Consider the following 60,948-nt stretch of genomic DNA (forward strand, 5'->3'; position numbering starts at 1 on the left):
TGTTATACTGTACTCTTCCAAGCGCTTAGTAAGTGCTCAATAAATACGATTAGCATACTCCTCCCTTACCCCTTTAGGATGTGTCAGCCACTGGGCCCTTTCTTCTTGCTGAGGCCCAGTGCTTTGGCTGCCTAGAGCTTAATTCAATTCATTCAGTTGTACTTACTGAGCGCTTACTGTGTGCAAAGTGTTGTACTAAGTGCTTAGTACTGTATTAAGTACTATACTAGTACTGTACCAAGCCCTTAGAGCGGGTGAAGGGGCACTGACACTGCTGACCCAGCCTGAATTAAAATCACGGCAACAAAACAGGAGGTGAGGCCCGTCCCATTGGAGAGAGCAGTGGCCAGGAGTCAGGGGACCTGGGTTCCAATCTCGACTCCATCACTTTGCCTGCTGTGTTGGGCAAGTCACTTCAATCAGTCAATCTATCAACTGTATTTATTGAGCACTTGCTGTGTGCAGAGGACCGTATTTGTGGTATTTTGTGGCATTTCAGTCAGTAAGTCGCATTTAGCGCTAACTGTAGGCAAAGCACTGTTCTAAGTGCTTGGAGGAGTACAATACAACAATTACATAGTCTATGCCCATAACAAGCTTACAGTTTAGAGGGGGAGATAGACTAATAGGTAAGTAAATCTTTCAGATATGTACATAAGTGCTGTGGGGCTGGGAGGGAGGATGAAGAAAGAGAGCAAGTCAGGGCAAAGCAGAAGGGAGTTGAAGAAAAGGAAAAGAGGGTCCAGTCAAGGAAGGCCTCTTGGAGGAGATGTGCCTTCAGTGAGGCTTTTGAAGCAGGGAGTTATCGTCTGTCGGATCTGGGGAGGAGGGAGGGCATTCGAGGCCGGAGGCAGGATGTGGGCAAGAGGTGGTCCACAAAGTAGACGTGATAGAGGTACGGTGAGAAGGTTAGCGTTAGAGGAGCCAAGTGTGCGTGCTGGGTTGTAATAGGAGAGTAACGAGATGAAGCAAGAGGGGGCAAGGTGACTAAGTGCTTTAAAGCCAATGGTGAAGAGTTTCTGTGTGATGTGGAAGTGGATGGGCAACCACCGGTGTTTCTGGAGTTGTGGGGAAACACGGTCTGAACACTTGCTGAACATTGAGAAGCGGCGTGGCTCAGTAGAAAGAGCCCGGGCATTGGAGTCAGAGGTCATGGGTTCAAATCCCAGCTCAGCTGTGTGATTTTGGGCAAGTCACTTCAATTCTCTGGGCCTCAGTTCCCTCATCTGTAAAATGGGGATTAAGTCTGCGAGCCCCCCGTGGGACAACCTGATCACCCTGTAACCTCCCCAGTGCTTAGAACGGTGCATTGCACGTAGTAAGCGCTTAATAAATGCCGTTATTATTATTATTATTTGCTAAGCGCTATGTGCCAGGCACTGTTCTTAGTGCTGGGATACAAGCAAATCAGGTTGGACACAGCTCCTGTTCCACATGGGGCTTGCAGTCTTAATTCCCATTTTTTTTACAGATGAGGTAACTGAGGCAGAGAGAAGTTAAGTGACTTGCCCAAGGTCTCACAGCAGACAGAACCCAAGTCCTTCTGATTCCCAGGCCCGTGCTCTCTCCATGCTGCACTGTACTTAGCCCTTGGGAGAGTACAATATAACAGTTGGTAGGCACGGTACTTGCCCATAAGAGGGGGAGACAGGCATTAAAATAAATTATGGATATGGACATAAGTGCCGTGGAGCTGTGGGTGGGGTGAATAAAGGGTAGGGAGACGGAGTAGAGGAAGTGAGGATTTAGGAAAGGCCTCTTGGAGGAGATGTGATTCCAATACAGCTTTGAAGATGGGAAGAGTGGTGTTCTGTCGGATATGAAGAAGGAGGGAGTTCCAGGCCAGAGGCGCGACATGGGCAGCGGTGAGATAGATGAGACTGAGGTACAGTGAGTAGGTTGGCATTAGAGGGGTGAAGTGTGTGTGCCAGGTGGTAGTAAGAAATCAGTGAGGTGAGGTAGGAGGGGCAAGGTGATTGACTCCTTTAAAGCCATTGGTAAGGGGTTTCTTTGATAAGGTGGATGGGCAACGCCTGGAGCTTCTTCGTGAGTGTGGAAATGTGGGCTTTTATTTTATTTTGTTAGTATGTTTGGTTTTGTTCTCTGTCTCCCCCTTTTAGACTGCGAGCCCACTGTTGGGTAGGGACTGTCTCTATATGTTGGCAACTTGGACTTCCCAAGCGCTTAGTACAGTGCTCTGCACACAGTAAGCGCTCAATAAATACGATTGATGATGATGGGCTGAACAGTGCTGTAGAAAAACGATTTGGGCAGCAGAGCGAAGTGGAGTGGGGAATGACAGGAGGGAGGGAGGTCAGCAAGGAGGCTGATGCCGTAGTCAAGGTGGGATCAATATGATAGCGGTTTGGATGGAGAGGAAAGGGTGGATTACAGCGATGTTACTAAGGATGAACCGTCAGGATTTGGTGACAGACTGAAAATGTGAGTTGAATAACAGAGATGAACCAAAGATAACACCAAGGTTACTGGCTTGTGATACAGGGAGGATGGTACTTCCCAAGCGCTTAGTACAGTGCTCTGCACACAGTAAGCGCTCAGTAAATACGATTGAATGAATGAATGGTGTTCTCTGTAGCGATGAAAAAGCCACGGGAAGGGCAGGGTTTAGGTGAGAAGTTGAAGCGTTCTGTTTCGGAAGCGTTCAATTTGAAGTATCGGCAGGACATCCAAGTAGGGAAGTCCCGAAGGCAGGAGGAAATATGAGGAGAGACATCAGGGCTGGAGATGTAGATTTGGAAACCATCTGCGTAGAGATGATAGTTGAAGCCGTGGGAGCAAATGAGTTCTCCAAGGGAGTGGGTGTCAATGGAAAATAGAAGGGGACCCAGAACTGAGCCTTGAGGGATTCCCGCAGGTAGGGGGTGGGAGGCAGAGCCTGTGAAAAAGACTGAGAAAGACGGCCAGAAAAACAGTAGAAATAGGAGAGAACAGTGTCAATGAAGCCAAGGCTGGATAAGCAGCTTGGCCTAGTAGATAGAGGATAGGCCAAGGAGCCAGAAGGACCTGGATTCTAATCCCGGCTCTGCCACTTATTTGCTATGTGATCTTCAGCACGTCACTTCACTTCTCTGGGCCTCAGTTCCCGCAGCTGTAAAATGGGGATTAAAAGTGTGAGGCCCAAGTGGGACAGGGACTGTATCCAACCTAACTTACATCTACCCCCACACTTGGAACAGTGCTTGGCACATAGTAAGCACTTAACAAGTACTATTATTATTATAATGCTTCTGAAGGCGGCTCTAAGGAGGAATAGCATGGAGTAGAAGTCTCTGGACTTGGCGAGATCATTGGTGACCTTTGAGAGGGCAGTTTCGGTGCAGTGAAGGGGTGGAAGCTGGTTTGGGGCTGGGGACAGTCAAGGAAAGAATCAGAGGGGAATAAGCACTTAGAACCGTGCTTTGCACATAGTAAGCGCTCAATAAATGCCGTTAAATAAGTGGAGGCAGCTGGTGAAGACAACTTGCTCAAGGAGTTTGGAAAGGAACTGCAGGAGGGAAATGGGGTGATAATGACGGAGCTGTGGGGACAAGGGAGGGTTTTTTCCGTTAGGGGAGACATGAGCATGTTTGAAAGAATGGGAAAGAAGCCGTTGAAGAGTGAACAGCTGAAGAGGAAGGTCAGGGAGGGAAGAAGGGAGGGGGAAGTGTTTTGATGAGGTGTGAAGAGATGGGATGGGAGGTGCAGGTGGAGGGGGTGGATTTTGAGAGGAGGCAGGAGATCCCGAGATTCTGCTGGGAAAGATGGGAGAGTTGAAGCAGCAGCGGTGGTGGGGGGGGAGGGGGGAGAAGGGCTGGAGGGGAGCAGGGATTCTAGGAAGAATCACATCAGATGGTTTCAATTTTCTCGATGAAGCAGGTGGTTGGGTCTTTAGGAGTAAGAGAAGGGGGAGGCAGGGGACCAGGGGGTTTGAGGAGGGACTTAAAGATCTGAAGAAACTGGCAAGGGTAACTGGCATAGGAATCAATACAGATGGAGAAATGTTGCCGGGCAGAGGAGAGGGCAGAGGTAAAGCAGACGATGAATTGTAGACGGCAGAGATCAGCCCGATATCTGGATTTCCAGGAGCAGCGCCCTGTGGTTCGTTCACAAGAGTGAAGAAGGAGCACTGTGCAGGTGATCCAGGGGTGTGGGTTAGTGGGACGAGATCAGCAAAGGGATAGGGGAATGGGACAGCACCTGTATATATGTTTGTATATATTTATTACTCTATTTTACTTGTACGTATCTATTGTATTTATTTTATTAGTATGTTTGGTTTTGTTCTGTCTACCCCTTTTAGACTGTGAGCACACTGTTGGGTAGGGACTGTCTCTATAAGTTGCCAACTTGTACTTCCCAAGCGCTTAGTACAGTGCTCTGCACACAGTAAGCGCTCAATAAATATGATTGATTGATTGAGTGCAGTAGAGAGGATAGTGTTCAGCATGTCAATTTGTGTCACAACCTGGCTGGGCCTCAGTTTCCTCATGTGTAAAATGGGGGTGAAATACCAGTTCTCTCTTCCGCTTAGACCGTGAATCCCGTGTGGGTGGGGACTGTGTCCAACCTGATCGTCTTGTATCTGTTAGTGCTTGGCGCGTAGTACGGGCTTCACAAATAAAGATGCTATTTGTGAAGCGTTTACTGTGTCAAGCACTGTACTAAACACAGATTACAAGATAATCTGGTCGGATATAGTCCCTGTCCCACATGGGGCTCACAGTCTAAGTACCAGGGAGAACAGGTATTGTATTCCCACTCTACCAAAGAGGGAACTGAGGCACAAAGAAGTGACTTGCCCAAGGTCACATGACAGGGAAATAGCAGAGGCGGGTCTGGAACCTAGGTCTTCTGACTCTTAGGTCTCGGCTCCACTAGACCAAAATGCTTCCCTCCAGTTGTTACACAACGATTTTTAAAAATTATTTTTTAGGGTATTTGTTAAGCCCTTACTATGTGCCAGGCACTGTTCTAAGTGCTGAGGTAAATACGAGCTAATCGGGCACAGTCCACGTCCCACATGGGACTCATAGCCCTAATCCCCATTTTCCAGATGAAGTAACTGAGGCTCAGAGAAGTGAAGTGACTTGCTCTAGGCCACCCAGCAGACAAGACTAAGGACTGTCTCTATATGTTGCCAATTTGTACTTCCCAAGCGCTTAGTACAGTGCTCTGCACACAGTAAGCGCTCAATAAATACGATTGATGATGATGATGACTAGGACCTAGGACTTTCCGACTCTCAGGCCCGTGCTCTATCCTCTAGGCCACGCTGCTTCTCTACTCCGCTCGATAACGCTTCTTCAGTAGACTTAGAACAGTGCTTTGCACATAGTAAGCGCTTAATAAATGCCATTAAAAAAAAATAAGTGGAGGCAGCTGGTGAAGACAACTTGCAAAGAAACAGCCATGGAGTGAATTCAACTGAAACCTGCTGGGTCGGCTTCCTGGTTTATTATCCCCCTGGGCCCGACAGTCATCATCAATCGTATTTATTGAGCGCTTACTCTGTGCAGAGCACTGTACTATAGTGTACTTAGCACTGTAGACAGTCACCTGCTCTTTGCCCCCCTCCCAAAAAGGCAACAGCAACAGAGGCCCTTTGGGCAGTTCCTTTAATCGGGAAATATTTACAGACTAGAAAAATAAGCCAAGGCCCCGTTGGGCCTGGCCCAGCCCTCCGACCCCGGGCCCGAGTCCGCCCCGAGTCCCAGCACCAACCGGCTTCGGCCCCCAATACCCCAACGCCGCCCCCCTGCCAAACCGTCCCACTCCCCCAGTGAGGGGCACGGGGGGGCAGGGATGACACACACGGGATGGGGGGCAGAACGGTCCGCTAGACGGGCCGGGGTGGCTCCCCGCGGCCCGTCCCCGCCGGGGGATGACGGAAGGCCACACCCGGAGCCCGAAGGGGAGGGAGTCCCTGGTGGGATGAACCCCCCACCACCCCCCCCGCGGCCCCTATTTTTTGGGGCAGGCGGTGAGGGCTTCCAGCTGCGCCTGGAGGCACCGCACCTGTCCGGTCAGAGTGTCCACGGTGCCCAGCTGCCGGCTGATCTCGCGCAGCTGGGCCTGCAGGGCCTCCACGGTCAGGGCCAGCTCGCCCACCTCCTGGTGCAAGGAGGCCATGGTGCCGCTCTGCTCCTCCTCCTTGCGCCGCGTGTTGCCGGCCTGGCGCGAGTACTCGAACAGCAGGCAGGCTCCCCCGACGCCGAAGATGATGGCCTCGCCCAGCAGCTCCGCGCCCAGCTCCGCCGCCGCCTCCTCGTTCAGGGGCTTGATGGCCGAGCCGCGGAACCCCATGATGCGCATCTTGGTCCTCATCTCCACCCAGTGGTACACTGTTGGGGCGGGAGGGGAGGAGGGCAAGCCAGGGTCACCATGGCAACAAAAAGGGTGGGGGGGCTCTCCATCCTGGTACACTGTTGGGGCGGGAGGGGAGGAGGGCAAGCCAGGGTCACCGTGGCAACAAGGGGGGTAGGGGGGCTCTCCATCCTCCTCCCTCCCCTCTCTTCTCCAGCACCCTGCCCCCCCCCACCAAAACATCTACCCCTGGAAGTCATCCCGGAGCTGTTTTTTTAATACACTAATAATAATAATGGAATTTGTTAAGCGCTTAGCGAGGCTTAGTGGAAAGAGCCCGGGCGTGGGTTCTCATCCCGGCTCCGCCACTTGTCAGCTGTGTGACTTTGGGCAAGCCGCTTCAATCAATCAATCAATCAATCGTATTTATTGAGCGCTTACTATGTGCAGAGCACTGTACTAAGCGCTTGGGAAGTACAAATTGGCATCACATAGAGACAGTCCCTACCCAACAGTGGGCTCACAGTCTAAAAGGGGGAGACAGAGAACAGAACCAAACATACCAACAAAATAAGTAGGATAGAAATGTACAAGTAAAATAAATAAATAAATAAATAAATAGAGTAATAAATATGTACAACCATATATACATATATACAGGTGCTGTGGGGAAGGGAAGGAGGTAAGACAGGGGGATGGAGAGGGGGACGAGGGGGAGAGGAAAGAAGGGGTTCAGTCTGGGAAGGCCTCCTGGAGGAGGTGAGCTCTCAGCAGGGCCTTGAAGGGAGGAAGAGAGCTAGCTTGGCGGACGGCAGCTTCACTTCTCTGTGCCCCAGTTACCTCATCTGTAAAATGGGGATTAAGACTGTGAGCCCCCCGTGGGACAACCTGATCACCTTGTAACCTCCCCAGTGCTTAGAACAGTGCTTTGCATATAGTAAGCACTTAATAAATGCCATCACTATTATTATTATTATTATTATTAAAAAGGGGATTAGGACCATAAGCCCCAAGTGGGGCAACCTGATTACCTTGTACCTACCCCAGTGCTTAGAACAGTGCTTGGCATATAGTAAGTGCTTAACAAATACCATCATTACTATTATATTATTATTATTATTATTGCTATTATATGCCAAATACTTTTCTAGGCACTGGGATACAGACAGGGTAATCAGGTTAAACAGTCCCTGTCCCACATGGGGATCAGTCTTCATGTATTTATTAATCAATCAATGATATTTATTATTGAGTGCCTACTATGTGTAGAGCACTGTCCTAAGCGCTGGGCACCTGTGTAACAGTAATAATAATAATAATAATAATAATGTTGGTATTTGTTAAGCGCTTACTATATGCAAAGCACTGTTCTAAGCACTGGGGGGAACACAAGGAGATGAGGTTGTCCCATGTGGGGCTCACAGTCTTAATCCCCATTTTACAGATGAGGGAACTGAGGCACAGAGAAGTGAAGTGACTTGCCCAACATCACACAGCAGACATAATAACTGTGTCATTTAAGCACTCCCAATGTGACACGCATTATTCTACACACTGGACTACATACAGATTTGTCAGGTTGGACATAGTCCCTGTCCCGCACGGGGCTCACGGTTTTAATCCCCGTTTTACAGATGAGGGAACTGAGGCTCAGAGAAGTGAAGTGACTTGCCTAAGGTTACAGAGCAGGCAAGTTGCACGGCCGGGATTAGAACCCATGACCTCCTAACTCCCAGGCCCATGCTCTAGCCACTACACCACGCTGCTTCTCCCATCTCAGTGGAGTCCACCACCGTCCCCACTGTCCTCACTGTCCTCACCATCCTATGGGCCACCCTCCACTCAATCAATCAATCAATCAATCAGTCGTATTTATTGAGCGCTTACTATGTGCAGAGCACTGTACTAAGCGCTTGGGAAGTACAAATTGGCAACATATAGAGACAGTCCCTACCCAACAGTGGGCTCAGAGTCTAAAAGGGGGAGACAGAGAACAAAACCAAACATACTAACAAAATAAAATAAAGAATAGATATGTACAAATAAAATAAATAAATAGAGTAAAAAATATGTACAAACATATATACATATATACAGGTGCTGTGGGGAAGGGAAGGAGGTAAGATGGGGGGGATGGAGAGGGGGACGAGGGGGAGAGGAAGGAAGGGGCTCAGTCTGGGAAGGCCTCCTGGAGGAGGTGAGCTCTCAGCAGGGCCTGCTCTCAGCAGCACTCCTCCCTCTCCCTCTGTCTCACCTTCAGCCTGTCACCGGGGTGTCTCTTCCACAACTTTTCCCGGCTCTGCCCCTTCCTCCCCATCCGCGTGGCCGCCACGCTGCTCCAGGCCCTTGTCCTATCCCGGTTCAACTAGGCCATCGGCCTCCTCGCCGACCTCCCTGCCTCCAGCCTAGACTTCACTCTCCTGCCAGGATCATTTTCCAAAACCATCATTCTGTGGACTTCTGTCCATTTCCCCTCGAACTCCTACAACACCCCATCAGCTCCTGACCCTACCCCACTTGGCCCCCTTGTTCGCTTACACCATTTCCCCCTGCCAGGAATTCCCATTCCCATCAATCATTTAATCAATGGGTGATATCTACTGAGCACCTCCTGACAGGGGAGCGCTGTACTGAGCACTTTGGAGAGCACAACCGAAGCAAGACACATAAAAATAATAATAATTATGGGATTTGTTAAGCACTTACTCTGTGCCAAGAACTGTTCTAAGCACTGGAGTAGATATAAGGTAATCAGGTTGTCTCACGTGGGGCTCTTAATCCCCATTTCACAGATGAAGTAACGGAGGCACAAAGAAAGTAAGTGGCTTGACAGCCGAAAAGTGGTGGAGTTGGGATTAGAACCCATGTCCTCTGACTCTCAAGCCTGTGCTCTTTCCACTAAGCCATGCTGCTTCTCACGTCTCCTGCCCTCCAGGAGTTTACAATCTAGTGGGGGGAGACGGACAGACAGAAATCATCATCATCAATCGTATTTATTGAGCGCTTACTATGTGCAGAGCACTGTACTAAGCGCTTGGGAAGTACAAATTGGCCACATATAGAGACAGTCCCTACCCAACAGTGGGCTCACAGTCTACTTCCAAATAGTAGGAGCAGGGGGAAGAACAAGAATATAACAGGACAAAGGTAAACAAATCAGGCAAAAATAGGTAAATAACCGAATGAATGCTCAAATGTGAACATACATGCTGAGGAAAGGGACAGGTGTGGAAGTGCTTTAGGTGACTATTGGGGTTTTTTTAATGGTGTTTGTGAAGCGCTTACTATGTAACAAACACTGTTCTACGCAATGAAGTAGGTCCAAGTTAATCAGGTCGGACACACTCCCTCTCCCAAATGGGGCTCACAGTCTAAATAGAAGAGAGAACAGGTATCCCCATTTTACAGATAAGCAAACGGAGGCACGGGGAAGTTAAGTGACTTGTCCAAGTTCACACGGCAAGCAACTTGCAGAGCAGGATTAGAATCCCGGTCCTTCTGACATGTAGGCCCGTGCTCTCTCCACTAAGCCACAGTGCTCTTCATTGTGCCTCATTCGCGTCTCTCTTGCAGGAAACTCTCGTTCAAACCTTCCCTCCATCCGAAAGACCAGCTCGCCTCATCTTCAAAGTCTTCCCGAAGTCGTGGCTCCTCCAGCCAATTAATCTCTCATCTCCCCACCTTCTTCCCCCTATCAGCCCTGGCGCACCGCGTTAAACGCTGAAGGACTCACACCCCGGAAGCGCTCAAGTACACACCTTATTGCCTCTACGACTTCCTCCTTTCTGGAATTTCAGCTTCCACCTCCCTGGCTAGATTGTAAGGTCCTTGAAGGCAGGGATTGGGTCACCAAACTCGACGGGACTCGCCCAAGTGCTTAGTACAGGACCCTGCCCAGAGTAAGTGCGTAATAAATACGATTGATTGCTCGGGGGGGAGGGGAGTTAAGCGTGGAGAGCTTCCTGGAGAAGGAAGGAAGATGGGGAGAGCTATGGTCCGGCAGACTGGGTGGGCGATGGGAGTGTCAGAGGCTGATGAGAGCGGGTGCTGCAGTTTGGGGAGCGATGGGGGAGGAGAACCGATGGATGAAAAGCAGTGTAGCATAGTGGATACAGTCTGGACCCGGGAGTCAGAAGGTCACGGGTTCTAATTCTGCCTCTGCCACTGTCTGCTGGGTGACCCTGGGCAAGTCACTTCACTTCTCTGGGCCTCAGTTACCTCCTCTGTCAAATGGGGATTGAAACTGGGAGCCCCCGTGGGGACAGGGACTGTGTCCAACTCAATCTGCTTGTACCCACCCGAACATCTAGTATAGTGCCTGGCGCAGAGTAAGCGCTTAATAAATACCATCCTTATTATTATGAGTCCAGCCCTCCTGGTGCCCGGTTGGCTGCACCATCCAGCTCCCAGGGAACTGGGGGTGGGAAGCGACTGTGGGGAATGGGAAGACCAAGAGCTCCCACCCCACCCCCCCAACCCCACCTACTCTCCTCATCTTCAATGGTCCCCAAAACCTCCTCCCAGAAGTCTTCCCCGATTGGCTCCTAATAATAATAATAATAATAATAATAATAATAATGGCATTTATTAAGCGCTTACTATGTGCAAAGCACTGTTCTAAGCGCTGGGGAGGTTACAAGGGGATCAGGTTGTCCCACGGGGGGCTCACAGTCTTATTCCGCATTTTACAGATGAGGTAACTGAGGCCCAGAGAAGTTAAGTGACTTGCCCCAAGTCACCCAGCTGACAATTGGCAGAGCCGGGATTTGAACCCATGACCTCTGACTCCGAAGCCCGTGCTCTTTTCCACTGAGCCACGCTGCTTCCTACTTCCCCAGACTCGTTCACTCCATCGGCCCCCTTCAGCACTTCTTCCTCCTGTTATTATTTGCCTTCTCAGCTTCCTCCTGTCACTTGCTACGTCTCCATTTGTTAACCACTCGGGCCTGCCTCCCTCCCCCTTTAGACTGTAAGCCCCTTGAGGGATGGGCTTAGGGCTTCGACCTCCACCGTACTGTCAATCAATCAACAATGCATGGATTGAGCACCCCTTGAGTGCACGGCACTGAACTGAGCACTTAAGAGAGTCTGACAAGACTAGTAGACATGATCCCTACCCTCAAGGAAGTTACAGTCCCCAGGCCAAGCGTTTAATACTGTGCTCCCCACGCAACCCAGTCGCCCCTAAATATAATTGGAGGTGACAGTGCCCTGGAGCCTGGATTAGAACCCATGACCTTCTGGCTCCCAGGCACAGGCTCTATCCACTATACCATGCTGCTTCTCATACAACGGTTCTATTTATTTTAATTGTACATATCTATTCTATTTATTTTATTTTATTTTGTTAGTATGTTTGGTTTTTTTCTCTGTCTCCCCCTTTTAGACTGTGAGCCCACTGTTGGGTAGGGACTGTCTCTATATGTTGCCAACTTGGACTTCCCAAGCGCTTAGTACAGTGCTCTGCACACAGTAAGCGCTCAATAAATACGATTGATTGATTGATTGCCAACTGACCAGGCAGCCCCTCTCTGCCGGTCACCCTGAGTCAGTCAATAGTATTTATTGAGTGCTTTGAGTGTGCTGAGCACTGTACTAAATGCTCGGGAGAGCACAGTGAATACATGAGAAGCAGCATAGCCCAGTGGAGAGAGCACAAACCTGGGACTCAGAAGGTCACGGGTTCTAATCCCGGCTCCGCTACTTGTCGGCTGTGTGACCTGGGGCAAGTCACTTCACTTCTCTGGGCCTCATCTGTAAAATGGAGATTAAGAGCGTGAGCTACAGTCCCTTCTAGACTGGGAGCCCACTGTTGGGTAGGGACCGTCTCCATATGTTGCCAACTTGTACTTCCCAAGCGCTTAGTACAGTGCTCTGCATACAGTAAGCGCTCAATACATACGATTGAATGAATGACAGGGATTGGGTCCAACCTGATTACCTTGTATCTACCCCGGTGCTTAAAACAGTGTCTGGCACACAGTAAGTGCTTAACACATATCATAATTATTAATAATTATTATTACAATGCAAGAATGTAGCAGACACATTCCCAGCCTACAACATAACAAGCAGGCGCCCGACATTGTTGGGGGATGCACATAGGAATTGCTTTGCCAATTTGTACTTCCCAAGCGCTTAGTACAGTGCTCTGCACATAGTAAGCGCTCAATAAATACGATTGATGATAGGAAGTGTCTGTTGGGAGGGGGTCCTTTCCATTCCCTGAGAGGTTCCCGGAGGGCAGCGAGGGACCCAGAGAGGGAGGGGCAAGCGTGAGGAGGCAGAGGTGGCCCAGGGGCCTAGCTGGCCCCCTGACCCCTCCTGGAGCCCAGTGGATGGGAGAGATAAGGAACCTGAAGGCTTATCCTGAGGCGATGGGCTGCTCTGGACACCGCACACTGGAGACACTTCAGCCCGTCTGCGCCCTCCAATCAATCAATCAATCAGGAGAAACAGCACGGCTTAGTGGAAAGAGCCCGGGGCCTCGGAGTCAGGAGACCTGGGTTCTAATCCCGGCTCCGCCACTTAACTGCTGTGTGACTTCGGGCAAGCGGCTTCACTTCTCTGGGCCTCGGTTCCCTCCTGCGCAAAATGGGCATTCAATACCTGTGCTCCCTCCTCCTAAAATGTGGGACCTATCTAATATCTACCCCAGTGCTTAGTACAGTGCTTGGCATATAGCGCTTAACAAATGCCACAATTATTCGGCCCACGTCATCCCCCGGGCCTGGAATGGCCTCCCTCTGCCCATCCGCCAAGCTCGCTCTCTTCCTCCCTTCAAGGCCCTACTGAGAGCTCACCTCCTCCAGGAGGCCTTCCCAGACTGAGCCCCTTCCTTCCTCTCCCCCTCATCCCCCTCTCCATCCCCCCATCTTACCTCCTTCCCTTACCCACAACACCTGTATATATGTACATATGTTTCTACATATTTATTACTCTATTTATTTTACTTGTACATATCTATTCTATTTATTTTATTTTGTTACTATGTTTGGTTTTGTCTCCCCCTTTTAGACTGTTAGCCCACTGTTGGGTAGGGACTGGTCTCTATATGTTCCCAATTTGCACTTCCCAAGCGCTTAGTCCAGTGCTCTGCACACAGTAAGCGCTCAATAAATACGATTGATGATGATGATAATTATTATTACTATTATTATCATTATTAATCAATCATATTTATAAAAGTCTTAGTGTATGCACAACACTGTACTAAGCACCTGGGGGAGTACAATAGAACAGAGCTGGCAGACATATTCTGTGCCCATAACGAGTTTACAAGGAATTTGGTCCTCACAACTCCCCTCGAGCACTTACGTCCGTCTCTTTATACCCTTTTTGCTTCCTCTTCCCTGAAATGTATTTTAGGGTCTGTATGAAGGTCTCTCTCCCCCTTTAGGCTGTAAGATTATTATGGGCGGGGAACGTGTCTGCTAATTCTGTCGCACTGCACTCTCCCAAGCACTTAATACAGTGCTCTGCACACAGTAAGCACTCAATAAATGTCACTGATTACTTGCCTCCCATCAGGCTGTAAGCTACTTAAGGACAGGGGACACTGTATGTTCCCACAAGAAGCAGTGTGGCCTAATGGCTAGAGCCCGGGCCTGGGAATCAGAAGGACCTGGGTTCCAATCCCAGCTCTGCCACTTGTCTGCTGTGTGACCTTGGGCAAGTCCCCTCACTTTTCTTGTGCCTCACTTCCCTCATCTGAAAAATGGGGATTAAGACCGTGAGCTCCGCGTGGGACATGAACTGTGTCCAACTTGATTAACTTACATCTACCCCCGCGCTTAGTACGGTGCCAGGCACTCAGTAAGCGCTTAACAGAGACCCTAAAAAAGCGCCTGGAGCAACGTTCGGCACACAGTAGCGCTCTCAATAAAGGCTAAGAAATGAGACCTGTGGAGTAACAGTTGGTTTCTCTCAGCCATGGCCCCTCGCCGACGGACCCCACGCATAGTGGCTCAGTGGAAAGAGCCCGGGCTTGGGAGTCAGGGGTCGTGGGTTCTAATCCCGGCTCTGCCACTTGTCTGCTGTGTGACCTTGGGCAAGTCACTTAACTTCTCCATGCCTCAATTACCTCATCTGGAAAATGGGGATTAAGACTGTGAGCCCCACGTGGGACAACCTGATCACCTTGCATCCCCCCAGTGCTTAGAACAGTGCTTTGCACATTGTAAGCGCTTAACAAATATATATGTACATATGTTTGTACGTATTTATTACTCTATTTTATTTGTACATATTTATTCTATTTATTTTATTTTGTTAATATGTTTTGCTTTGTTCTCTGTCTCCCCCTTCTAGACTGTGAGCCCGCTGTTGGGTGGGGACCGTCTCTATACGTTGCCAACTTGTACTTCCCAAGCGCTTAGTACAGTGCTCTGCACACAGTAAGCGCTTAATAAATACGATTGAATGAATGAATGAGCAAATGCCATTATTGTTATGGCCTCAGGCCCCTAAAGGGGAGATCTCAAAGCGTCCAAGGGCCACTACTCGGGAAGGGGGAGAAGCGGCGACCCATTAGAGCCGGGTGGTGGGATGTCCGCAGGCCGGGCTCCCCCTCTGCCCTCTTTAACTAGGGACTTGTACTTTCTTTTACTATTATTTTACTTTATTTATTATTATTATTATTATTTATGTATTATTATTATGTATTATTATATATTATGTATTATTATATTTATTGTTATTTATTTATTTATTATTTTACTTGTCCATATCTATTCTATTTTATTTTGTTAGTATGTTTTGTTTTGTTCTCTGTCTCCCCCTCTTAGACTGTGAGCCCACTGTTGGGTAGGGACTGTCTCTATATGTTGCCAACTTGAACTTCCCAAGCGCTTAGTACAGTGCTCTGCACACAGTAAGCGCTCAATAAATACGATTGATTGATTGACTGATTGATTGATTGATTGATTTAACGCCCCTCGGGGCTCCTGCCTTCGGTCCCCCTCCCCGGCCCCTCAATGTCAAACCGCGCTCCCGCAACGAGCTGTCCCCATTGGCCCCCGCGCCTGTCCATCACCCCCACGCCTCCTCTCCGATTGGCGGACGAGGCCCACAGAGCCCGCCCCCCTCCACGCCTTATCCCGACGCCATTGGCCCCCGCCTGTAGCCGGTCCTCCCCCCCAACCCCGCCCCCCCCACCCTGCTGCGATTCTATTGGCTGGCCGCGAGGATCCCTCCGACGGCCATTGGACGGATCAGACGCCCACCCGGGGACCCCGGCGGGAGGAACCATCGCTGAGCCTACGGCGGGGGTGTACGGCGCCGGAAGAAACTCACGCTGAGCGGGCGGAAGGCAGATGTAGGTCTTGAAGAACTGGCTCCTGCGGGCCCCGGCCTTGATCCGGTTGGCCAGCGGTTTACTGAGCTGCCGTACCCCCAGGTACAGCAGCTTCGCCATGGGGAAGGCGCCCACCACCATCTTGGCGTACGCAACACGCACGCCCGGCACGTCGTGAATATGCAGTGCCGTCGCATGCAGAAGCTAGGAGGCGCGGGCGGGACGTCCGGACGTCTGCGCTGCGCGCGCACCCGCCAGCGCCATCCCGCCCCCCCGCCGGGGTGTGCTGCGTGCGCGATGACGTCACGGGTCACGTAACGACGCAGTTAACGTCATGAATATGCAAAACGGTGGAAGGCGTCAGGCTCCCGGAGATCCTTATATGAAGTGAATAATTATTCATCTACTGAATAATTAATTAATAATGGCTCTTCTCCAGGGATCGACCTTATGCGTCTCGTCTCCTTTTACGGTGGCATCACGATCTGTGATGTGACATTAATAATAATGTTGGTACTTGTTAAGCGCTTACTATGTGCCAAACACTGTTCTAAGCGCTGGGGTAGATACAAGGTAATTAGATTGTCCCACGTGGGGCTCGCAGTCTTCATCCCCATTTTACAGATGACGGAACTGAGGCCCAGAGAAGTGAAGGGACTTGCCCAAGGTCACACAGCTGGCAAGTGGCGGAGCCGGGATTTGAACCCATGACCTCTGGCTCTGAAGCCCGTGCTCTTTCCACTGAGTCACGCTGCTTCCCCTTAAGCGCTTAGTACAGTGCTCTGCACACAGTAAGCGCTCAATAAATACGATTGATTGATCCATCGCAGCCTCAGTTTCCCCGCCGAAAGGGACCGTGTCACTCTGCCCAACCACCAGCCTTACCCGCCTCAACCCTACCCTTCACCTCAGCCTGCCCCCCATCCTGTCCCCCCTCTGGACTGTAATAATAATAATAATAATAATAATAATAATGATGGTATTTGTTAAGCGCTTACTATGTGCCAAGCACCGTTCTAAGCGCTGAGGGGAATACAAGATGATCAGGTTGCCCCACGTGGGGCTCACAGTCTTAATCCCCATTTTACGGATGAGGTAACTGAGGCACACGGAAGTGAAGTGACTTGCCCATAGTCACACAGCTGACAAACGGCAGAGTCGGGATTAGAACCCATGGCCACTGACTCCCAAGCCCGTGCTCTTTTCATTGAGCCATGCTGTAAACTCGTTGTGGGCAGGGAATGCCTGTTGTATAATAATAATAATAGTGGCATTTGTTAAGGGCTTACTATGTGCAAAGCACTGTTCTAAGCGCTGGGGAGATACAAGGTGATCAGGTTGTCCCGCGTGGTGCTCACTGTCATCATCCCCATTTTACAGATGAGGTAACTGAGGCTCAGAAGTTAAGCGACTTGCCCAAGGTCACACAGCTGACATGTGGCGGAGCCGGGATTCGAACCCACGACCTCTGACTCCAAAGCCCGTGCTCTGTACACTGAACCACGCTGCTTCTCTTGCATCCTCCCAAGCACTTAGTACAGTGCACGCTCACAGTAAGCGCTCAGTAAATACTGAGTGATGATGATGGTATTTCTTAAGCGCTTATTATGTGCCAGGCACTGTACTAAGCGTTGGGGTGGATACCAGCAAATAGGGGTGCACAGTCCCTGTCCCAGGCGGGGCTCACAGTCTCAATTCCCATTTTACAGATGAGGTAACCGAAGCACAGAGAAGTGAAATAATAATAATAATGATGGCATTTGTTAAGCGCCTACTATGTGCAAAGCACTGTTCTAAGCGCTCACGTTGTCCCACGTGGGGCTCACAGTCTTAATCCCGATTTTACGGATGAGGTGACAGGGTCAGAGACGTTAAGTGAGTTGCCCAGGGTCACACAGCAGACACGTGGGGGAGCTGGGATTAGAACCCACAACTTCTGACTCCCAAGCCCGCGCTCTTTCCACCGAGCCACGCCGCTTCTCTGACTCCCCCCGTGTCACACAGCAGACAAGGGGCAGAGCCGGGATTAAAACCCATGACCTTCTGACTCCATTAGGCCATGAATTACCTTGCCCTTTTTTTTTTTAATGGTATTCGTCAAATGCCAGGCACTGTCCCAAGCGCTGGAATAGATACAAGAATCATCAGGCTGAATACGGTCCCTGTCCCTCATCGGGCTCACAGTCTTCATCCCCATTTTACAGATGAGGTAACTGAGGTCCAGAGAGGTGAAGCGACTTGCCCAGGATCACACAGCAGACACTCCCAGGCCCGTGCTCTTTCCACCTGGCCACACTGCTTCCCATATCTTCTCCCTATTCCCCCTCCCTCTCCAGCCTGATCCTGCTCCTGACATTCCCAGGGAACTGAGATGAGGGGGGATTGCTGGGGTGACGACCTCAGAGGGAACTGTCAATCAATCAATCGTATTTATTGAGCGCTTACTGTGTGCAGAGCACTGTACTAAGCGCTTGGGAAGTACAAGTTGACAGTCCCTACTCGGAAGGGGAGGGAGGGGATGGGGGCGTCTGTTCTAGTCTGGGACGATCAGTCCGGGATGGAGGGAGAGGAGAGCTCGTTGCGGGCAGGATATGTGTCTGTTGTATTGCATTTTCCCAAGCGCTTAGTCCAGTGCTCTGCACACAGTAAGCGCTCAATAAATATGACTGAATGAATGAATAAATGAATGATTCGTCTTGGCCCGGTGGTGGAGCGGGAGGTGCTTGTCCCAGTCAGGAAAATGGGGGAGCCTGTCCGAGCGAGGGAATCAGTCCCCGAAGGCTTGGAAAAGGGCTTTTACCGACCCGGTGGGGAAGAGAGGGGTCCTGTCCCCGGGTGGGGAAGGACGGAGTCTGTCCCGGTGGGGAGGGGGAGGCGCTTGTCCCTGTCTGGAAAGTTGGGGAACCCGTCCCGGTGTGCGGAGAAGGCGACAATCTGTCCGGGAAGGGGACGGGGAAGGGCTTTTAGCGATCTGTGAGCCCACTGTTGGGTAGGGACTGTCTCTATATGTTGCCAATTCGTATCATCATCATCATCAATCGTATTTATTGAGCGCTTACTATGTGCAGAGCACTGTACTAAGCGCTTGGGAAGTATAAATTGGCAACATATAGAGACAGTCCCTGCCCAACACTGGGCTCACAGTCTAAAAGGGGGAGACAGAGAACAAAACCAAACATACCAACAAAATTCGTACTTCCCAAGTGCTTAGTACAGTGCTCTGCACACAGTTAAGCGCTCAATAAATACGATTGATGGATTGATCCGGTGGGGAAATAGGGAGAGGACGGGGCGGGGTGAGAATGTCATGTCCCAGTGTGGGGAGGGGGCTCGGGAATCCGTCCTGCGGGGGAGATGGGGGGGGAGACTGGGGAGAAGGGGGAGGGTCTCGCCGGCCCAGACTGGAGTTTCACCCTTCCCAGCTGGGAGGCCATCAGAACGGCAGGGGGTTCGGCCGAGCCGGTCCGGGGGCGTGTGAACCGGCCCGGGAGGGCAGGACAGGACAGGACGGGGCGGGCCGGCCGGATCTTCTGTCCCAGTCCGGGGGAAGGAGATGCCGGGAGGGAACCCGGACCCCGTCTGGAGTTGCTGGGTGGGAAACCACACGAACTTCAAGGGAATTGGGCCCTCGACCAGGGGACATCTCAGCTCCTCCTTCTCCTCTTCTCCCCCTCGTCTTCTGCTCCCGCTCCTCCTCCACCATGGTCCCCAAGACTATTTACAGGGCAGGGGCCTCCCCGGGCGTCACGGGCCGGGCGCCAGCGGGCCGAGCTGCACCTGGTCCCCGCGCGGACCCCCGGGCCGGCCGCGACCCCCGGGCCCCGGGCCGGCCCCGGCCCGCTTGGCGGCCAGCGGGGTCTCCAGCGAGAGGGAGGCGTTGGCCATCTCCCGCGGCTTGGCGCTGGCCAGGAAGCGCAGGACGCTGGCCAGGGCCTTGGCCACGTCGCCCCGGGCGCCCTCGTTCACGAAGCAGTAGAGGATGGGGTCGGCCACGCAGTTGAGGCTGGTGAAGGCCAGCGCGCTGTGGTAGGCCCCGAAGACGCGCTCCTCGAAGCCGCAGTCGCACGGGCGGCCCAGGTAGGCCGCGCTGCGCGACAGCAGGATGGCGTGGTAGGGCGCGAAGCAGGCCAGCACGATGGCGATGAGGCTGAGCGCCAGCCGCTTGATCTTGGCCTTCTCCTGGCTCTCGGTGGACACGCTGGCCCGCACGGCCCGCAGGATGCCCTGGTAGGAGCAGAGCATCAGGGCCCAGGGCGCCAGGAAGCCGGCGAAGATGCGGTAGAGGTTCAGCCAGGCCACCCAGCGCTCCATGGGGAACTTCTCGAAGCAGAAGGTGTGGTTGTAGCGGTCGTGGAAGAGCTCGGCGTGGAAGAGCGGGGCCGAGTTGGCGCCGAGCTCCACGGCCCAGACCCCGGCGCTGACCGCCACGGCCGTCTTGACGCGGCGCACGCGGGCGAAGCGCAGCGGGTGGGCCACGGCCAGGTAGCGGTCCACGGAGATGCAGCACAGGAAGGCGATGCTGATGTAGATGTTGGTGTAGAAGACGAAGCCGAACAGCTTGCAGCTGCCCGGCCCGTGGACCCAGTTGTCCCGGTGCAGGAAGTAGTCCACCCAGAGCGGCAGCGTGGCGATGTACAGCAGGTCGGCCACGCTGAGGTTCATCAGGTACACGCCCAGCTCGTTGCGCTGCCTCACCTGCTGGTAGGCCGCCCACAGGGCCAGGCAGTTGGCCGGCAGGCCCATGGCCATGACCACGATGTACAGCGAGGGCGGGAACAGGTGGTCGATCTTCGAGTCCACGCGGCAGCTGTCGAGCGTGCCGTTGCACATCGCGGCCCCCCGCCCGCCGCCCCCGCCGCCGGCCCCGCTTCAGAGAGCCGGGGGGCTCCGCCGGCCGGGGGGGCGAGGGGCCCGAGAGGGGGCCCGGGCGGCGGGGAGCCATCCGCCTCCCCCTCCCTCCGGGGGCCCCCCCTCCGCCCCCGGACGGACACGTTCACAGCGGCATAGGGGAGTTGGGGGGGGACTCGCCGGGCGCGGGGAAACTGAGGCCGGGAGCCGGGGGGAGGAGAGGGACCTGCCGAGACGCCCAACGGGGAAGATCAGGTGCCGGGGCCCGTCCTGCGGGAAGAGAGAGAAGACGGGGTGAGACGGGGGCGGGGGAGAGAGGGACGGGAAGGGGCTCGCATCCCAACGGCCACGAGACCCCGGAGACCCAGCCGGTGGGGGAGAGGGGCTGGCTACCTGTATATATGTTTGTACATATTTATTACTCTTTTTATTTATTTATTTATTTTACTTGTACATATCTATTCTATTTATTTTATTTTGTTAGCACGTTTGGTTTTGTTCTCTGTCTCCCCCCCCTCTTAGACTGTGAGCCCACTGTTGGGTAGGGACCGTCTCTAGATGTTGCCAATTTGTACTTCCCAAGCGCTTAGTACAGTGCTCTGCACATAGTAAGCACTCAATAAATACGATTGATGATGATGGTGGTGGGAGGGTGTGTCTCCGTGTGAGGGAGTGACTGCGAATGTGCCTGTGTGGGCGCGCGTCCTATTTATTGAGCGCTACTGTAAGAAGAAGAATAATGACGGCGGTGTTTGTTGAGCGCTCACGACGTGACAGGCACCCTACCAAGCGCTGGGGCGGATACGAGCAAATCGGGCTGGGCACGGTCCCTGGCTCGCACGGGGCTCACGGCCTTAATCCCCACTTTACAGAGGAGGTAACTGAGGCACGGAGAAGTGGAGTGACCTGCCCAAGGTCACCCAGCAGACAGGTGGCGGAGCCGGGATTAGAAGCCACGACCTTTGGGCTCCCATGCCCGTGCTCTACCCACTGTACCATGCAGAGCGCTGTACTAAGCGCTTGTGTGAGAGTGTATGACAGTGTGAAAGTGTGTCTGTATTTGATGGAGGGGGGTGGTCCTGGTGGGCCGCCATCCTATGGTTTCCCCAACGTCCCGGTGTCGCTGACCGAAGGCCATGGGGAGGTTACTCCATAGTCTAATGTGATGTAAGAAGCGCTTGGTACAGTGCTCTGCACACTGTAAGCGCTCAATAAATACGATTGACGATGATGATGTAAGAAGCAGCGTGGCTTAGGGGAACGAGCCCGGGCTTGGGCTTGGGAGTCAGAGGTCGTGGGTTCAAATCCCGGCTCCGCCACTTGTCAGCTGTGTGACTTTGGGCAAGCCACTTAGCTTCTCTGTGCCTCAGTTGCCTCATCTGTAAAATGGGGATTAAGACTGTGAGCCCCCCGTGGGATAACCTGATCACCTTGTAACCTCCCCAGCGCTTAGAACAGTGCTTTGCACATAGTAAGCGCTTAATGCCATTATTATTATTATTATCATTATTATTACCCCAGCGCTTAGAACGGTGCTTGGTACATAGTAAGCGCTTAAAAAATGCCATTATGATGATGATGATGATGATGATATTTGTTAAGCGATTACTATGTGCCATCTAAGCACTGGGGAGGGGGGGATACAAGGTGACCAGGTTGTCCCACATGGAGCTCACCGTCTTAATCCCCATTTTACAGATGAGGTAACTGAGGCACAGAGAAGTTAAGGAGCTAAATCCCCAACTCTCGCAGGGGATGGGGTCGCGGCCCGGTGTGGGCGAGGGCGAGGGCGGAGGGGGCAGGGCTGGCGGGGCTGGTCCCCGCAGCCGGCAACCGCCGCCCACCGCGCGCCGCACAATAATAATAATAATGGCATTTATTAAGCGCTTACTATGTGCAAAGCACTGTACTAAGCGCTGGGGAGATTACAAGGAGATCAGGTTGTCCCACGGGGGGGCTCACAGTCTTAATCCCCATTTTACAGATGAGGGAACTGAGGCCCAGAGAAGTGAAGTGACTTGTCCCAAGTCACACAGCTGACAGTTGGCGGAGCCGGGATTCGAACCCATGACCCCTGACTCCAAAGTCCGGGCTCTTTCCACTGAGCCACGCTGCTTCTTCTCTAAGCTGCACAACTGTCAGAGCCACAGGCCGGCCGGTCCTTCCGCCGCCCCGCTATGGCCGGGAGGAAGGCTGGGAGGGCCAGCCTCACTTTCCCCACCGCCGCCCGGGTCCCCTCACCCCTCCCTGAAGCCCTCCAGGTTACCAGCATGGCCTAGTGGTAAGAGTACGGGCTTCGGAATCAGAGGAGGACATGGGTTAATAATAATAATAATAATGGCATTTATTAAGCGCTTACTACGTGCAAAGCACTGTTCTAAGCGCTGGGGAGGTTACAAGGTCATCAGGTTGTCCCACGGGGGGCTCACAGTCTTCATCCCCTTTTTACAGATGAGGTAACTGAGGCCCAGAGAATCAATCAGTCAATCGTATTTATTGAGCGCTTACTGTGTGCAGAGCACTGTACTAAGCGCTTGGGAAGTACAAGTTGGCAACACAGAGAGATGGTCCCTACCCAACAGTGGGCTCACAGTCTAGAAGTGGGCTCACAGTCTAGAAGAAGTAAAGTGACTTGCCCAAAGTCACACAGCTGACAAGTGGTGGGGCCGGGATTTGAACCCATGACCTCTGACTCCCAAGCCCGGGCTCTTTCCACTGAGCCACGCTGGGTTCTAATCGCGGTTTCACCACCTGCTGCTGTGTAACCTTGGGCAAGCCCCTTAACTTCTCCTTTCCTCAGTTCCCTCACCTGTAAAATGGGGATTCAGACTGTGAGCCCCACAGGGGACCACCTTGCATCTACCCCAGCGCTTAGAACGGTGCTGCGCACGTAGTAAGCGCTTATCAAAAACCATCGTTATAATGATTAATTATTACCACCGAGATGGGGTGGTGGTTTGGCTTGCCCTCCTCCCCTTCCTGACCACGGGCCACGTCAGTTTCGAAGGCGCGTGGAGGGAAGGATCTCCAAGCGCCGAATGAGATGGGGTCCGGGGCTGGGCCCCTCCGGGTTGCGGAGAAGAGGGGAAGCCCGGGGGTGGGGTGGGGAGCCCCGCTGAGGGGACTCTCATCATCATCATCATCATCATCAATCGTATTTATTGAGCGCTTACTGTGTGCAGAGCACTGTACTAAGTGCTTGGGAAGTCCAAGTTGGCAACCTAGAGAGACAGTCCCTACCCAACAGTGGGCTCACAGTCTACAAGGGGGAGACAGAGAACAAAACCAAACATACTAACAAAATAAAATAAATAGAATAGATATGGACAAGTAAAATAAATAGAGTAAGAAATCTGTACAAACATATATACATATATACAGGTGCTGTGGGGAAGGGAAGGAGGTCCCCGTTTCCCAGCCCCAGCCTGGCTGGAGGATATCCGTCTCCTACAGTCCGTTTCCGCCGGGGTCGGGGCGGGGGGTGAGGAAACGTCTGTGGGGAAGGGAGGCGGCACAGTCTGCTCGCCTCTCTGCCCCTTGGGAGAATAGGGCGCTTAGTACAGTGCTCTGCACATAGTAAGCGCTCAATAAATACGATTGATGATGATGATGATGAGGAGCAGTCCCGGCACACAAAAATCCGAGGGGGAGGAGGAGAGGAAGGGGTAGGGGGCCCAAAAACCTAACCCCTAGATCTCCATCTCCCCCACCCCCGCTGAACCCCAACCTTACCCAAAGGGCCCACCCAGGGTCGCCCAATGTGCATCCCTCTGCTGCCCGCCCCCTTCTCGGCCGGGAGGAAGGAGGAGGTAAAAGGATGGGGAGAGAACAATCATGATGATGATGGCGTTTGTTAAGCGCTTACTATGGGCCAAGCACTGTTCTAAGCGCTGGGGAGGATACAAGGTGATCAGGTTGTCCCACGTGGGGCTCACAGTCGTCACCCCCATTTTACAGATGAGGTAACTGAGGCACAGAGAAGTTAAGTGACTTGCCCAGTTGGAGAAGGGGGTTGGGAGGAGTTGGGGGGGCGGGTGTCCCCAGGTGAGGGTCCATTGCGGGTTGGGGGCCTTGGGCCGAGATCCTTGTCCGAGCCACGAGGCCTGGCAAGGGGGGAGATGGGGAGGAGAAGGGAGGGGCAGGAGAAGGGGTCCGAAGGCCTCACTGGAGCCGCCTCTACTGCTCCCGTGAGATAAAGCGCTCACGTCTAGAGCCCGGGCTGGCCCCCGCTCCCACCCCCAGTCCCAGGCCCGGCCCCCCGGAATCTACCCCTGGCCCTGCCCCCCCCCGCCCCAACCCACTCCGCCCAGAGACCAATCCAGAGAGACTGTGAGCCCACTGGTGGGTAGGGACCGTCTCTATATGTTGCCAAATTGGACTTCCCAAGCGCCTAGTCCAGTGCTCTGCACACAGTAAGCGCTCAATAAATACGATTGATTGATTGATCGGTCACCAAGGACCGGGCACTGCTGCTCCGTGTGGGTCCCCCCGCAGGCCCTGCCCCCTCCGGAGGGGCCAGCGTCGGTACTCCGTCACCTTCCCCCCCCCAACACACACCCCCCCCCCCGGCCACCCCCCGAGCCCCGGAACCTTTGCTCCGTGCTCCCCGTCTTCTGAGCGCCCCCCGCCCCCAGCTTCCCCGGGGACCCAGCCGTCTGCTGTCTGCCGTCTGCGCATTCAGCCGCCGAAATCGGATCAGGCTGAGTGCCGGCTCGCTGCCCACCTGGCCCTCGGGCAGATGGGGGCCTCCTGGGGCCTCCTGGGTGCCCCCCCCCTCCACTCCCCAAGTACCAGTTCCGCTTCCCGCCCCCGTCTCCTGGTGTTCCGCTCCGGCCTCGCCCCCCGTGGTCCCCGTCCTTGTGCCTTCCCGGGCAGGGGCTCCCGGGCCCCACCGGAGCCTAACCCGCCACCTCCTTCGACGTCTGGCCCTCCTTCGGGCGGTGATGCCACTCCTGCACCATCCTACCGCTGCCCCACCCGCACTCCGACCTGTCCTTGCCCAAGGCCCTGGTTTGCCCCTGTTCCCGGCCCTGCCCCGATGGGACCAGCTGTTCCCTCCAGGAGGCCTTCCCAGACTGAGCCCCTTCCTTCCTCTCCCCCTCGCCCCCCTCTCCATCCCCCCCATCTTACCTCCTTCCCTTCCCCACAGCACCTGTATATATGTTTGTACATATCTATTACTCTATTTTACTTGTACATATCTATTCTATTTATTTTATTTTGTTAGTATGTTTGGTTTTGTTGTCTGTCTCCCCCTTTTAGACTGTGAGCCCACCGTTGGGTAGGGACTGTCTCTCTATGTTGCCAACTTGGACTTCCCAAGCGCTTAAGTACAGTGCTCTGCACACAGTAAGTGCTCAATAAATACGATTGATGATTGATGATGATGATGTCTCCCCCTTTTAGACTGTGAGCCCACTGTTGGGTAGGGACTGTCTCTAGATGTTGCCAATTTGTACTTCCCAAGCGCTTAGTACAGTGCTCTGCACACAGTAAGCGCTCAATAAATACGATTGATGATTGATGATGATGATGTCTCCCCCTTTTAGACCGTGAGCCCACCCGTTGGGTAGGGACTGTCTCTCTATGTTGCCAACTTGTACTTCCCAAGCGCTTAAGTACAGTGCTCTGCACACAGTAAGCGCTCAATAAATACGATTGATTGATTGATTGATTCCCTGGGGACTTGAGGCCCAGGGACTGCGGGAATTTGGATTTGCCCTCCGCGTTTCCGAGCGGATCCGGGCGAAGAGGGGTTCGGGGGGGTAAGGGACGGGGAAATGGAGGGAAGGAAGGAGGGGAGGAGTCAGGGGCTAGGAAGCAGCGTGGCTCAGTGGAAAGAGCACGGGCTTTGGAGTCAGTGGTCGTGGGTTCCAATCCCGGCTCTGCCAAGTGTCAGCTGTGTGACCTTGGGCAAGTCACTTAACTTCTCTGGGCCTCAGTTCCCTCATCTGTAAAATGGGGGTTGACTGTGAGCCCCCCGTGGGACAACCTGATCACCTTGTAACCACCCCCCCAGCGCTTAGAACGGTGCTTTGCACATAGTAAGCGCTTAATAAATGCCATCATCATTATTATTATTATTAGGATGTCTCGAGCCCCCGAGACTCAGCCCAGCGAAGGGGCAGGGCTACAGGGCCCGCGGCGGGGAGGCCCCCGAGGCCATGGGGACAGGAGCCGGATCAGAGGCAGCTACCGGGAGCCGGGCGTGCGGAGGGGGCTTCGGACCTGCCCTTTCCGTGCCCCCAGTTGCCCCCCACCCCCGATTCTTTCTGCTCCCGGGGCAGATGGAGGCCCAGGTCAGCATCCGAGGGCGTTGACCCCTCATTGTCCACGTCCAGCGCCGCCCCAGCCCCCCTCCACCCCCAATCTCTCGGCCGGCCGCGCTTCGATTACACTCAATCTGCCCCCCGGGTGTCAGGCCGTCCCCCTCCCCACACAAAGCGAAATCGCCTTCCTGAGAAGAGTTGGGGGCGGAGGAGACCGAGACGGGGTAGAAGTCCACTTCCCCCAGCCCCCAACCAATAATAATAGTAATGATAATAATAACAATAATGGTACTTGTTAAGCGCTTACTATGTGCCAGACACTTTTCTGATCGTTGGGGTCGTTACAAGGTACTCAGTCAATCAATCGTATTTATTGAGCTCTTACTGTGTGCAGAGCACTGTACTAAGCGCTTGGGAAGTACAAGTACAAGTAACTGACATTTAAAATGCCAATTAAATCCATTTTTTCACCTTGCACTACTTCTACAGAAAATCCCTGATTTTCTGATTTCTAGTCAGACTACATAATGCTATTTTATATAGAATTCAATATATTTACACACACACACACACATACATAGGTAACTATGTCTTCTCAACTACGGAACATAGAAATCAAACTCATTTCACTATCAAGTCTGCGTGCACAGAGCGTATATGACCAGGCTACTGAGGATTTCAGGTTGGACACAGTCCCTGTCCCACAGAGGGCTCACAGCCTTAGTCCCCATTTTACAGATGAGGTAACTGAGGCCCGGAGAAGTGAAGTGACTTGCCCAAGGTCACACAGCAGGCATGTGGCGGAGCCGGGATTAGAAACCCATGACCTTCTGACTTCTGGGCCCCGTGCTCTACCCACTAGACTGTGAGACTAGACTGAGCGCTTGTGTGGCTCAGTGGAAAGAGCACGGGCTTTGGAGTCGGAGGTCGTGGGTTCGAATCCCGTCTCTGCCAATTGTCAGCTGTGTGACTTTGGGCAAGTCACTTCACTTCTCTGGGCCTCAGTTCCCTCATCTGTAAAATGGGGATGAAGACTGTGAGCCCCTCATGGGACAACCAGATTACCTTGTATCTACCCCAGCGCTTAGAACAGCGCTTTGCACATAGTAAGCTTTTAACAAATACCAACATTATTATTAAGCGCTTAGTACAGTGCTCTGCACACAGTAAGCGCTCAATAAATGATTGATGATGAGACTAGACTTTCTAGACTGTGAGCCCACTGTTGGGTAGGGACCGTCTCTATATGCTGCCTGCTTGTACTTCCCAAGCGCTTAGTACAGTGCTCTGCACGCAGTAAGCGCTCAATAAATACGATTGATTGATTGATCCGCTAAACCACAATGCTTACACGTTCTGGGCCCCCCAGCTGACAAAAACGAGTTCCAGAGAGGGGGTAGCACTTTTGTTCGGTCGATCCCACCCCCCACCCCTTCCGCAGGGCCTACCCCCTAAATCTCTCCTCTCCAAGCGTATTTTTCGACTGTGAGCCCACTGTTGGGTAGGGACTGTCTCTCTATGTTGCCAATTTGTACTTCCCAAGCGCTTAGTCCAGTGCTCTGCACATAGTAAGCGCTCAATAAATACGATTGATGATGATGATTCCGACCCCAGTTCCCACCCACAACGCTCCTGGATGTGACTCTTCTCACGGGGGCAGAGCGGGGACCCGGGGACGGAGAGATGCAGAATTGGAGAGGCAGAGGGACCCGGAGACCTGGAGACAGAGGTGGCAGGACACAGAAATCGGCGGCAACCGGGGACAGGGACCCCCGACAGAGGGAGGGGGAAAGAGGGAGGGGGAGAGCCGGCCTGGGGAAGGGGGACCGGAGGGGGACCGAAGTAGGGGCCGGAGAGCAACGGCCCGAGGCGGCGTCTCACCTGGGCGAGACGGACAGACAGCCGGGCGGGCGGCTGGACGGGCGGCCCAGAGGGGCGGGCCGGGCCGGGACGGCTCCGTTCATCCCCGGGGCCGGGGCCGGGGCCGGGACGGCGGAGGCTTCTCCCGCTTCGTCCCCTCTCGAACCGGGTCCCAGCCGCCCACACTGAACCTGCGCCGCTCCGGCCCCGCCCCCGCACGGACAGGACACTCCCCCGCACGACCAGGACACGCCTCGTGTCCGGACAGGCCACGCCCCATGTCCAGACAGGCCACGCCTTATGTCCAGACAGGCCACGCCCCATGTCCAGACAGGCCACTCCCCCGCACGACCAGGCCACGCCTCGTGTCCAGACAGGCCACGCCCCCGCACGACCAGGCCACGCCCCATGTCCGGACAGGCCACGCCCCCGCACGACCAGGCTACGCCTCGTGTCCAGACAGGCCACGGCCCCTCACGACCAGGCCACGCCTCATGTCCAGACAGGCCATTCCCCCGCACGACCAGGCCACGCCCCGTGTCCAGACAGGCCACGCCCCCGCACGACCAGGCCACGCCCCGTGTCCAGACAGGCCACGCCCCCGCACGACCAGGTCACGCCTCGTGTCCAGACAGGCCACGTCCCATGTCCAGACAGGCCACTCCCCCGCACGACCAGGCCACGCCTCATGTCCGGACAGGCCACTCCCCCTCACGACCAGGCCACGCCTCATGTCCAGACAGGCCACGCCCCATGTCCAGACAGGCCACGGCCCCTCACGACCAGCCCACGCCCCATGTCCAGACAGGCCATTCCCCCGCACGACCAGGCCACGCCTCATGTCCAGACAGGCCACGCCCCCATACGACCAGGCCACGCTTCGTGTCCAGACAGGCCACGCCCCCGCACGACCAGGCCACGCCTCATGTCCAGACAGGCCACGCCTCATGTCCGGACAGGCCACGCCCCCGCACGACCAGGCCACGCCTCATGTCCAGACAGGCCACGCCCCCGTACGACCAGGCCACGCCTCATGTCCAGACAGGCCATGCCCCCGTACGACCAGGCCATGCCCCATGTCCGGACAGGCCACTCCCCCGCACGACCAGGCCACGCCTCGTGTCCGGACAGGCCACGCCCCCGCACGACCAGGCCACGCTCCGCACGACCAGGCCACGCCCCGTGTCCGGACAGGCCACGCCCCCGTACGACCAGGCCACGCCCCATGTCCGGACAGGCCACTCTCCCGCACGACCAGGCTACGCCTCTTGTCCAGACAGGCCATGCCCCCGCACGACCAGGCCACGCCTCGTGTCCAGACAGGCCACGCCCCCGCACGACCAGGCCACGCCCCGTGTCCAGACAGGCCACGGCCCCGCACGACCAGGCCGCTCCTCATGTCCAGACAGGCCACTCCCCCTCACGTCCAGCCCACGCCTCATGTCCAGACGGGCCACGGCCCCGCACGACCAGGCCGCGCCCCATGTCCAGTCAGGCCACGCCCCTCATAGCCAGATGATAATAATGATGGCATTTGTTAGGCACTTACTATGTGCAAAGCACTGTTCTAAGCGCTGGGGAGGTTGCAAGGTGATCAGGTTGTCCCATCGGGGGCTCACAGTTTTAATCCCCATTTTACAGATGAGGTAATTGAGGCACAGAGAAGTTAAGCGGCTTGCCCAAAGTCACACAGCTGACAGTTGGCAGAGCGAGGATTTGAACCCATGGCCTCTGACTCCAAAGCCCGGGCTCTTTCAGATCACGCCCACCGGGGGCAGGCCCTACAGCCAGACCACGCCCCAAACGGACAGGCCCCGCCCCACCGGGGCAGACCCCGCCCCCGCACCACCAGGCCACGCCCCGAATGGGCCAAACCACGCCCCGCAGACAGACCACGCCCCGAACGGAAGGCCACGCCCCCATATACAAGCCACGCCCCTCGTCCGGACAGGCCACGCCCCCATATCCAAACCACGCCCCTCGTCCGGGCAGGCCACGCCCCCACACAACCAGAGAAGCGGCGTGGCTCAGTGGAAAAAGCCAGGGCTTTGGAGTCAGAGGTCATGGGTTCAAATCCCGGCTCTGCCACTGGTCAGCTGGGTGACTTTGGGCGAGTCACTTCACTTCTCTGGGCCTCAGTTGCCTCATCTGTAAAATGGGGATTAAGGCCTAGCTATTCTATTTATTTTCTTTTGTTGTATGTTTGGTTTTGTTCTCTGTCTCCCCCTTCTAGACTGTGAGCCCACTGTTGGGTAGGGACTGTCTCTATATGTTGCCAGCTTGTACTTCCCAAGCGCTTAGTGCAGTGCTCTGCACGCAGTAAGCGCTCAATAAATACGATTGATTGATTGATTGATTGATTGACCGTGAGCCCCCTGTGGGACAACCTGATCGCCTTGTAACCTCCCCAGGGCTTAGAACAGTGCTTTGCACATAGTAAGCGCTTAATAAATGCCATCATCATTATTATTGTTATTAACCAGACCACACCTCCACCGGGACAGGCCCCGCCCCACCCGCCAGGCCCCTCCCACTCTAAGCTAGGCCCCACCCCCTTGACCCATCGCTCCTCCCTCATCAACTCCTTGAGCCCCGGACCCAGCCCCAGGGCCCCCCTCCTCTCCCCCTCCTTGCCCCATTTCCAAGCTCACGCTAGCCCTAACACCGAACCCATGGCCTAATGGATAGAGCCCGGTCCTGGGAGTCATAAGGCTGTGAGTGCTAATGCCGCCTCCTCCACTTGTCCGCTGCGTGACCTTGGGCAAGTCAATTCATTTCTCTGGGCCTCAGTTCCCTCATCTGTAAAATGGGGAATGAGAGTGTGAGCCCTGCCTGGGATGGGGACTGTGTCCAACTAGAGAAGCAGGGTGGCTCAGTGGAAAGGGCATGGGCTTTGGAGTCAGAGGTCATGGGTTCAAATCCCGGCTCTGTCAACTGTCAGCTGTGTGGCTTTGGGCAAGTCACTTCACTTTTCTGGGCCTCAGTTACCTCATCAGTAAAATGGGGATGAAGACTGTGAGCCCCCCGTGGGACAACCGGATCACCTTGTAACCTCCCCAGCGCTTAGAACAGTGCTTGGCACATAGTAAGCGCCTAATAAATGCCATCATTATTATTATTTGCTCGGATCCACCCCAGAGGTTGGTCCAGTGTCCGGCACAAAGTCAGTGCTTAACAAATACCACAATAATAGTATTAATCCACCCGCATCCCGACCCCTGTTGTGTGAGAGGGGTCAGGGTGAACCTCCCGCTGCAGGAGCGTGTTGAGTAGAGCTGACTCGGACCCCCTCCCCTTCCCCCCAGCCGGGGGTCTCTCCAATCCCGCAGCCCTGGGTGGGTTTATCCCGCTTCACGTCGCAGTTGGGGCCCTCCAGATTGACACCCGGCCTGGGCTCTCATTAGAGGACAGAGGGTGTCCCCCTCGTCCCCCTCTCCACCCCCCCCATCTTACCTCCTTCCCTTCCCCACAGCACCTGTATATATGTATATATGTTTGTACATATTTACTACTCTATTTATTTTACTTGTACATATCTATTCTATTTTATTTTGTTAGTATGTTTGGTTTTGTTCTCTGTCTCCCCCTTTCAGACTGTGAGCCCACTGTTGGGCAGGGACTGTCTCTATATGTTGCCAACTTGGACTTCCCAAGCACTTAGTACAGTGCTCTGCACACAGTAAGCGCTCAATAAATATGATTGATTGATTGAGGGTGTGCAAAACCCCGGGGCCCGGAGGGTCAGCCCGAGATCACCTTTCAGGCATCAGGTGACACCCCCGGGGAGGAGTTGGAAGAATGGGGCACCCCTCCCCTAGGTGCCTCCCTTGCCAGACTATAAACTCGTTGCGGGTGGGGAATATGTCTTTGTTGTTATATTGTACTCTCCCAAATGCTTAGTACAGTGCTCAGCACATAGTAAGTGTTCAATAAATACAACTGAATGAATGAATGAATGACAGAACAGGGGCTGCAGGGGAGGGGGCACACCCAGACCACTCTCAACCACTTTTCCTCATCTCCCACTCCCTTCTGTGATGCCCTGACTTGCTCCCTTTGTTCTTTCCCCCTCTCCCAACCCCACAGCACCTTATTTATTTGTATTGATGTCTGTCTCCCCCAGCCCAGACTGTGAGGTCATTTTGGGCAGGAACTGTCACTCTTTATTGTTGTTTTGTAATAATAATAATAATAATAATAATAATGGTATTTGTTAAGCACTTACTATGTGCCAGGCACTGTTCTAAGCGCTGGGGTAGATACAAGATAGTCGGGTTGGACACAGTCCCTATCCCACAAAGAGCTCCCAGTCCTAATCCCCATTTTATAGATAAGGCAACTGAAGCACAGAGAAGTTAAATGACATGCTCAAGGTCACACAGCAGACAAGTGGCAGAGTGACAAGCAGACAAGTGACAATTGTATTTTCCCAAGTGCTCAGTACAGTGCTCCACACACAGTAAGCGCTTAAAAAACACGATTGAATGAATGAATGGAGGGAGGAGGGAGGCGGAACCTGGTCCGAGGAAAGACCCGGCCCAGAGGCAGGTTGCGGGGCAGGGGGGTGCGTAAGAGAGTGTCTGAAGAAGAGAAACCAGGAGTGGGACCCTTGGAAAGTAGCTGCCCCCTTCCCCCCCATCGTCCCCTGGGGAACCTGATAAGAGGCCTGACCTTATACCGACCTATCTGGGGGTCAGAGATAGGGTAGGGGAGAGGCCACGTGGCACCTGTTCGGGTTTACACTCCTCCCGTCCCCCCACCCCTAGACAGGGACAACTCCAGTTACTCAGTGTACTCAGTGCAGGCTTCTTTATTTCTGATACAAAAATCAACTAAAAAAAAACACCCCTGCCCCATGTGACCCCCTTAAATATAGCGACCCTGTCCCGAATCGCCTCTGCCATAGATGCATATATATTATCCTCTACATAGATTTCTCTAAAATATAGTAGTTCCACTCCACATCCCTTCACCCCGCTACTCCCCCCCCGCCGCGGTAGCTGCCTCAGTTTCCCCGCCACACCCAGCCCGGGCCGGCCCCCTCAGACGACGCTCCACTGGAGCACGCTCGTGTCCTTGCCACCCGTGGACAGGGCCGCGCGGTCACTGTGGAGGAAGGTGATGTTGGTAACGTGGCTGCTGTGGCCTCCGTATTTGTGGCTCTGGGCCTAAGGGTGGGGATGGACGCGGGAGTCAGTCTGACCGCAAAACACCGTCCGGCCCCTTCCCTCCCCTCTCTCCCTTTTCCCGTCACCTTCTCCCCCTTCCCTCCCTCACCCTTGGCTGGCAGCAGGGGTAGGCGAACAGGTGAACTTTTCCAAAGTCGTCGGCAGACGCCAGCAGTTTGCTGTCGTGGGAACGGGCCACCGCGTTGATGTCAGTGCCGTCGGCGCCCTCCGACCAGATCCCTGCGAGAAGGGCAGGGGTTAAGGGTGACAGGGACCCCCAGAACAGGGGCAGGGACCCCCAAAACCCATTCTCTCCGCAAGCCCCCAGGGAACATATCCAAGTGGATAGGTACCTCAACACATTTCCCCCTCCCCATCCCCCCCCACCGCCTCACCTCCTTTCTCTCCCCACAGCACCTGTATATATGTATATATGTTTGTACATACTTATTACTCTATTTATTTTACTTGTACATATTTATTCTATTTATTTTATTTTGTTAATATGTTTTCTTTTGTTGTCTGTCGCCCCCTTCTAGACTGTGAGCCCGCTGTTGGGTAGGGACCGTCTCTATATGTTGCCGACTTGGACTTCCCAAGCGCTTAGTACAGTGCCCTGCACACAGTAAGCACTCAATAAATACGATTGAATAATAATAATAATAATAATGATGGCATTTGTTAAGCGCTTACTATGTGCAAAGCAATGTCCCACGTGGGGCTCACAGTCTTCACCCCCATTTTACAGATGAGGTAACTGAGGCTCAGAGAAGTTAAGTGACTCGCCCAAGGTCACACAGCAGACATGTGGGGGAGCCGGAATTAGAACCCATGACCTCTGACTCCCAAGCCCGGGCACTTTCCACTGAGCCACGCTGCATCTTGCTTCTCATGCTACTCCCACCACTGCCAAAGGGCCACTCTCCCCACTCCACCCCCAGCCCCAGGGGCACAGCCGATGATAGAGCAGCAGGGGAAATGCCCGCTGCTAGGCGGCCCTGGGGAGAATGTGGAACTTTTTAAAAAAACATTTTTTTCAAGTGCTTACTATGTGCCAGGCACTGTACTAAATGCTGGGGTAGATCTAAGCAAAGTGGTTGGACACAGTCCCCGTCCCACATGGGGCTCACAGTCTTCCTCCTTCCTTCAGTCTTGAAGCAGCGTGGCTCGGTGGAAAGAGCACGGGCTTTGGAGGCAGAGGTCATGGGTTCAAATCCCGGCTCCGCCAATTGTCAGCTGTATGACTTTGGGCAAGTCACTTAACTGTGCCTCAGTTCCCTCATCTGCAAAATGGGGGTGAAGACTGGGAGCCCCAAGTGGGACAACCTGATCACCTTGTATCCCCCCCAGAGCTTAGAACAGTGCTTTGCACATAGTAAGCGCTTAACAAATTCCATCATTATTATTATTCATTCCCATTTTACAGATGAGGGAACTGAGGCTCAGGGAAGTGAAGTCACTTGCCCAAGGTCACACAGTGGGATTAAAAAACTAGGCCACCCCTGCTACTACCACCACTGCCACAAGGCCATTCTCCCCCCTCCACCCCCAGCCCCGAGGCACAGCAAACAGAGCAGCAACGGAGATGCCCCCGGCTATAGGGTGCTAGGGATAATTTGGGGCTTTTTTTGTTACTGATATTCATTAGGCTCTTACTACGTGCCAGGCACTGTATTAAGCGCTAGGGTAGAAACAAGCTAATCAGGTTGGACACAGTCCACGTCCCATATGGGGCTCACGGTCTTCATCCCCATTTTCCATATGAGAGAACCAAGGCCCAGAGAAGTGAAGTGACTTGCCCACAGTCACCCCGCAGACAACTGGTGGAGCCGGGATTAGAACCCAGGTCCTTGCTCTACCCACTAGGTCCCACTGCCACCCCATGGCCTTCCTCCATCTCCCCGCTCCCCTCCCTTCCGCCTCTTCAGACCCTCACCGAACACGCCGAAGCCCAACACGCAGCTGGCCGTGACCCAATCCACGTTCCGCACCGCCTCGGCGCTGGTGATCTGCTTGCATGTGGCTGGATCCCCTGGGCACAATGGCAGATTGACCCCTTGACCCGCCCGGCTTTGTCCTCCCCCGACCCCACCGCCCCACCGGGGCCAGGGAAGAGGCAGAAAATGGGGCCACAGGGAGGGACGGAGATGGGGCGGGGGCATTCCCGGCTTCCCACCCCCCAACTCACAGTACAGGATCTCGTAGTCTCCGGAGTTGGTGACGAAGCAGCTGCTGTCCCTGGCCCAGTCCAGGTGTGTGATGAAGCTGGAGTGGCCCTGGCCAGGGGGAGAGGAGGGCATTAAGGCTCCGGTGCCACGGGGCACGGAACAGAGGGGCACAGGGGGCGGGGGGAGGGCCTGCAGGTACCCACCGAACACTTGCCCACACGGCTGTACTTGTGACCCTCCTCGCTCACGGCGTACACGTACACAAGGTTATCGTGCGAGCCCACGGCCAGGAACGCCCCGTCTGCGGGGGGCAAGGCTCGGGTGAGGGCGACGGCCTCTGCCTTGCCGCCCCCTCCCACGGTCCGCCCCGGTACCTGGGGAGAAGCTGACCACGGAGATCTGCTCGCCACCGTCCGTGTGAATGACCACGAGGTCGTGGGTCTCCGCATCCAGTACCAACCACCTGGGGGAAGGGGGGTGGGGGTGAGGGTGGGCGACAGTAATGCAGGTCACAGGCCTAAGTCAGAGAAGCAGTGTGGCTCGGTGGAAAGAGCACGGGCTTGGGAGTCAGAGGTCATGGGTTCAAATCCTGGCTCCGCCAATTGTCAGCTGTGTGACTTTGGGCCGGTCACTTAACTTCTCTGGGCCTCAGTTACCTCATCTGTAAAATGGGGATTAAGATTGTGAGCCGCACATGGGACAACCTGAGCACCTTGTATCCTCCCCAAAGCTTAGGACAGTGCTTTGCACATAGTAAGCTCTTAACAAATACCAAAATTATTATTATTATTATTAAGTCTTAACCCTCTAGCATAGCAGGGGGTAGGGGAGGAGCAGTCTCCCCTGTGCCCAGCAGGGGGCAGTGACGGAGAAGAGAGAGAAATCAACCAAGCAATCAACGGTCGGTATTAATAATAATAATGATGATAATAACAATAATAATAGTGGCATTTGTTATGTGCCAGGCACTGTACTAAGCACTGGGGCAGATACGAGCCCCGTGTGGGATGTGGACTGCGTCCAACCCGGTTAGCTTATCAATCAATCAATCAATCAATCAATCGTATTTATTGAGCGCTTACTATGTGCAGAGCACTGTACTAAGCGCTTGGGAAGTACAAATTGGCAACACATAGAGACAGTCCCTACCCAGCTTATATCTTCTAGACTGTGAGCCTGCTGTTGGGTAGGGACCGTCTCTATATGTTGCCAACTTGGACTTCCCAAGCGCTTAGTCCAGTGCTCGGCACACAGTAAGCACTCAATAAATACGATTGAATGAATGAATGAGCCCACTGTTGGGGAGGGACCGTCTCTATATGTTGCCAACTTGGACTTCCCAAACGCTTAGTCCAGTGCTCTGCATACAGTAAGCGCTCAATAAATACGATTGTATGAATGAATGAATCTACCCCAGCTCTTAGTACACTGCCTGGTACATAGTAAACACTCAACAAATACCATTGAAAAAATTAAAATGTAAAAAAAGGGAATGGAGAGCAGTACTCCATTCTTCTGGCCCTTTGACCCACTGCCCACGAAGGCCTGCGTCTCTGAGGTCAGCTGGGTCTGCTTCTCAGAGGTCAGCTGGGCCCACATCCCCTCACCTCGGAGCCAGGAGTCACTTCACTTCCCTGGGCCTCAGTTACCCCAACTGTAAAACGGGGATGAAGACTGTGAGCCCCCCGTGGGACAACCTGATCACCTTGTAACCTCCCCAGCGCTTGGAACAGTGCTTTGCACATAGTAAGCGCTTAATTCTATTTATTCTATTTATTTTATTTTGTTAACATGTTTTGTTGTCTGTCTCCCCCTTCTAGACTGTGAGCCCACTGTTGGGTAGGGACCGTCTCTATACGTTGCCAACTTGTACTTCCCAAGCACTTAGTACAGTGCTCTATACACTATGTGCCAGGCACTGTACTAAGCACTGGGGTAGATACAGGTTTATCAGTTTGGACACAGCCCATGTCCCACATGGGGCTCACGGTCTTAATCCCCATTTTACAGATGAGGTAACTGAAGCCCGGAGAAGTTAAGTCATTTGCCCAAGGTCACACAGCAGACAAGTGGTGGAAGCAGGATTAGAACCCATGACCTTCTGACTCCCACGCCCGTGCTCTATCCATTAGGTCAAGCTGCTTCTCTTGGGAGAATACAACAAAACAGAATTAGTGGATAAGTTCCCTGCCCATAATAATAATAATAATAATAATAATTATGGCATTTATTAAGCGCTTACTATGTGCAAAGCACTGTTCTAAGCGCTGGGGAGGTTACAAGGTGATCGAGTTGTCCCACGGGGGGCTCACAGTCTTAATCCCCCATTTTACAGATGAGGTAACTGAGGCCCAGAGAAGTGAAGCGACTCGCCCAAAGTCACACAGCTGACAATTGGCGGAGCCGGGATTTGAACCCATGACCTCTGACTCCAAAGCCCGGGCTCTTTCCACTGAGCCACGCTGCTTCCATAACAAGCTTAGATAAAGTGGAGGAAAGAGTGGGTGGGGGAAAAGGGACGGAGATAGAAGGGTAAAGGGGGTTGGACGAGGGTGGGAGAGCCGAGCCCCCCTTCTCCTCCCTGCCCCCCGAGCCCAGTCACATACCGGCCGGTCACGGTGCCGATGGCCAGGACGGACCCGTTGGGGTGGAAGCCGGCTGAGCGGGCCGGGTCCTAGGGATACAGCGGCGAGGGGGGGGGGGGGTCACATCGGAGGCTTTGTCGCTGCTCGTCCCCCCGCCCCGATGCCAGCACCCCCTCGCCCCCCACCGCTGCCCCGCACCTCGATGGTTTTGCTCCAGATGGGCCGGTGGGTGTCCACGTTCCACAGGTGGACCTGTTTATCCTGCCCACACGTCACAAACCGGTCCTGGCTGGGGTGGGCAGCCAGACCCCACAACTCCTCTGTGTGGCCCTGGGGGAGAGCCACCCCGTCAGCCCCTCCGTGTGGCTTGGTGATGGTGGGGGAAGTAGGGGGGGCACGACGGGCAGGCCCTGGGAGCAAGAATCTCTGCTGGGGAAACTGAGGAAATCAACGGGAACCAGAGCAGGAGGTGCAGGCTGGTAAAGGGACAAAATGAGGCTGAGGGATCCCTGGAGCCAAACGGAGGGGCTGGGGCAGGAACCATCCCGGGATGGGTCGTCTAGCAATCAACCCATCGATCAGTAGTACTTATTGAATGCTTACGGTGTGTAGAGCACCGTACTAAATGCTTGGGAGAGTACAACACAATAGAGTTGGACTCCCCAACTCCCTCCTTGCCTTTCTCATTTGCCCCTTTCATTCTTCCGTATCCGCTCTCTCCCGTCAGTCGTGTTTATTGACTGCTTACTGTGTGCGGAACGCTGTGCTAAGAGCTTAGGAAAGTGCGCTGTAACTGAGTTGGGAGACATGTTCCCTTCTGGAGGTCACCAGAATTTAGATTACAAGCTCATTGTGGCCTGGGAACGTGTCTGTTACAGTTATATTGCACTCTCCTGAGAACTTGGTACTGTGCTCTGCGCAGAGTAAGCTCTCAATAAATATGATTGACTGACTGACCAAAGATCTCCTCCTCACCAAATTTAATGGACTCTCCTCCGTCCTAATCCTCCTTGTTTTAGATGACAAGCTCATTGTGGCCTGGGAACGTGTCTGTTACAGTTATATTGTACTCTCCTAAGAACTTGGTACTGTGCTCTGCACAGAGTAAACTCTCAATAAATACAATTGACTGACTGACCAAAGATCTTCTCCTCACCAAATTTAATGGACTCTCCTCCGTCCTAATCCTCCTTGTTTTCTCTGTTGCCTTTGACACTGTCGGCCCCCCCACTCCTCCCAGAAACACCACTTGAATTTGGCTTTCCAGACACTGTCCTCTCCTGCTTCTGCTCCTCGCTGTCTCTGGCCGGATCCTCCTCTCACTCCCTAACTATTGGGGTGGTCCCTCAAGGTTCAGTTCTGGTCCCCTTCTAGTCTCCATCAACCCCCACTGCCTCGAAGAACTCATCGCTCCCAGAACTATCACCTCTCCACGGACGGATCCGAAGACAACGTCTCCAGCAGCCCCAGCATCTCTCCTTCTGCAGGACTTGTCTGATTAATCACTTACAACAGAGTTGGACGCGTCACCGCCTCTCCCCGAACTCCCTCCTTGCCTTTCTCATTTGCCCTTTTCACTCTTCTGTGTCCGCTCTCTCCCATCAGTCGTGTTTGTTGACCGCTTACTGTGTGCGGAACGCTGTACTAAGATCTTAGGAAAGTACGCTGTAACTGAGTTGGGAGACAGGTTCCCTTCTGGAGGTCACCAGTCTACAGTCTTACAAGCTTACAGTCTTACAGATTACAAGCTCACTGTGGCCTGGGAACGTGTCTGTTACAGTTATATTGTACTCTCCTAAGAACTTGGTACTGTGCTCTGCACAGAGTAAGCTCTCAATAAATATGATTGACTGACTGACCAAAGATCTCCTCCTCACCAAATTGAATGGACTCTCCTCCACCCTAATCCTCCTTGTTTTCTCTGCTGCCTTCGACACTGCGGGCCCCCCTACTCCTCCCAGAAACACCACCTGAATTTGGCTTTCCAGACACCGTCCTCTCCTGCTTCTGCTCCTCGCTGTCTCTGGCCGGATCCTCCTCCCACTCCCTAACTATGGCCGGGGGGTCCCTCAAGGTTCAGTTCTGGGTCCCCTTCTAGTCTCCATCAACCCCCACTCCCTTGAAGAACTCATCGCTCCCAGGGCTCCAACTATCACCTCTCCACGGACGGATCCGAAGACAACGTCTCCAGCCTCTCTCCTTCTGCAGGACTTGTCTGATTAATCACTTATCTTCCTTCCCTCTACACCTCACGGCTGCCACTTCATCAGTGGCATTTATTGATCGCTTGCTATGTGCGGAGAACTGTACTGAGCTCTCGGGAGTTACAGAGTCGGTAGCTACGTTCCCCGCCCATATTGAGCTTAAAGTCTACAGCCCTTTTCGCATCACCTAGGCATTTGAGGGCCCACATTCCCCACCCACCCTCGAGCCCTGTAGCACTTAGGTCCATCACTTTATACACTTTTGTTTCTCCTTAGCTGTAATTTATTTCAGTATCTGTCTCCCCTACTACACAGTAATCGCCTTGAAGGCAGGGATGATGTAAACCAACTATCTTATCCTCCCAAGCACTTAGTACAGTATACGTGTTCGATCAACATTATGGATTGATTGAAGGGGGGGGACAATATGAATTGTGATATTTGTTAAGCACTTCCTATGTGCCAAGTGCTAGCACAGTGCTCTGCACAAAGTAGGTGCTCAACAAATACTGCTGTTTGATCGACGGCTGGGGTAGATACAAGATAATCAGGTTGGACACAGTCCCTGTCCTCCCTGGAGCTGGCCGTCTTAAGTAGAAGGGGGAACAGGTCTTGAATCCCCATTTTACAGATGAGGAAACGGAGTTAAGAGAAGTCGGGCGACTTGTCCAAGGTCACACAGCAGGCAAGCGGTGGAGCTGGGACCAGAACCCAGGTCCTCTGACCCCTGGGTCTGAGTTTTCCATAATAATAATAAGCAGTGTGGCTCAGTGGAAAGAGCACGGGCTTTGGAGTCAGGGGTCATGGGTTCAAATTCCGGCTCCGCCAATTGTCAGCTGTATGACTTTGGGCAAGTCACTTCACTTCTCTGGGCCTCAGTTACCTCGTCTGTAAAATGGGGATTAAGACTGTGAGTCCCCTGTGGGACAACCTGATCACCTTGTAACTTCCCCATCGCTTAGAACAGTGTTTTGCACATAGTAAGCGCCTAATGTGTCATTATTATTATCATTATTATTATTATTATTATTGTTAATAATTGTGGTATTTGTTAAGTACTTACTATGTACCAGGCACTGTACTGGCACAGGGAAGGAGCATGGCCTTTTTAGACTGTGAGCCCACTGTTGGGTAGGGACTGTCTCTATATGTTGCCAATTTGTACTTCCCAAGAGCTTAGTACAGTGCTCTGCACATAGTAAGCGCTCAATAAATACGATTGATGATGATGATGATGGCCTAATGGATACAGCACGGGCCTGGGAGTTAGAGAGACCTGGGTTCTAATCCCCACTCCGCCACTTGTCTGCTGTGAGAATTTAAGTCACTTAACTTCTCTGGGCCTCAGTGCCTCATCTGTACAAGGGGGATTAAGACTGTGAGCCCCATGTGCGCCAGGGACTGTGTCCAACCCAATCTGCCTGCATCTATCCCAGTGCTTAGTACGGGGCCTGGCATGTTGTAAGTGCTTAATAAATACCACAACTATTATTATTATTATCACTAAGAGCCGTGGCGGACGCAAATAAATCTGAGTGGACACAGTCCCTCTCCCACAGGGGGCTCCGAGTAGGTTGTGCTCCTTCTCGGAATAGAGTGGGAGATCCCAGCTGGCCTCCTCCCCAGCTCCCTGCCCCCTACACCGCCCCACCACCCTCGCCCGCTCACCTGGACGAGGGAGGAGAAGCCTGCAGCCACGGAGCCGAGCAGCACGGAGTTGCGGGTGGTTCCCACGTAGAGAGTGTCTCCCCGGCCCTCAGCCACCGTCCTCACGGGCCCCAGCCCCTCTGGGACCTGGAGGGACAGGAACGGGGCGGGGTGGACTGACCGCAGGGGGAGGGGGCCCGCGCGCACACACACACACACAGGGGAGGAGGACGGGGGCAGGAGGGGCAGCGTTAGGGTTGGGGATCCCAGCCGCCCCAACCTCCTCCGCTCCCCGCCCCTGTCCCCAACCCTGGGACCCTCCATGTAGTCGCTGACCCCCCCCACGCTCCCGGGTCAGAGTCCCGCCCGGCCCCTCCGCCCACTCCCTCGTCCCTCACCTCCGACTCCTGCACCTTCCGTAAGTCTCGATCCCAGAGCACCACGCGGCGGTCCCGCCCGCCCCCGGACACCAGGGTCCCGTCCCGCAGGGTGCACAGCCCGAACACGCCTCCCTCGTGGGCGCCCACCACCGCCTGGGTGATCCGGGTCCCGCCTGGAAGAGGGGCCTGGGCTGAGGGGCAGGGGTCCGGCGGGGGGGCCGGGGCAACCACCAGCCTGGGAGGGCAGCCGTAATGGAGTGATCTAGATTCTGGGGGCGTTTTGAGGGGGTTATGGTGACACTGGTTGTTGGCACAGGGGATAATAATAATTATTATTATTATTGTGCCAGGCACTGTACCAAGCACTAGGGTGAATAAGCAATCGAGTTGGATACAGTCCCTGTCCCGTTTGGGGATCATAGTCTCAATCCCCATTTTACAAATAACTGAGGCCCAGGAAAGTGACGTGACCTGCCCAAGGTCACACGGCAGACAAGTGGCGGAGTCAGGATTAGAACTCATGACCTTCTGACTCTCAGGCCCGGACTCTATCCACTATGCCACGCCGGGGGCTTGCAAAAGTGCAAGCAATCTGTACTGCGACCGTGGGCAAAGCCCTGCACTGAATCCTTGGGCAAGTACACTATCAATCAATGAATAGTGCTTATTGAGCTCTTACTGTGTGCAGAGCACTGGACTAAGCGCTGGGGAAAGTACACAATCAATCAATGAATAGTGCTTATTGAGCTCTTATTGTGTGCAGAGCACTGGACTAAGCGCTGGGGAAAGTACACAATCAATCAATGAATAGTGCTTATTGAGCTCTTACTGTGTGCAGAGCACTGGACTAAGCGCTGGGGAAAGTACACAATAACAGAGTTGGTAGACACAAATCCCGGCCCTCAAAGAGCTTACAGAATAGAGGGGGAGACAGTCACTAAAATAGTTACAATAAAGGTTTAAAGAGAGGGGGTAAGGGCGGGTGGCTAGGGAAGGTGCGAGCACCTCATCATCATCATCAATCGTATTTATTGAGCGCTTACTGTGTGCCGAGCACTGTACTAAGCGCTTGGGAAGTACAAATTGGCAAGTGCTGGAGTTGGGAGAAATATAGGATGGAAGATGGGAGGTTAATCAGGGAAGACCTCCCGGAGGAGAGGAGGGCTTCGATGGTAGGGAAAGTGGTGAAGGAGTTCCAGACAGGAGGGAGGGTGGTGTGAGCAGGAGAGACCAAGGGGAGAAATAGCGAGGGAGTTGGCTTGAGAGGAATGAAGATTATGACTGTGAGCCCACTGTTGGGTAGGGACCGTCTCTATATGTTGCCAACTTGTACTTCCCAAGCGCTTAGTACAGTGCTCTGCACAGAGTAAGCGCTCCATAAATACGATTGAATGAAGTGTGCGAGGTGAGGTGGGAGAGGAGAGGGGATAAGGGAATGTGTCTACCAACTCCATTGTTTGGTGCTTAGTACAGTGTTTGACAGACAATCAGTGCTACTTAATAAATACCACCGCTTGACTGAATGAGGGCTGATCTGGTGCCTTAAAGCCAACAAGCAGGAGTTTCTGTCTAAGAAGGGGTATGGGGGAATTGGGAGTTAATGGGGATTTTGAAGGAGTTTTTAGGTTTGTGGGGCATTGTGGGGAACAGTTATCAACCAATCAATCGTATTTATTGAGCGCTTACTGTGTGCAGAGCACTGTACTACGCGCTTAAGTTATTTTTCTATTGGTCTACCCTATTAGAGTGTTAACTCTAATGATGGGAAGCAGAATGGCGTAGTGGATACAGCACGGGCCCGGAAGTCAGAAGGTCATGGGTTCTAATCCTGACTCTGCCACTTGTCCGCTGTGTGACCTTGGACAAATCACTTCACTTCTCTAGGCCTCGGTTCCCTCATTTGTAAAATGAGGATTAAGACTGCGAGCCCCATGCGGGAGGGGGGCTATTTCCAACCCGATTTGCTTGTATCCACCCCAGCGCTTAGTACAGTTCCTGGCAATCAATCAGTCAATCAATCTATCGTATTTATTGAGCGCTTACTGTGTGCAGAGCACTGTACTAAGCGCTTGGGAAGTACAAGTTGGCAACATATAGACACAGTCCCTACCCAACAGTGGGCTCACAGTCTAGAAGGGGGAGACAGAGAACAAAACATATTAACAAAATAAAATAAATAGAATAGATATGTACAGGTAAAATAAATAAATAGAGTAATAAATATGTACAAGCATATATACATATATACAGGTGCTGTGGGGAAGGGAAGGAGGTAAGGCCGGGGGGGATGGAGAGGGGAAGGAAGGGGAGAGGAAGGAGGGGCACACAGTACTGGCACACAGTAAGTGCTTAACAAATACCACAACTATTATCATTATTACAGTGCTTAGCGCATAGTAAGCACTTAACAAATAGCACAATAATTATTATTACTATTATCTTCTGGTGGGAAAAAGTCACTTGGTTATTTTGTACTTTCCAAGCATCTAATGTATGGCAGAACAACAAGTGGGTACTCAATAAATGCAACTACTCCTTCAGGGGGAGGGTGGGAGGTAAAGTGATATTTGGGGGGGGTGCAAGGGGCATGGAGGAAAGATGCAAAAGGGCAGAGGGGAAGGTACAAGGGTGTGGAGGGAAGAGGTCCCAGGTTGGGGGTGACGGTGTAATAATAATAATAATGATAATAATAATAATGGCATTATTAAGCGCTTACTATGTGCAAAGCACCGTTCTAAGCGCTGGGGAGGTTACAAGGTGATCAGGTTGTCCTATGGGGGGCTCACAGTCCTAATCCCCATTTTACCAATGAGGCACAGAGAAGTTAAGTGACTTGCCCAAAGTCACACAGCTGACAATTGGTGGAGCCAGGATTTGAACCCATGACCTCTGACTCCAAAGCCTGGGCTCTTTTCCACTGAGCCACGCTGCGAGGCGGGGGGGAGGGTGGATGGAAGGGTGCTTGAGGGGAGGATGTAGGGGTGTAGAGGGAAGGTAGAAGGGGGCATGCAGTACAGTGCTCTCCGCAGAGTAAGAGCTCAATAAATGCCATTGATGATGCAGGGAGGCAAACGGAAGGAAGCAGGTGCAAGAAGGAGGTCTAGAAGGAAACCCGGGATCCGGTCTCTACCCGACTCATGCATGAGTTCAGAGTTCAGGATGTGGGGTGTGGACGGGAATCCGGATTCCAAGGCCCCCAAGCAGTGGGGGGGTGGGGAGGGAAGGGATTCTGACCTTTGCCCCAGACATAAAGATTTCCGCTCGAGTCTCCGGTCACCACATCCCCCTCCTCGGTGAAGGCCACACACAGGACGTACTTCGGCTTCTCGTGTTTCTGGGATGAGGTGGAGAGGATGGGGAGGTCTGAGGGCCGGAGGAGGGGTCTCCCTGGCCCCCAGCAGGGTCAGAGGATCAGGAGATTGGCCCTTTCCACTTCTTCGTTTCCTGTTTGCCTTTCTTTGCCTCTCCTCTCCTGCTGAGCCTGCTCTCCTCAGCCCACTCCTCCTGAACCAGTGCCCCAACTTGCTCACACCCAGCCGCCCCCCAAGTCCCGCCTCACTCCTACTTGCCCTGCCTCCGTTGTCCCCCCCCTCGCCTCAAAGATGCCCTACCTCCAGCGTCCCCGTCCCCACCGACCTCACCTCGAAGATGCCCTGCCGTTTGCTCAGGCTGCTGCCCTCGTGGGTCCAGAAGTGAATGTGGGATTTCCCGCAGGTGATGATCAGGTCGGGCTCGGTGGGGTGATAGGTGGCCACCAGTACCGCCTCATTGGAGCACTGGGGGGTCGGGAGTGGGTGAGCAGCGGGCTGGGGGGAGGGGGTCCAGGGAGGGGTGCAGGGAGGGTGGGGGGCACCCGTGGGATGTTCCTCACCTTGATGTCGGCGACTTTCTGCTCCTTGGCCCAGTCCCACACAGACAGTATATGGTCATTGGAGTCGTCCACGGCGCACAGCAGCCCGCCCCCGTTCTGTGGGGAGCCGAGGCATCGGTGACCACCAATCAATCAATCAATCAATCAATCGTATTTATTGAGCGCATACTATGTGCAGAGCACTGTACTAAGCGCTTGGGAAGTACAAATTGGCAACACATAGAGACAGTCCCTACCCAACAGTGGGCTCACAGTCTAAAAGGGGGAGACAGAGAACAGAACCAAACATACCAACAAAATAAAATAAATAGGATAGAAATGTACAAGTAAAATAAATAAATAGAGTAATAAATATGTACAACCATATATACATATATACAGGTGCTGTGGGGAAGGGAAGGAGGTATGATGGGGGGATGGAGAGGGGGACGAGGGGGAGAGGAAGGAAGGGGCTCAGTCTGGGAAGGCCTCCTGGAGGAGGTGACCACCACCCCACCTCCCTCACCTCCCCAAGAAAGACCCCTATCAGGTGGCCAACGAGCAGTTCAGGATGAACCCGCTCAGGATACCCCTCTAGACTGTTAGCTCCTGTGGGCAGAATTGGGCTCTCCCTAGCATTTAATACAGTGCTCCGCACGCAGCGTGTATCCACCCCAGCGCTTAGTACAGTGCTTGGCATCTAGTAAAGCGCCTAACAAACACCATTACTGTTTACTATTATTGCAGCAAGCACTCAAAAGATACCGGGGAGGGAGGAGAAATATGTACGTATCTGTAATTTTTTTATTTATATTAATGTCTGTCTCCCCCTCTAAACTGTAAGCTTGTTATGGGCATGGAATGTGTCTGTTTACTGTTATACTGTATTCTCCCAAGCCCTTGGTAGAGTGCTCTGTACACAGTAAGCGCTCAATAAATGATTGAATGAATGAATGAGAGATGTAACACGACCCCGAGGGCCGCACTTACGGATTTAGAGAAACCGACGCAGCAGACGGCACGGTCAAAGGCTCCGAGGCCGAGCACGTGCAGAGTGGAGAGCGAGACCGAGTCCCAGACCCGCACGTGCGGAGGCAGTAGCTACAGTGGAAGGAAGGAGGGGGAGGCAAAGGGGTGGGGTCAGGGGCAAGGAGCCCCCCCAACCCCCGGGGTCTCTCCCGCGGCCCCTCCTCCACACCCCTTACCTTCCCTTCCTTGGTGGTCCCGGCCACCTGGCCGGTGGCGATGGTTATCATGTCCGGGTGCACCGCCAGGCTATTGGGGAGTGGGGAGACGGGGGTCAGGTCCTTCCCCTACCCAGCCCGCCTGGCCAGCTGGGGTGGAGGTCAGCAGGGTGGGCAGGGTGGGTAGTGGCCGGGGGAAGAGCTCACCACTTGATGTCGTCATTGTGGCCCAGGTAGTGCCGCTGCCGCTGCTCCTCCACACTGTACAGAACGGCCACGGACGCCACGAAGTACACGATCTCCCCCGTGGGCAGCAGGTACAGGTTGGCACGGCAGTCCCGGCCCCGGTACCCATAGCTGGCAGAGTCAAGGAAATGGCAAGCAGGGGGAGGGGAGCCCGCAGTCAGCCCGCACCTCTCCCCCAGCACCCCCAGCCAACCACGTATACAATAATAATAATAATAATTAATGATAATAACAGCGGTATTTGTTAAGCGCTCACTATGTGCCATGCACTGCGGTCTGCACTGGGGTGGATATAAGCAAATTGGGTTGGACACAGTCCCTGCCCCACATAGAGCTCACAGTCTCAATCCCCAGTTTACAGATGCGGTACCTGAGGCACAAGGAAATGAAGTGGCTTGTCCAAGGTCACACAGCAGACCATTCATTCAATCGTATTTATTGAGCGCTCACTGTGTGCAAAGCACTGTGCCGAGCGCTTGGGGGAGTACAATATAATAGCAAACATTCCCTGCCCACGACGAGCTCACAGTGTAGAAGGGGAGACAGACATTAATATACGTTAATAAATCACAGATATATACATATGTGCTGTGGAGATGGGCGGAAGGATGAATGAAGGAGCAAGTAAGAGTGATGCAGAAGGGAGTGGGAGAAGAGGAGAGGAGGGCTTAGTCAGGGAAGGCTTCTTGGAGGAGATGTGCCTTCAATAAGGCTTGGAAATGGTGGAGAGCAACTATCTAATAGGAGGGAGGGCATTCCAGGCCAGGGGTAGGATACGGGTGAGAGGTTGGCGGCGAGATGAGATCGAGGTACAGTGAAAAGTTTAGCATTAGAGGAACAAAGTGTGCGGGCTGGGTGGTAGACGGACGGTAGCGAGGTGAAGTAGGAGGTGGCAAGGTGATTAAGTAGTGCTTTAAAGCCGATGGTGAGGAGTTTCCTTTTGATGCGGAGGTGGATGGGGAACCATTGGAGTGTCTTGAGGAGTGGGGAAACACGGTCTGAACGTTTTTGAAGAAAACTGATTCGGTGAGCAGAATGGAGAATGGACCGGAGTGGGGAAGAGATAGGAGGCGGGGAAGTCAGCAAGGAAGCTAATACACTAATCAAGACGGGATACGATAAGTGCTTCCATTAATGTAGTAGCAGACAAGTGGTAGAGCCGGAATTAGAACCCATGACCAGGCCCGTGATCTATCCACTATACCATACTGCTTCTCCCAGCAGGGCTGCAGGTCAGGTGGAGGTCACCCTGCGGTCTGCAGAAGCAGAGTTCTTGGCCTATAGAGGGGAACTGGGTGATCTCCAGGCCTCCGAGCAAGCCCACTTTCATTTTCTCACTACGCCTGCACTTCAGGAGCAGTATAACTTAAGGATAGAGCCCAGGCCTGTAAGTCAGAAGGGCCTGGGCTCTAATTCCTGCTCTGCCACAAGCCTGCTGTGTGACCTTGGGCAAGTCACCTCACTTCTCTGGGCCTCAGGTACCTCATTTGTAAAACGGAGATTAACGGTGTGAGCCCCATGTGGAACAGGGACTGTGTCCAACCTGAATGACTTGTATCTACTCCAGGGCACAGAACAGCGCATGGCACATAATAAGAGCTTAACAAGTACCATAATTATTACTACTATCATTCAGGAGCTAGTAGTCCGACCCAAATCCCGCACCTATGCATCTTTCCTGCCAGGGTTGGGGGAAGAGCTGAGATGGGGTCGGGGACAGAACAAGGTGGGAATTTCATTCATCCATTCAATCGTATTTATTGAGCGCTTACTGTGTGCAGAGCAGCGTACTAAGCGCTTGGGAAGTACAAGCTGGCAACTTGTGGGGAAGTTGGGGAATGGGGGCGAGTTGGGTGGGGGGAAAGGGGTGGTCTAGGGAGGGTGGCAGGGATGGTGGGAGAGTGGGGATAGGGTGGGGTGGATACACCCAGTCCAGTTTGAAGCGGCGGGAGGGCATCTCGGGCTTGGCATCGAGGCTGTAGGTGGGCGCCAGGGCATCGGGGATGAGCATGGGCACGGGGCGGCCGCGGAGGAACATCTTCACAGCCCCATCCTCTGCAGGGGACGGAACGATAGGCGGGGGTCAGAGGCCGGGAGCCACGAGGCCTCCCCCAACCCAAGCCCTCCTCCCTCGGGTGGGAATCCCTGGGCCGAAAGGGGGAAAGGACCCCGGACAGAGACCCTCAGGGACAATCACTCACCAGTGCTGAAAATCACCTCTTTGGTTTTGCTGGAAGAAGGAGGAAGGGGCGGATAAGCTGGACAGGCCTCTGACCGCCCCAGGGCCTTTCCCACCTCGTCGCCGACGCCCAGAAAGTGGGGCCAGCCTCCGGGGAGACTGTCTCTGGGGAGACTGTCTCTGTCTCCCCCTTCTTTCTCTGTCTCCCCCTTCTAGACTGTGGGTAGGGACTGTCTTTATGTGCTGCCGACTTGGACTTCCCAAGCGCTTAGTCCAGTGCTCTGCACACAGTAAGCGCTCAATAAATACGATTGATTGAGAGGCTCAGCAGCTGCCAAACTACAGATTTCGAGGCAGATGCCCTCTCCCACTCCTCCCACCCCCCCCGTCCCCCTCTCCACCGGTCACATAGACATCCCCTTTCCCTATGTCTCTCTCTGTGTGTCAGTGGGGGTCCTGGGAGAGTCCTGGGGGGGTCCAAGCGGCTCCCAGGGATGGGGCCGGGGGTTGCTAGGATCTCCCGGCCCCCGGGCCCTACGGGTCTCCCAGTGGGTGGGAAGAGGTTAGCCAAGCAAGGTCGCGGGGACGCGGGGCCTGGTTGGGCCGGGGGAGGAGGCAGCCCGGGAGGGCTCCCGGGAGGAGGAGGGAGGGGAGGGGGCGCCGAGCTGAAGTTGGTTTTGTCACCTTGGCCCGAAACTGCTCATGGCGGCGGCGGCTTCACTGGGGGCTGGGCGGGGCTCCGGGAAGTTGCTTCCCAGAGGAGGAGGAGGAGGAGGAAGGGGAGGAGGAGGAGGAAGGGGAGGGGGAGGAGGAACCGGTCCCGCCCCGGGAAGCGAGCGCCGAGGCGGCTGGGCACTCCCGCCAGGGTCCGGTGGTCGCGGGGCGTTCAGCTGGGGTGCCTTTGGTCGGGGTGCGGGGCCTACAAGTGGCCCCACAGGTCAGGGGTTAGAGCGCCGGTCTTGTAAACCAGAGGTCAAATAATACTAATGATGGCATGTGTGAAGCGCTTACTATGCGCAAAGCACTGTTCTATCGATCAATCAATCGTATTTATTGAGCGCTTACTGTGTGCAGAGCACTGGACTAAGCGCTTGGGAAGTACAAGTTGGCAACATATAGAGACGGTCCCTACCCAACAGTGGGCTCACAGTCTAAAAGGGGGAGACAGAGAACAAAACCAAACAGACTAACAGAATAAAATAAATAGAATAGATATGTACAAGTAAAATAAATAAATAAATATGTACAAACATATATACATAACTTCTAAGCGCTGGGGAGGATGCAAGGTGAGCCCCACGCAGGGCTCACACTCAATCCCCATTTTACAGATGAAGTAACTGAGGCTCAGAGAAGCTAAGTGGCTTGCCCAAGGTCACGCAGCAGACATGTGGCGGAGCCGGGATTCGAACCCCTGACCTCTGCCTCCAAAGTCCGGGCTCTTTCCACTGAGCCACGCTGCTTCTCCGCATCTCAAATCTCACTAGGGCCTCCTTTACTACGTTCCAAGCGCCTAGTGCTCAAGCACTGTCAGCGCCCAGTAAATGCGATTGATCAACCATTCAGTCGTATTTATTGAGCGCTTACTGCGTGCAGAGCACTGGACTAAGCGCTTGGGAAGTCTGAGCTGGCAACATATAGAGACGGTCCCGACCCAACAGCGGGCTCACATCATCATCAATCGTATTTATTGAGCGCTTACTGTGTGCAGAGCACTGGACTAAGCGCTTGGGAAGTACAAATTGGCAACATATAGAGACGGTCCCTACCCAACAGTGGGCTCACAGTCTAAAAGGGGGAGACAGAGAACAAAACAGTCTAGAAGGGGGAGACAGAGAACAAAACCAAACTTGTTAACAAAATAAAATAAATAGATATGTACAAGTAAAACAAAAAAATAAATAAATAGATTGATGAATTCTGGGGGACCCCTCCCCTCACCTACCCTTCCCGCTTGTTGCTGCAGCAGCTGCTGGAGGAGGTGGTACGGCTGCGCGGGGCTTCGCGCCGGACCGAGGCCAGGCGCTCCGGCGACGGGCAGCGACGGGCACTACGGGGGACACGGCGCTGCCGACGGGGGGACGGGAGGGGCACCCCCAGGGCACGAGCCGCAGCCCCGCCAACAACACCCGCCCCGCGCCCCTTCCCCGGAGGAGCAGGGCCTGGACCGTGGGCCTCTAGACTGGCAGGGCCCAAACGCTTAATCCGGTGCTCGGCCCACAGTAGGCCCTCAGTCAATAAGGTGGAATGAATGACCCCAGCCTCACCCGCCCCACCACCCCGGTTAGGCCCCCTCACCTTCTCCCAGAAGCGGCCCCCTTCTTCGGCGAGGAGGGCGAGGTGGCGTAGCCCCCGGGGCGGCGCGGGGAAGCCGTGCAGTTCGGCGAGGACTTGGCGGGACGGGCCTTGAGGAGCTGGGACACTGAGGACGGGGCTGCGGATGAAGATGCCGCGGGGGCCCCCCGAGTGCCACCTCCCCCTCCTCCCGACCCCCAAGCGCCCCCCACTTCTCCCCTCCTCACCACCTTCCGGCTTCCAGCTCCGACCCCCAAACTCCCCCCTGGGTCCTGTCCATGGAGTTCCACCCAGGCGCCCCTCCCCGTCGCTCCGGCCCTGTCCCAGCGCTCAGTACAGTGCCTGGCACCTATTAAGAGCTTAACAAAATACCACAGTCATTAGTAGTAGTAGTAGTAGCAGCAGTAATGATAATAATTATAGTATCTGTTAAGCGCTTACTAGGTGTCAAGCACTGTTCTTAGCACTGCAGTAGATACCAGGTAATCAGGTGGTCCCACGTGGGGCTCACAGACTTCATCCCCATTTGACAGATGCGGTAACCGAGGCCCAGAGAAGCGAAGTGACTTGCCCGAAGTCCCAAAGCAGACAAGGGGCGGAGGCGGGATTAGAACCCACGTCCTCCACCTCCAATCCTTCCGAGAGGCTGCGCTGCTTCTCTAGTCCGCTTCCACGCTGAGAAGCAGCGTGGCCTAAGTGGAAAGAGCCCGGGCTTGGGAGTCAGAGGTCGAGGGTTCTAATCCTGACTCTGCCACTTGTCAACTGTGGGATTTTGGGAAAGTCACTTAACGTCTCTGTGCCTCAGTTACCTCATCTGGAAAATGGGGAGTAGGACTGTGAGCCCCATGTGGGGCAACCTGATGACCTTGTTTCTACCCCGGCGCTTAGAACAGTGCTTGGTACACATAGTGAGCGCTTAACAAATGCCATTATGATGATGATGATGATGATGATGATTCTTAGTACCTGTGGCGACCCGCAAGCGTAGGGCTCCCACGGCCCTGGCGGGGGCTCGGGCCCTGAGCGCTGCGCTCTGCTCCTCGCAGGTGTGGAGGCGCCGCAGTACATCGGCCAGCGCGGCCTTGAGCACGGCCAGCTCATCCTCCTGCAGCTGCAGCCGCTGCTCCAACGCTGACACGCGGTCGTCCACCTCCATGCTCGCCCCCGACAGGTTGTCATCTGCAGGAAGGACCCGCCGGAGGGTGACCAGGCCATTGATTCATTCAGTCAGTCGTATTTATTGAGCGCTTACTGTGTGCAGAACACTGGACTAAGCGCTTGGGAAGCACAAATCGGCAACATAAGAGGGACCCTTTCATTCATTCATTCATTCAATCGTATTGATGGAGCGTTTACTGTGTGCAGAGCACTGGACTAAGCGCTTGGGAAGCAGAAATCGGCAACATAAGAGGGACCCTTTCATTCATTCATTCATTCATTCATTCAATCGTATTGATTGAGCGCTTACTGTGTGCAGAGCACTGGACTAAGCGCTTGGGAAGTACAAGTTGGCAACATATAGAGACGGTCCCTACCCAACAACGGGCTCACAGTCTAGAAGGGGGTGACAGACAATAAAACAAAACATGCGGACAGGTGTCAAGTCATCAGAATAAATAGAAATAAAGCTAGATGCACATCATTAACAAAATTAAATAGAATAACAAAATAACAACAGAATAACAAAATAAATAGAATAGTAAATAGGTGACCCTTCCTCACCTCCACCCCCGGGACACCTCCTCCCCTGCTCTGCACACAGTAGGCGCTCAATAAATACGATTGATTGAATGAATGAATGTTCCCCTGGGGGCTGGAAGAGGAAAAACTGTCTACTTGTTTTGTTTTGGTGTCTGTCTCTCCCTTATAGACTGTAAGCCCGTTGTTGGGTAGGGACCTTCTCTATAAGTTGCCGATTTGTACTTCCCAAAAGCTTGGTCCAGTGCTCTGCACACAGTAAGCGCTCAATAAATACGATTGAATGAATGAAATGATGAATGAAAAACCTCTGTTTGGCTCCACCCCAGAAGCAGCTGCAGCTGCAGGGCACTTCCGAGAGCGGGGGGAATAACGGGGCGGAGGAGCCGGTGGGATGGCTCGGGAAATAGCAGGGATCCCACCCAAGACCTGATTGGGGGGGGGCGGGGGACCATGGAGGGCGGGGTGGGGGGAGGAAGGATCTCCCCCTTCTAGACTGTGAGCCCACTGTTGGGTAGGGACTGTCTCTATATGTTGCCAATTTGTACTTCCCAAGCGCTTAGTACAGTGCTCTGCACACAGTAAGCGCTCAATAAATACGATTGATGATGATGATGATGATCTCCAAGCGCTTTTTCTAATGCGTTCAGGGTGGTGGGGAAACTCATCCAGGAGGAGACTTTTAGCCACCTTGCCCGACCTCTGGGTACCCTCCGAGAATGAGTAGAACCATCATCATCATCAATCGTATTTATTGAGCGCTTACTATGTGCAGAGCACTGTACTAAGCGCTTGGGAAGTACAAATTGGCAACGTATAGAGACAGTCCCTACCCAACAGTGGGCTCACAGGCTAAAAGAGAAGCAGCGTGGCTCAGTGGAAAGAGCACGGGCTCTGGAGTCAGAGGTCAGGGGTTCGAATCCCGGCTCTGCCAAATGTCTGCTGTGTGACCTTGGGCAAGTCACTTAACTTCTCTGAGCCTCCGTTACCTCATCTGTAAGATGGGGATTGACTGTGAGCCCCACATGGGACACCTTAATCACCTTGTATCCTCCCCAGCGCTTAGAACAGTGCTTTGCACAGAGTAAGCGCTTAACAAATGCCATCATTATTATTATTATTATTAAAAGGGGGGGGGGGGATCCAGGGAGAGGGATCCAGAGTCCCTGCCGCCCCTCACCCCGGATCTCCCCCCGTCCCAGAGCGGTCAATCAATCAATCGTATTTATTGAGCGCTTACTATGTGCAGAGCACTGTACTAAGCGCTTGGGAAGTACAAATTGGCAACACATAGAGACAGTCCCTACCCAACAGTGGGCTCACAGTCTAAAAGGGGGAGACAGAGAACAGAACCAAACATACCAACAAAATAAAGCTGCTGACCTTCTCAGTTGGTAGGCCCCGACCTTTTCCCTTCTCCAACGCCTGGGTGGTCCAGAGCCCGCCCCCCACCCCCATCTAGGGAGGGGCAAGGCCGGCTCAACCGTGGGGAGCGGGAAGGTAGTGGTCATTCCACTCCCTCCCAGCCCTCGGCCGAAGGACTCGAGATGGGGACCCAAGAAACCTCAGTTTCCCGGAGGGGGCCGAGTGGGGCCGGGCAGATCTCACCTGCTATACCGCTGTCCGCTCTCTCCGACCCGGCTCCGCAGTGTTACCGGCCCCACCCGCCGTCCCCCGCCGCCCAATCTCCGCCCCCAACCACCACCGGCAGCGTTGGGCCCGGGCCAACCGCCTGCAGGGGCCGGAGTGGGGTTGGTGGAGGAAGGGGGAATGGGCGCCCACAGGAGTCCAGGAGTGGGAGGTGGGGTGGGGCCGGGGATGCTGAAGGGGGGTCCCGGGAGGGAGGGAAACCCCGAGAACAGGGGCGATAGGAGGAGAGAGAGGGTCAGCCGCCCCTCCCCTGGACCCCTCCTTTTTTTTTTAATGGCATTTATTAAGCGCTTACTATGTGCAGAGCACTGTTCTAAGCGCTGGGGAATTTACAAGGTGATCAGGTTGTCCCACGTGGGGCTCACAGTCTTCATCCCCATTTTACAGATGAGGGAACTGAGGCCCAGAGAAGTTAAGTGACTTGCCCAAAGTCACACAGTTGACAAGTGGTGGAGCCGGAATTTGAACCCATGACCTCCGACTCCAAAGCCGTTGCTTTTTCCACTGAGCCACGCTGCTTCCCTCTTCCGTGTTTGACCCTTGGCGACTTCAGTGGGGTGGGGTGGGTCTCCTTTCCATCCCTTCCTCCCTCTCCCTTTCCCTGCTGTCCTAGTCCTTGGGTGGAAGGAAGCTCCCCCAGGCTACTCGGGGCCCAGGAACCAGACGTCGGGAGTCGGATTAACCAAAGGAATCCAGTTGGCCCTCCTCGGGCCGTCCCGGCCTGGAGAGCGGACCCATATTCCCGACCAGGGAAACCAAGCCCTGGCGCGGGAAAGGGGGAAGCGGAGATGCGGGATCCAAGGACGAGTGACTCGCCCCCCTCCCCGGGGGTGGGGGGGATACAGACGCGGTCACCCACTGCGTTGTGTCCGTCGGCGGGAGCTCCTCTCACCTTGGGACCGATCCACCGGACAGGCCCCGAGCTAAGCCCGGCCTCAGCCCCCTTCCCTGCTCCCCCGTCGGTTCTTATTCCCCAGGGGGCTGCTTAGCACAGTGCTCTGCACATAGTAAGCGCTCAGTAAATATTGATGGATGGATTGGAGATGTCCTGTCCCTTGCCACCCCTTGCCCCTTGTTTCTCCCCCAAGCCAATAACTCTCCCCCACGCCCTGCCTCTCCATCGCGTCTGCCCCCTTCATTAGCTCTCACCTCTCCCTACCCCTCCGGCCCGAATGGAGGGGCGGGGAGGGGGCCGCGGGCCGGCCCCAGCCCCCGCCGCTTCCCAGCTGGGGGATTTGGGGAATTGGTGGGAGCGGGCTGTGCGCCGAGGCGGGGGCGGGCCGGGGGGGGGCGGAGACTGACCGGTGCAGTATTGCAGGAGCGAGGTGGTGTCGTACAGCCCAGCCCAGGCCGGGACCCGCTCCGCCATGGCCCCGCCGCCCGCCGTCGCCGCCTCCCTCCTCCCGCCCACCCCCCCGCCCGGTACCCGCCTGCCCTGCCTCCCGTTGCCATGGTGACGGTCTTCTCTCCCTCATCTCCCCTTCCCCTCGGCATTGGGCAGCGGAGACCGCTTCCACCGCCCCCCGGCCCGAGCCTCCCCCCTCCCACTTTGCCCCCTTCCCAATTTCAAACCCGGGGTGTCCGGAGGGACGGAACCCCTTATTGCCCCCTCCCCTACTCTCCGAATCCCGATTGGCAGTGTCTATACTTCGAGAGGACTCCGGTCCCCAGCTCCAATCACTTTCTGTAACCACCCTACGCTCTCGGTTAAACCAATGGGAGGGGGGTTTTCAGGCCGCCGAGCCAATAGGGCTCGAGGAAAGAGGGAAGGGGTCTGATGGACCGGTGGTCTTCCCACCCCTTTCCTGCCCCTTCACCGGGAGCATCCTTATGGCAGCGGCAAGCCGGACCGATGCCAACCAACGAATCAAGCAAAAAACTTCTCACTCTCGGCTTCCAGGCTGTCCATCCCCTCGCCCCCTCCTTCCTCACCTCCCTTCTCTCCTTCTCCAGCCCAGCCCGCATCCTCCGCTCCTCTGCCGCCACTTACCTCCTCACTGGGCCTCGTTCTCGCCTGTCCCGCCGTCGACCCCAGGCCCACGTCCTCCCCCAGGCCTGGAATGCCCTCCCTCTGCCCATCCGCCAAACTAGCTCTCTTCCTCCCTTCAAAGCCCTACTGAGAGCTCACCTCCTCCAAGAGGCCTTCCCAGACTGAGCCCCCTTTTCCCTCACCTCCTCCCCATCCCCCCGCCCTACCTCCTTCCCCTCCCCACAGCACTTGTATATATATTTGTACAGATTTATTACTCTATTTATTTTACTTGTACATATTTACTATTCTATTTTGTTAATGATATGCATATACCTTTAATTCTATTTGTTCTGACGATTTTGACACCTGTCTACATCATCATCATCATCATCAATCGTATTTATTGAGTGCTTACTGTGTGCAGAGCACTGTACTAAGCGCTTGGGAAGTACAAGTTGGCAACATATAGAGACATTCCCTACCCAACATTGGGCTCACAGTCTAAAAGGGGGAGACAGAGAACAAAACCAAACATACTAACAAAATAAAATAAATAGAATAGATATGTACAAGTAAAATAAATCGTCATCATCATCATCATCAATCGTATTTATTGAGCGCTTACTATGTGCAGAGCACTGTACTAAGCGCTTGGGAAGTACAAATTGGCAACATATAGAGACAGTCCCTACCCAACAGTGGGCTCACAGTCTAAAAGGGAGAGACAGAGAACAAAACCAAACATGCTAACAAAATAAAATAAATAGAGTAGATATGTACAAGTAAAATAAATAAATAAATAGAGTAATAAATATGTACAAACATATATACATATATACAGGTGCTGTGGGGAAGGGAAGGAGATAAGATGGGGGGGTGGGGAGGGGGACGAGGGGGAGAGGAAGGAAGGGGCTCAGTCTACATGTTTTGTTTTGTTGTCTGTCTCCCCCTTCTAGACTGTGAGCCCGTTGTTGGGTAGGGACCGTCTCTATTTGTTGCCGACTTGTACTTCCCAAGCGCTTAGTACAGTGCTCTGCACACAGTAAGCGCTCAATAAATACGATTGAATGAATGAATGAATGGGGAGAAGTGGAGTGACTGAAGTCGAGGAAGGAGGTTGGGTGGGGGAGACTTCTCTTGTCATTCCGACCCCAACTCAACCTCAGAACCCCTCGGCCCTTCTCCAGCTAGCGGGCTTTCTTCCGCTCAGACGCGTCTCCTGGCCTCGGAGAGCCCCCGCCATTTTTCAAAAGGGGAAACTGAGGCAGGAGTTGGGACAGGCGCCAGATGGAACCTAGCTAGTATGCTTCACTCTCTCTGGACTCCATTCTCTCCAGTGGCTACCAATCAATCTGCGCATCAGGCAGAAACTCCTCACCCTGAGCTTCCAGGCTGTCCATCACCTCGCCCCCTCCTACCTCACCTCCCTTCTCTTCTTCTCCAGCCCAGCCCGCACCCTCCACTCCTCCGCTGCTAATCTCCTCACCGTACCTCGTTCTCGCCTGTCCCGCCGTCGACCCCCGGCCCACGTCATCCCCGGGGCCTGGAATGCCCCCAATCCCTCTGCCCATCCGCCAAGCTCGCTCTCTTCCTCCCTTCAAGGCCCTACTGAGAGCTCACCTCCTCCAAGAGGCCTTCCCAGACTGAGCCCCTTCCTTCCTCTCCCCCTCGTCCCCCTCTCCATCCCCCCCATTTTATCTCCTTCCCTTCCCCACAGCACCTGTATATATGTATATATGTTTGTACATATTTATTACTCTATTTATTTATTTATTTATTTTACTTGTACATACCTATTCTATTTATTTTATTTTGTTAGTATGTTTGGTTTTGTTCTCTGTCTCCCCCTTTTAGACTGTGAGCCCACTGTTGGGTAGGGACTGTCCCTATATGTTGCCAACTTGTACTTCCCAAGCGCTTAGTACAGTGCTCTGCACACAGTAAGCGCTCAATAAAAACGATTGATGATGATGATGAGGATGATGGAGTCTGCTTGGAGAATCAATCAATCAATCAATCGTATTTATTGAGTGCTTACTGTGTGCAGAGCACTGTACTAAGCGCTTGGGAAGTACAAGTTGGCAACATATAGAGACGGTCCCTACCCAACAGTGGGTTCACAGTCTAGAAGGGGGAGACAGAGAACAAAACCAAACGTGTTAACAAAATAAAATAAAATAAATAGCAGCGTAGCTCAGTGGAAAGAGCCCGGGCTTTGGAGTCGGAGGCCATGGGTTCAAATCCCGGCTCCACCACTTGTCAGCTGTGTAACTTTGGGCAAGTCCGTGGCTCAGTGGAAAACTCCCGGGCTTTGGAGTGAGAGGTCATGGGTTCGAATCCCGGCTCCACCACATGTCTGCTGTGTGGCCTTGGGCAAGTCACTTAACTTCTCTGAGCCTCAGTTACCTCATCTGTAAATGGGGATTGACTGTGAGCCCCACGTGGGACAACCTGATCATGTTACATCCCCCCAGCGCTTAGAACAGTGCTTTGCACATAGTAAGCGCTTAACAAATGCCATCATCATTATTATTATTATTATTCTCTGGGCCTCAGTTCCCTCATCTGTAAAATGAGGATTAAGACTGTGAGCCCCCCCCCCGTGGGACAACCTGATCACCTTGTAACCTCCCCAGCGCTTAGAACGGTGCTTTGCACATAGTAAGCGCTTAATAAATACCATTATTATTATTATTCTGGCCGTAGCAGGGGCTCAGACCCATTCCTGAGAACAGGAATCCAGGCCGTATCCCGGCGTTGTCCAGGCGGTCCGCAGCGCAGTGCGGAGCTCGGCCGTGTCAGCCGGGGACGGGACGGGACGGGACGGCCCAAAACCAGGATCTGGATTTTGGAAAGAATGGATCAGCTCCCCGCTGCCGCCAGGCGGGCAGTACAAGCAGGCGTTCCGTAGCCCCACCGCCCTCCAGTGGCCAGAGGGGGGACGGCATCGCCACGCTTCCAGCACCCTAGTCAGCTCCCTGGTCCCTTTCTTTCCTCGCCAGCAAGTAATAATAATTAATAATAATAATAATAATAATAATAATAATAATAATAATAATAATAATGGCATTTGTTAAGGCTCAGTGGAAAGAGCCCGGGCTTTGGAGTCAGAGGTCATGAGTTCAAGTCCCGGCTCTGCCAATTGTC

At 53.9% G+C, this 60,948-nt stretch overlaps 3 protein-coding genes across 6 annotated transcripts; all 3 read right to left on the minus strand.

Annotated features, from left to right (window-relative positions):
• Positions 1–5,598: 5,598 nt before the first annotated feature.
• On the minus strand, positions 5,599–15,915 carry OPA3 (outer mitochondrial membrane lipid metabolism regulator OPA3). Its single transcript, XM_038767301.1, has 2 exons — positions 15,598–15,915; positions 5,599–6,341 (listed from the first exon to the last, which is right to left on the minus strand). The coding sequence occupies exons 1-2, from the start codon at positions 15,737–15,739 to the stop codon at positions 5,962–5,964; spliced, it is 522 nt and encodes a 173-aa protein (XP_038623229.1). The 5' UTR covers positions 15,740–15,915; the 3' UTR covers positions 5,599–5,961.
• Positions 15,916–19,342: 3,427 nt separating this feature from the next.
• Positions 19,343–20,428, minus strand: GPR4 (G protein-coupled receptor 4). Its single transcript, XM_038767634.1, has one exon. The coding sequence runs from the start codon at positions 20,426–20,428 to the stop codon at positions 19,343–19,345; it is 1,086 nt and encodes a 361-aa protein (XP_038623562.1).
• A 12,933-nt stretch (positions 20,429–33,361) lies between these two features.
• On the minus strand, positions 33,362–57,195 carry EML2 (EMAP like 2). Of its 4 annotated transcripts, XM_038767444.1 has the most exons (22): positions 55,563–55,649; positions 53,448–53,660; positions 52,485–52,608; positions 52,132–52,236; positions 50,209–50,237; positions 49,933–50,062; positions 47,969–48,118; positions 47,783–47,852; positions 47,568–47,678; positions 46,599–46,694; positions 46,369–46,503; positions 45,962–46,061; positions 42,746–42,900; positions 42,369–42,494; positions 38,695–38,826; positions 38,518–38,585; positions 36,286–36,374; positions 36,115–36,212; positions 35,932–36,019; positions 35,680–35,775; positions 33,853–33,983; positions 33,362–33,743 (listed from the first exon to the last, which is right to left on the minus strand). In XM_038767444.1, exons 2-22 carry the CDS (start codon positions 53,635–53,637, stop codon positions 33,618–33,620), a joined length of 2,349 nt encoding a protein of 782 aa, XP_038623372.1. In that variant the 5' UTR covers positions 53,638–53,660; positions 55,563–55,649; the 3' UTR covers positions 33,362–33,617. The 4 variants fall into 4 exon arrangements, with proteins under 4 accessions (XP_038623372.1, XP_038623373.1, XP_038623371.1 ...); XM_038767445.1 differs by lacking the exons at positions 52,132–52,236; positions 55,563–55,649 and adding an exon at positions 57,132–57,195; XM_038767443.1 differs by lacking the exon at positions 55,563–55,649 and having other exon boundaries at positions 53,448–53,696.
• Between the last annotated feature and the right edge of the window lie 3,753 nt (positions 57,196–60,948).

Source organism: Tachyglossus aculeatus, chromosome 26 (genome assembly GCF_015852505.1).
Source record: "Tachyglossus aculeatus isolate mTacAcu1 chromosome 26, mTacAcu1.pri, whole genome shotgun sequence".
In the NCBI taxonomy this organism is placed as follows: Eukaryota; Metazoa; Chordata; class Mammalia; order Monotremata; family Tachyglossidae; genus Tachyglossus; species Tachyglossus aculeatus.

Excerpts from the sequence above, each read along its gene's own strand:
- EML2 (XM_038767444.1), bottom strand. The coding sequence starts at position 53,637 with ATGGAGGTGGACGACCGCGTGTCAGCGTTGGAGCAGCGGCTGCAGCTG. Across the intron at positions 38,586-38,694 it reads TCTGGAGCAAAACCATCGAG|GACCCGGCCCGCTCAGCCGG; the intron begins GTGCGGGGCAGC and ends CTGTATCCCTAG. Across the intron at positions 35,776-35,931 it reads AGACTACGAGATCCTGTACT|GGGATCCAGCCACATGCAAG; the intron begins GTGAGTTGGGGG and ends CATTGTGCCCAG.
- GPR4 (XM_038767634.1), bottom strand. The coding sequence starts at position 20,428 with ATGTGCAACGGCACGCTCGACAGCTGCCGCGTGGACTCGAAGATCGAC.
- OPA3 (XM_038767301.1), bottom strand. The coding sequence starts at position 15,739 with ATGGTGGTGGGCGCCTTCCCCATGGCGAAGCTGCTGTACCTGGGGGTA. Across the intron at positions 6,342-15,597 it reads CTGCCTTCCGCCCGCTCAGC|TGTACCACTGGGTGGAGATG; the intron begins GTGAGTTTCTTC and ends CCGCCCCAACAG.